Source organism: Schistocerca serialis, chromosome 2 (assembly GCF_023864345.2).
Source record: "Schistocerca serialis cubense isolate TAMUIC-IGC-003099 chromosome 2, iqSchSeri2.2, whole genome shotgun sequence".
NCBI classification, from domain to species: domain Eukaryota; kingdom Metazoa; phylum Arthropoda; class Insecta; order Orthoptera; family Acrididae; genus Schistocerca; species Schistocerca serialis.
In genome coordinates this window covers 395,292,583-395,364,671 of record NC_064639.1, presented here as the reverse complement: position 1 = coordinate 395,364,671, position 72,089 = coordinate 395,292,583, and positions in this window count along the sequence as shown.

The window sequence follows — 72,089 nt, the reverse complement described above, 5'->3', positions numbered from 1 at the left end:
AGTTCAACAATATTCTAATATTTCAAATATTTTATCCTATTACTTACGACTGATTATATTATTACCATTATTAGTATTATTAACCCGCGGCTCCACAAGGTGCACCAGTGATTGTTAACAAAAGTACGATTACATGAAGAATCAAGCGAAATTGGTGACTTGATTGAGGATTTCTTGGTAGGCCTCCCTAGAGCTGTTTTCGGCTCATGGAAGAGGTTCATCGAAATTTTGAGAAACCTGATTTCGTAGTCACATCAAGACAAACGCTAATCATTGCAAAATTTCGATAACCAGTATTAAAAATCTAATCTTTGTCCCCATAGATACTAGCAAGAGAAGCAATGGATTACATAGAGGCATAGAAGAGATTCTTCCTGCACTGACACGTGATGGGAACGGATTGGAAGCCTAACAAGTGGTACCGTACTACAAGTAGGTTAGACTGGGGCATGCCTAAGCAAGGGGCACGTTTACATGGAGAACCTTTCACGAGAACTATTTAAAACCGAGAATAGATAAATATATATGTTCCTTTAATAATTTTAATGCCTGGAGCTTATTAATGGAATTTCTTAACTATTACTTGGCGGCGGGGCACGTTTAAGCACTATTTGCAATGCCACCCTAAATGATACCCCAGTGATGGAAACCGACAGCGGGTGCAAACCCGATGTAAGTAAATGAAGGTTCAGGAGAAAGTAGGTTCAAAAATGGTTCAAATGGCTCTGAGCACTATGGGACTCAACTGCTGAGGTCATTAGTCCCCTAGAACTTAGAACTAGTTAAACCTAACTAACCTAAGGACATCACAAACATCCATGCCCGAGGCAGGATTCGAACCTGCGACCGTAGCGGCCACGCGGTTCCAGACTGCAGCGCCTTTAACCGCACGGCCACTTCGGCCGGCGGAGAAAATAGGTACAAATTGCTAAAAATGCAGAAAAAAAATAATTGTACGAGAGCTAGGACCGACAAGGGCAAGTCATTGCTAAAAGCGGGAAAAATTAAAAAAAAATGTTGGTAAGCGTACTTCTGCTGTCATCATTAGTGCTCTGCCCACAGGCAGGTTTGCACACAGTGTCTCTCCATCCTGTATTCTGCCATAATCTTTAGAGCTGGATAATTTCCGCTCCCCTTTATGTCGTCTATCATCTTATACCTCCTCCTTCCTCCAAATCTCGTCCCAAAAAGTAGTCCTTCCCAAGTGGTCCTCCAAAAGCGTCTCAACGAATTTCCCATCCATTTCTTCTTCCTTTCTCTTATAATCTGCAGAACAGGATGAAAACTGCCTTTGTATTTACTGCTAGAAACGATGGAACCAATCAAAACGAAAAGAATAATGGTTGCAATGTCCAAGGTGTAAAATGTGACCTCACTATGATTTTGCCTCAGGAGTCACTTGTCTTAAGTGTGCACAGATTGCTCCTTGGGCAGTGACGATGAATATGCTTTTAATTAAATTTCATACTCCTATGTTGCCCATACTCCACTAACAGGTTGATCTGTGTCCACAAATTTTGTTTATTGGTAATAAAGCTGTTGTGTTTTGCCATGTTAATTGCTATAAATAAGACTTTGGTTTTGTTTACAGCTAACAAAAGTTATTCTAAAATGTTTAGTAGTGTGTTTTGATTACTCAGTAATGTGTCCTATGATATGCGTAAACTTATCCCCATAATTGTGTAAACATGCCCCATAAGCATGCCCCCTACCCGAGGCGCGTGTTGGTTGCTACGTTTTATCCCCTATCCCGAACTCCACCAAATATTTTCTATGGGACTAGTTGAATTGCGACACAGTGTCAGAGCATTCATCACAGCAGGGTACCTACGAACTCGGCTGTTGTCATCTCGAATGACAGGAGCCCCAACTGGTATTCATTATGGGGATGTTGATGGAAGGGCAACACCTGACCACCGACAAGGTTGAAATAATCATTGTCTTTCATGGTCACCGTAATTTGAATGAATGTGGCCAAGGCATGGTACAGAGTACTTGAGTGCATATCTAAAACATCGCAATGCTGTGTTCCTTTCTGAATTCTTTTTTCATAAACTGCACATTCAATTAACATTTTACAAAAGTCATATAACCAGGATAAAGTTAAGTTATGATTCTTTTATTACTGTGGCGCAAACTGCAGTCCTGTTATTTTTGCTAATATATGAACACATTTTCTTTCATTGGTTTTACAAGTTACTCAAGGGAGCTAATTAACATGTGTACATACCTTTTTTCAAAACAGTATTCAATGAAACAAAATAAACAGCCGTTAACAGTAATTGTTGTTAAAATAGACGTAGAACAACATCTGCTCTGCGTCGAAGAGTTTCTCTTCCTAATACCTTTGGCAGACGTGATAGTAGCTAGTGCCCGATTTACGATAGACAACGGATGATGTCCAGCCGGTCGTGTTAGAAAAAAATGTCCTTATGAAAATAAAGGTATACGTATAAAAATTATGGTGCATTAAAACCACAACAGGTATCCACGATAGCTGCATTACAGAGCATTGACAGTGAACATGATAGCTGGTGTCAACGGTTTTACGACACTGCAGTAGAAGTAACTCCGTCCTGAATTGCATCTTATATACACTGCGAATTGAACGCCTCGTTGGGTCGTCGGTACACTTGACGTATCTTACATCATTTAAGAGAGGCAAAAGTCGAACGCTCCAGTCACCTACAGTACACTATGTCTCTTGTTTGAGCATGGGAGATTCCAAAGATAATAACTCTTTCTGGCATATTATCGCATCTACAAGTTCACCTACCTTGCTGCACTGATTCCATACAACAACCTGGCAGATGCATATCACTTTTAAAACGAGAGTTGCTTCACCGCTGGAGGATCACATGACCACCTGGTACCTGTTCAGCAAAGCCTACAGCGCTCCATAGCGACAGGTGTATTCTTATAAGGCGGAGAATGATGTTTTGTCCTGTCAACTTACGTGAAGAAGTCTATTTATATGTGACTGGATTCAAACAACCGGTGTAGGAACTCTCCACGATTCAGAGCCGCAAGCGCAAATCGAGAGAAAAGGAAGAGATACGAAGAGGTTTTCGAGGAAGCCTATTAGTCGGCCTATTAGTCCAGGATTAAAAACCACAGGCTGTAGTGGAACACAAGAATCGACCAGCCGTGGAGAGCTACACTGGCAAGGCAGAACATCAGAGACACGAATCAATAGCAACTTGGCCTTAGTAGAATGAACTTTCTCGTGACCAGAAGCACGTAGCAACCAAACATTGTAACGCGTTTATACAGGAATGATGAAAGTGGCAGCCTGAAGACAGTGCAGTCCACGAGATTGTAACGTCACACTTCACTAAATGGAGAACGCACAACTGACGAATCAATGAAATCCACACTCTGCGGCTGAAAGCGCCATAGGCTTTTGCATCCCGATTATCCGAGACGCTAGACTGCCGCCACACAAGTGCTGAGTCTCTAGTCGTCCTCTGGCCCCAGCGAGTTCACTGACCACCTGTCCCTGCCAATAATCTACAGCACTTAGGCCGCCTCTTGTTACAGAGAACTACCTGATTTCTGTACAACAACTACACACTAACGGAAAAAGGAATCATGACACCAAAAAGGAGTTCAAATGGTTCAAATGGCTCTAAGCACTATGGGACTTAACATCTGAGTTCACCGGTCCCCTAGACTTAGATCTACTTAAACCTAACTGACCTAAGGACAACACACACATCCATGCCCGAAGCAGGATTCGAACCTGCAACGGCAGCAACCGCGTGGTTCCGGACTGAAACGCCTAGAAACATTCGGTCACAGCGGCCGGCCAAGAAGGAGTAGTCCGACAAAAACGACAATTGGTAGGAATGTTTCTGCATTTGAAATACGATGTCTACTAAAATTTCACGCATCTAACGTAAGCTACACTATGACGATGTATGTCGGTTTACTTTAAATATACCCTCTAAAGGTCGTGAGCGTTAGTTACATTTGACATTGGACTTGGGAGCTGATGTTTATCAAGGATGCCTTTAAGGCGTCAGCGACGTAGTTACCAACTCTTCACTGAGTTTTAACTAGGGTGTGTAATAGGGTTACGGGAAGCTGGATGCTCCTTCTGTGACACTGCTGAAAGACGCAGCATGAGTACAGCCACCCTAAACGATAGCTGGCATTGGTGGTCACCAGAATGCAAGGTCGCAACAAGACCAGACTCCGGTCGGCCGTGTGGCACTACCGAGAGGGAAGACCATCGTATACGGCATATGGCTCTGTCTCATCTTAATGCATCTGCAACAGCAAATTGAGCGGCCGTGTCTCGGTTAGAAGAAGGTCAATTAAGCGCTTGCACCCAATCTGTCTGCTTGCTAGGCACACCGGACCTACTTCTAGAGCTGTTGTCATGAGTGCGATATCGCATGAGAACAGGAGCACTCAAACTAAATGCAAAACTGTATGTCGGGCGGGTGATTCCACCTGTTGTGCTGCCATTCATGAACAGCATTCCAGGGAGTTCCCTCCAAAAGGCTAACTCTTGCCCACATACCGCTATTGTAACCAAACATGCTCTACACAGAGTCGACAAGTGGCTTTGATGTGCTCGATCACCAGATCTGTCTCCAATCAAGCATCGAACAACAACTTCAGTGTCATCGACAAACAGCATTAACCGTCCCTGTACTGACCAACCAAGAGATGTGGAACTCCATCTCACAAACTGATATAGGCCACCTATAAAACACAATGCATCCACTTTTCCATGCTTGGATTCAACATTCTGGCAGTTATACCGGTTATTAATGCACCAGATTTTTACATTTGCAATGGCTAATCTGACGCTGACATTAACCTGTTGTCTTCAAATGACAATTTCTTAAATACACACATCAAAATAACTTTTACATCACCTCGGTTCTGGGAGTTCCGGAACCTGTAGAGAAAATTGGAATTGAGATCAACATAAGCATCATCTCCGCCCATTTTATTGCTCATGAAAACCATGCATTGCATGTTGTACCACCATACAGCGAGACCTTCAGAGGTGGTGGTCCAAATTGCTGTATACACTGGTATGTCCAATACCCAGTAGCACGTCCTCTTGCATTGATGCATGCCTGTATTCGTCGCGACATGCTGTCCACACGTTCACCAATGCGCTGTTGGTCTAGATTGTCTCACTCCTCAACGGTGATTCGGCATAGATCCTTCAGAGTGGTTGGTGTGTCACATCGTCCATAACAAGCCCTTTTCAATTTATCCATCCCAGGCATGTTCGATAGGATTCATGTCTGGAGAACCGGCTGGACACTCTGGTCGAGCGATGTCGTTAACCTGAAGGAAGTCATTCACAAGATGTGCGCGATAGGGAAGCGAATTGCCGCCCCTGAAGACGAATGCTTCGCCAATATCCTGCTGGAATGGTTGCACTATCGATCGGGGGATGGCATTCACGTATCGTACAGCTGTTTCAGCCGCTTCCATGGCCACCAGCGGCGTACGTCGGCCCCACATAATGCCACCCCAAAACAAAATGCCCACCTAGCTGATCTCACTGGACAGTGTGTCTAAGGCGTTCAGCCTGATTGGGTTGCCTCCATACACGTCTCGGACGATTGGCTGGTTGGAGGTATAGGCGACACTCTTCGGTGAAGAGAAAGTGATGCCAATCCTGAGCGGCCCATTCCGCATATTGTTGGGCCCACTTGCATCGCGCTGCATGGCGTCGTGGTTGCCAAGATGGACCTCGCAATGGACGTCAGAAATGAAGTTGCGCATCATGCAGCCTATTGCGCACAGTTTGAGTCGTAACACGACGTCCTGTGGCTGCACGAAAAGCATTATTCAACATGATGGCGTTGCTGTCAGGGTTCCTCCGAGTCATAATTCGTAGGTAGGGTTCGTCCACTGTAGTAGTAGCACTTGGGTGGTCTGAGCGTGGCATGTCATCGACAGTTGCTGTCTCTCTGTATCTCCTCAATGTCCGAACGACATCACTTTGATCCTCTCCGAGACGGCTGCACACTTCCCTTGTTGAGAGTCCTTCCTGGCACGAAGTGACAATGCGGACGCGATCGAATCGGTATTGACTGTCTAGGCATGGTTGAACTACAGCCAACACGAGCCGTGTACCTCCTTCCTGGTGGAATGACGGGTCCCCTCTGTCTAATTGGGGCTACTCATACACAGTTGTTTTCATCTTTAGGCGGGTTTGGTAACATCTCTGTACAGTCAAAGGGACTGTGTCTGTGATAAAATATCCACAGTCAACGTCTGTCTTCAGGAGTTCTGGGAACCGTGTTGATGCAAAACTTTTTCTGATGTGTGTATGTTACCTAGACAAATGTATTCCAGAAATTACATTACTCCGCATTAATTATTTTTTGGCACTGCGATGTTTTGTCCGTCAGGGTAGACTAGCGTGCACATCGTATAGACGGAATTAACTTTTGCTTGCTGTGTCAATGGCGAGTAACATAGGGCGGTGTAATTTAGAGTGCACTTGGAAAGACGTTCTTACGCTGTAGTACAGAAGGTAAAACAAAGAAATACGCAATTATACGAACACAAATGACACTTTTATTTAAAGACAATAATTACAGTGAAGTCATCGTGATTTACGACGGTCCCCTGGACGTTATAAATCGTGGGACATGGTTTTGAATAGGGTGTGTGATCATCACGGACGGCATTGCACGTTCTGCAACATGCCCCCATCATGCTCACAAAAGTGTTAAGGGGTTCTTGTGGTAGGGTGGTCCATTCCTCCACCAGAGCGAATATCAACTGCTGGACGCTAATTTGTGCGTATGGACGTGCCGCAGTATGTTCCCGAAAGCGGGATTTAAGTCGGAGGCACGGACAGGCCATTCCCTTCGCCGAATATCCTCCCTTACGAAAATCTCTTCTGCTTGCAGTATTCGATGTGGCCGCGCATTACCATCCGTAGAAATAAAGTCAATGGTCGAATGCTTCCTTGAAACGACCCACATGGGGGTCGAGCGCAGTTTCACAACAACGTTGATCGGTGAGTGCATTGTGTGTAAAGTTTTAGAAGTTAGTACCCCCCATGCAATGTTACGCCTGCAACGTCGTAACACCTGGATCACCAAAACGATCATGTTCGTCAATGCTGGACCTATCCTCGTAGGAAGAGAGGTGGGAACACGTAATGAACATTGTCGAACATGGGTAGCTTTGGAGGTTCGATAATGATGATGAGGTCCCATACTCCGAGGAGCGTAGAGGACGATGCGGGAGACCCGCACCGCCGTACCAGGCAAGGTCCTAGCGGAAGTTGTTTGCCATTGCCTTCCTCCGACCGTAATGGAGAGGAATGTTGATAATGAAGACGACACAACAAAACCCAGTCACCTCGAGGCAAGAAAAATCCCGGGCCCCGTCGCTGATCGAACGCGGGACCACGTGTGCGGGAGGCGAGAACGCTACCGCAAGACCATGAGCTGCTGACTTTCGAGGTTCAGATCGCAGTAAATAAAGCTACCTCAAAACATAGGCACAGTCTCCAATACTTGACTTATTATGTTAAACCTTTAACGTAGCATTATACCTGTTAATGAGCTGACTATGGCAGCTTTTTAAATTTTTTAATTTTTTCAATGATTGTATGAAATAGCGAAAATCAAATTTTTGTTGTCACAAAATAACGAAAGAAAGAATTTTTGCTCTTCATGTAGTAGAACTTCGGCATCAGGTATGAAGTTTTAATTTAGCACTTATTTACTGATGACTATCTTCGAACACATTTTGCAGACAGTATCCACATCTACCACTAAATGTACCGTCAGAGCTATATGTTTCTACGACATATAGTTCAGCAGATATGACGTCATAAATATTGATATGAGAGAAACAATGTTTTATACATGCATGTTCGATTCTTCAAAGAATCGTGACTGAGAGTTACCGGTCCATACAAAAGTTACTGTTCAAGAAGGGTTTGCTATAAAACCATAATACACTCCTGGAAATTGAAATAAGAACACCGTGAATTCATTGTCCCAGGAAGGGGAAACTTTATTGACACATTCCTGGGGTCAGATACATCACATGATCACACTGACAGAACCACAGGCACATAGACACAGGCAACAGAGCATGTACAATGTCGGCACTAGTACAGTGTATATCCACCTTTCGCAGCAATGCAGGCTGCTATTCTCCCATGGAGACGATCGTAGAGATGCTGGATGTAGTACTGTGGAATGGCTTGCCATGCCATTTCCACCTGGCGCCTCAGTTGGACCAGCGTTCGTGCTGGACGTGCAGACCGCGTGAGACGATGCTTCATCCAGTCCCAAACATGCTCAATGGGGGACAGATCCGGAGATCTTGCTGGCCAGGGTAGTTGACTTACACCTTCTAGAGCACGTTGGGTGGCACGGGATACATGCGGACGTGCATTGTCCTGTTGGAACAGCAAGTTCCCTTGCCGGTCTAGGAATGGTAGAACGATGGGTTCGATGACGGTTTGGATGTACCGTGCACTATTCAGTGTCCCCTCGACGATCACCAGTGGTGTACGGCCAGTGTAGGAGATCGCTCCCCACACCATGATGCCGGGTGTTGGCCCTGTGTGCCTCGGTCGTATGCAGTCCTGATTGTGGCGCTCACCTGCACGGCGCCAAACACGCATACGACCATCATTGGCACCAAGGCAGAAGCGACTCTCATCGCTGAAGACGACACGTCTCCATTCGTCCCTCCATTCACGCCTGTCGCGACACCACTGGAGGCGGGCTGCACGATGTTGGGGCGTGAGCGGAAGACGGCCTAACGGTGTGCGGGACCGTAGCCCAGCTTCATGGAGACGGTTGCGAATGGTCCTCGCCGATACCCCAGGAGCAACAGTGTCCCTAATTTGCTGGGAAGTGGCGGTGCGGTCCCCTACGGCACTGCGTAGGATCCTACGGTCTTGGCGTGCATCCGTGCGTCGCTGCGGTCCGGTCCCAGGTCGACGGGCACGTGCACCTTCCGCCGACCACTGGCGACAACATCAATGTACTGTGGAGACCTCACGCCCCACGTGTTGAGCAATTCGGCGGTACGTCCACCCGGCCTCCCGCATGCCCACTATACGCCCTCGCTCAAAGTCCGTCAACTGCACATACGGTTCACGTCCACGCTGTCGCGGCATGCTACCAGTGTTAAAGACTGCGATGGAGCTCCGTATGCCACGGCAAACTGGCTGACACTGACGGCGGCGGTGCACAAATGCTGCGCAGTTAGCGCCATTCGACGGCCAACACCGCGGTTCCTGGTGTGTCCGCTGTGCCGTGCGTGTGATCATTGCTTGTACAGCCCTCTCGCAGTGTCCGGAGCAAGTATGGTGGGTCTGACACACCGGTGTCAATGTGTTCTTTTTTCCATTTCCAGGAGTGTACATCGTTCAGTTCTATATGCCTTACTGAGTAATCATCATGGCAGTGAATACATTATAGTCGATTTGGTACATGAATGATATTCTTCAGGAAATGAATCCACTGCATTTGTCAGATCATTATTGTACCTTTATCAGCGATGTAATCGAATTGGACTGTCATTCCACTATGCTGTCTATCTGAAAATTTTGATAGTCCGTTACGTAGGAGTGTATGTTTCCATCAGCCCACGTGCTCTAATCCGACTCATAGGATGCTCTACATCAGATCCCAGTTTCTTGAACAAAGCACAATGAAATGGAAAGACGAAAGCTAAAATTGTCTTTAAAATTCTGAAATATTTCGCATGTAGAAAAAGGCATGCTTCGAATGTTTGTGATCTGTACCTGAATTATTGTAAGAAAGTTTCTATTGGTTCAAATGGCTCTTAGCACTATGGGACTTAACTTCCGAGGTCATCAGTCCCCTAGACCTTAGAACTACTTAAACATAACTTACCTAAGGACATTACACACATCCATGCCTGAGGCAGGATTCGAATCTGCGGCCGTAGCGGTCGCGCGGTTCCAGACTGAAGCGCCTAGAACCGCTCGGCCACTCCGGCTGGCAAAAGTTTCTATTCTTACTTGAATCAGTCCTCATATTCATTGCGGCATGTTCAAAATCTCTCTGATTGTCAGCCCTTTCCGATCATTATTCATATTCATTTGCTACAAAAATAGAAATAAATCCATCAAATTCGCTTGTACCCAAAGGAATCGTCACTACAGGAACTAAGTATTTTGCAGCATTACATTAATATGGAAGGAGTCGAGGTCAGACATATACTGAAAAACTTCTGGACTTCTGAGAATCCCTTATGGCGTAATGAGTAACTTTTCTTACAAGAGCTGAAAGAATCTCTGACATTTTTACGGTTTAACACTCCCAACAATCCAAATCGGAGGGTACAAAAACGAACCTTAGATTGCTTCTCAATGATATCTCTAGTAATTGCGACAGGCACTAACCTTTCTTGGGTTATTTTATTTTCTGCCGACCGTCGCAGCGTTTGCGGGTAACCTCAGCGGAACGCAACGATGTGTGACACAGTTAAGGAGGAAATACGACCGTGGGTAGAGAAGCGCTCACGGGGGCTGGCGCCTTTCCAGGGCCGGCGATTGATTCTCCAGACAGGGGCCAACTGTAGCGAGCTCCAGCTTCGGTCCTCACTTCCAGCTGTATCCATTAAACTCGGCTAAATTCGTCGTTTCTCTATCAGGTGAATAGAAAGTTAAGTCGTCGTCACAGTGTAACTGTAAGCATTTTGTTGTTGCATTCCGTTTTTCATTAAAGGTGGGCGTTACGAACTGTGACTGAGATGGTAGATTTCTCAAATCTGTTGATTTTGTGCGTAAAAACTCCAATGGACGTGGTATGATTAGTGCAAGTTTCTGTACAGGGTGAGTCACTAACTATTGCCACCCAGAATAACTCCGAAAGTATGATAGCAGCTGAAAAGTTTCTCGGACAAAGGTTGTATGGGACGAAGGGGGCTATAATATGACGTTGGTTTTTGGTTGCTAAGTGGGGTCGCGTCCGAGATATGAAAGTCAATTTTTTTTAAAAAATTGGATGCTTTAATTTGGTACTTATTTTCTGATAGCGGCTATCGAAACGAATCCAGTGATGTGTAACAGTAAGGTCTTAGAAGGCCAACGAAGGTCAAAAAGGTGGCATGAACGTCCATTTACAGAAGTGTCAGAAGTGATGATCATTGGTATCAATGTAGTGCGGCAATCTTCTTGTCATGGATTGAGTGGTATTCCTTATCACGTCGGCACTTATCGAAGCAAATGCTCTGACAATTCTCTTTCGTATATTGTGCAAATAGTAAATATTCGCCGAATTCCGTCTAACGTGCCATTGACATGTAAACACCATTCGACGGTTTCGCAATACAACACTAATAGGACCGCTAAGACTACTATCGTCGAATCAAGCGAACGTGAATGATGTTTTCCTTCGAAGAACAAGTCGATATGCTTCTCATTTATGGAGAATGCCAAAGAAATTCAGTTAAGAGCTAGAGACTTATACCCTGAAAGATATCCTCAACGTACTCACCAATACATGCCGTAAATTTAAACATGTATATGATACATTGACAGCAACTGGATCTTTAAGACATCAGAAACAAATTCGGAAAAAGAGAGTTACTAACTAGGAAAATGAATTTGGTAATCTTGCCCCTGTGATTCGAGAGCGTTGTGTTAGTTCCCATCAGATCGTAAGGGAATCTGGCATGAGCCAGAGTAGTGTTGTTCGTGTTGTGCATCGCCATAAATATCATCCTTACCAAATCAGTCTCCACCAAAAATTAACTGGTACGGATTGTATGCGTCGCATTGAAATCTGCTGATGGCTCAACATCAGATTCAGAGGGATGACACACTTATTAATTTGATTTTATTTACTGACGACGCTACATTCACGAATCATGGAAACGTTAATTTGCATAACACGAATTACTGGGCAACAGAAAATCCATGTTGGCTGCGGCCAGTTGCACACCAAAAACCATAGTCGGTGAATGTATGGTTTGAGATTCTGGAGGACTGAATTATAGATTCCTATTTCATCGAAGGAAATCTTAATGGTAGGAAGTACACCACATTCCTGCAAGAAACATTAGGTCTGTTACTAAAAGAAATACGTTTCGGAACAAGGAAGAGAATGTGGTATCAACACGATGGGTGTCCGGCACGTTTTTCGCTGATGGCTAGAAATGAGTCGCAGAGATAAGTCTCAAATCGTTGGATTGGAGGCGGAGGAGGTGTATTGTGGCCGGCTCGTTCGCCTGCCTTCATGCCTCTGGATGTTTTCTTGTGGTGATTCGTAAAAGACATTGTTTACAAAGACGTTCGAAGTACACCTGAAGAAATGCGAGAGAGAACTGTCAGAGCATATGCTTCGATAAGTGCCGATGTGATAAGGAGTACCACTCAATCCATGATAAGAAGATTTTAGCACTGCTACGATACCAATGGTCTTCACTTCCAATACCTTCTGTAAATGGACGTTCATGACACCTGTGTGACCTTCGTTGACCTTCAAAGAGCTTACTATTATATCATTAGATTCGTCTCGATAGCCGCTATCGGAAAATATGTACCAAATTATAGTATCCCATTAAAAAAAAGTTTTCCTTCATATCTCTGAAGCGACCCCACGTAGAAACAAAAAACCAACGTCCTATTATGGTCCCCGTTGTCTCATGCAACTTTTGTTCGACAAACTCTTCAGCTCCTATCACACTTTCGTAATTAATCTTGTTGGCAATAGTTAGTAACCATACTACTGGTCTCTAAAATTATAGCAGTAACAGGAAGGATACCATATAACGAAATTTTAGTTATTATGTGTAGGTACACATAATAGTAGGAAGAAAAGATGAATAAATTTGCAGGTGATAAGGGGAAAGCAAGATGTGAAATTAGTACTCAGAACTGCTTGCTCTGGAAGCGACATCGACCCTAACGGAGATGGGCATCACGTCGAACTGAGCTTGTACGACAACAAATAAGGCACCGTCGTTGGAGACTGCCGGTGCAGAATCACTCTGGAACTGTGGTAACATGAGGTACCCCGGGAACAGGCCGCTGCGCGTGCGCGAGACGCGGAGGGGTCGCCCTATGCGACGCGAAGAATTACGCTCCGCCGGCGGTTGAAACCAACAAATGCGATGAATCGCAAATTAAGATGTAACCGTTCGAAAACCAGAACGTTGTTGTTTTATATGTAATAGAATAGGATTCAGATTTGTGATGAGATCGGGCTTCACAGGTGTCAAATAATTGTGAAACATTATTGGTGCTGACCATTATCTGCTTACTTTTATGCTCAACGCATTGAGCATAAAAATAAACAGCTGATAGCCATCTACAATGAATTTTCACAAAATAGGATTCCACATCTTGCTTAAAGGAAGACCTTTACCTGTATTAATAATGTCACTAGGTAATCGTATTTCGATGAATTCCTTAAGCAGTAACGGAAAGCCTGTTGGATAATTTGCGTATCTTTAAAGGACGTTTATGCCCTTCATTGAGGCAATGTTCAGCGACGGCAGATTTTTCAGGTTGGAGAAAACGTTTGTGACGTTGATGTCCCATACACCGGTCATTAACAGTACGAACAGTCTGTCCAGCATAAGCCTTTCCGCAATGACAGGGAACTCTACATACTCCAAGCTTCTTCAAGGCCAAATCAACTTTAACAGATTCATGAAGCCCTCTATTTTTGGCCGAAGTCAAAAGAACACTTTTAATATCGTATGTTCTGAGAATTCTTCAAATTTTACCAGATATACTCCATGCAAACAATAAAAAAGCAACAGATTTAGAAGCGTTCATTGATGGGTCACATGGTGGTCCAAACTGGAAAGCACGAACAACTTGACGATCAGTAAATGTGTTTTGCCTGAGAACAACCCGAAAGTAATCCAGTTCCTGCGTCAAATTGTCAGAATCCGAACTATCATAAGCTCTCTTGCTTAAAACCAGCATGCGTTGATGTGGTGGGTGACAACTAGCGGCTAGGAGGTAGCTGTCTGTATGTGCGGGTTTATGATATAGACAGCGCCCCTAAGTCATATTATCTTTATCGTGTTCCAAAACAATCGAAAGATGTAATTTTCCATCTTTTTCAAGTTCCATAGAAAATTTACTGCGTGGATGAAGGCTATTTAAATCATCTAAATACCACTTAAGAGCTTCCGTTTCGCGTGGCCAGACGATAAAAATGTTATCCTCGTACCTGAAAAAACACGTTGCGTTAATACGTGACACAATTCGTTTTACACGTTGACAGTTGCATTCTGTGCCTCCTGGATATATTCAACTAGCTAATAATTTGACTGTTATTCAAATATAATTATTTTAACCGCTTTTTAGTTTGTGGTCCCAGTTGTTTAATGAGCTCTGGGAATATCGTATCAAGTCCGGCAGAAGTTCTCCCTTTAAGCGTATTTACAGCACTTTCAAGTCCTCTCTCTGTGAAAGGGTCAGTGAGAGTGGTATCTTTTTGGTTTAACCATTCAGTTTACTCATTTGTCGCCTTCCCTTATCTTTAAACTTAGCTGCCAGCGGAACGTTTTCCGCTCTTTCTTTTATATGGGGGACTGTATGCAATGGAGACATTTTAGTTTACTGATCGTAAAAGGGTCTACGGCTGCCAGTTTACACATGACTGACCATGTTTTCCAGGTACTATGTGTCAGTTCTACAGTTTCTGTTAGTTCTTCCCATTTTTCTCTGCGTTCTTTGTTAATCGAGAGTTGTGTTTTTTCTCCCATCTTATGTTCACCCATCTTACAGTATATCTTGTAGAGACCTTCTGTGGTGCTGTTCCAGCATGAAATATGTATCTATCGAGAAATTTTGCATTCCAGTGGATCAGGTCTAATTTTTTGCTGTGGTGGGCGATTCACCAGATGTGAGCATCGGCTTCTTTGGTATACCCACACCCGTTTGCTTTCCTGAAATTCCACTTTGCTTGCCGAATTAATGTTATTAGAGGCAGTTGTAATCCTGCATTAAATATTACTGGTCAATACTGCGGCTTTCGGGAGCTTGTGTACTGTAAAGGAGTTCCTGAATTTTTACGGAGCAGATATCTAGCTTTATTTTACTTTTACACCTTGCACATCGCATGGTTATCCATCCTTTAGCATCAAAAGCTCAGCAATGTTAGTTTAGTCAAATCCAGTTTGTTAGCATTTCACCGTTTACGACATTACTCTTCTATCGCCTGCCAGTATGATGACTACTGAAATCACCAAACCTTGGCCAGTATGATGACTACTGAAATCACCTAACCTTGGCGGCTTAGGATTGGCAGAGGCAGATTTGACCAACTGATATAGCGTCTGCCATGTAAGCAGGAGCCACCGAGGGCACAAAGGATAGTGCCACTGCAGGGACTATCTCGCGCACTCCTCCCGCGAGTCCCACATTCTCACCTTGTATGCCCACACACTACATTCGTAGTTTCATACCCCAACACAATCATTACTCGTGGAAGACATTCTTACCAAGTACCGTAAGAGTTCGGGGAATATGTGTGCATCTGCACAGAAGAAAAAGCTCATAGCCATTATTGCCAGACCTATATACTTATATGGATATGGTGTCCGTTCTTCAGGACACGTCCGAAAGAACAGACACTATATCCATATAAACAAATACTACACTCTCGTAGTCGGTGACGTAACTGACAAACGACAACTAGAAAAGTGACTGAGCTGGTAACTGAGCTGACTGCAACTGCGACTAACTCTGTCTGTGACTGGGTTCACTGTCTGTGACTGACTGGGCCGTCTGTTCCGCGGCGGCAGTCTAAATACTGGCAGTTGAGTGGGCATTGGCGGCCCATTGCTTGCGAGTCTGTCTTTGGCCTCTCTCCTGATAGACGCACTTGATTCACCGTCTGTTAACGATCTTCTCGCAGCCTCTTTGTGACCGGTGTGCTGGCGACAGCTGTTATGTGAGATAGCTCACAATTCCGTATTCCTTAGTTTTATAGGCGCATTATGGAGCTGTAGCCTTCAGGTCTTATACTAGCAACAATTCTACATACACGAATTTTTAATCTAACTTCAATTTCTTTGTTGATTTCTAAGTATGTTTGCTGCAGTGTTATATGTCCATATTGATACACATCGCTTATCTATTGAGCTGCTCCCACATTTCTCCAATTTAGCTTTCTATGTTTACCTGCTGAATGCGAACCTGAATCACGACATCTTTATAAATGTGGTGTCTGTTCTTTCGGAGATATCTAAAAGAATAGATCTCATTTTAGATCCTGCATGCACTGCAAATTAAGAAACAAATCAAATAACGACATTAGTTGCCAACTAGCATCGATTTCAAATAAATGGGATAGTAAATAATTTGAGAATATGGGTCTGAAGCAAAGTATAATCTGTATGTATTTGTGATGTACATTGTGTTCTGATGGTGTACTGATCAGCGCATTTGTCTAGTAAGCAGGAGCCTCGGGTTCGAATCCTGGTCCAGCAAAAATTTTCAGCTTGCCCCATTGATTTAAATCAATGCCCACTAGCAGCTCTTGTAGGTAATTTCTGGGGCGTCTTAGGAGCGGAGCTGTGTGGTTTCTGTTGCTGCTGCTGTAGGTTTCTACCACGATGGAAGCAATATCTAGCGCGGTCGCCATTTGTGTAGAATTTTAGCTGTTCAGCTTGCGCAGAAAGTTTACTGGGCTGTACCATCTGGCAGGTTATCTGCACTTCACACCAACTTTCATTCAAAGACAATAACTACATTGAAGTAACCACGACTTACGATGGTCCCCGGACATTACAAAAGGTGAGACATCATTCTTAATAGGGAGTGTGGTAACAACGAATGGAAATACGTGCTTTGCAACGCGCCGCCATGCTGGCCACACGATAGTAATAAATTCTTGTGGTTCGATGTCTCATTCATCAATAAGCAGGGCTGACAGTTGGTGGATGGTCGTTGGTGCTCATTGTAGTGTTACGAGAATGTGGGCCAGCTGTTCTCCCACCTAGGGCTCGTGCGGAGGAGGGCTGAACTTGCTTGCTTGGCTGGGTGCGAGTTGGCAGGACGGGGAAGCCCTGCAGCCGCTCCAGGCGAGCTGAGGCGCAGAGACAAGGAGAGAGCGTGGCTGGAAGTGGGTAAATCCTTGTTAGAGAAATGTTGACGCTAAGAGGACAAACAATGCTCCAAGAAACGGCAGAGTGTCAGAAAGCTCAAGGATGGCTTCCTACAGTTCTTCAATAATCTTAAATAATTGACAATCAAGTATTAAAGTAAATTTTAATCTATCAATGATCTCTGAAGAATGAGGCACATTCACTGACATAATAATATTTCAATATCCTTAAAATTACGTAAGTCTATGTTTCCCATGAATATATATCTTTACAAGGAATGTCTGAATTAACAGCTTTTAAATGCGTCATGCAGTTTCAGCATACGATATCTCAAATGACAGAATTGCACTGAAGCTGTTGTTAGCTGACATCACGTTTGTAAAAGAGTGCCAAAAGATGCTTCTGACAAGCAAGCGTAAATATTTATTTAACCAGTTTTTAACTACAACCTGTTGTCATTTATCATGAGCGCACTTGCACGAGAACAAAAGCTTATTTATTTAGGAACAAACCTATGTTTGTAGGTATTGTGCACTATCTGAGTGTGACTGAATATAAGGTTTCCTTACTCGTATTGTTCGTATTGTATGGAACTGGGGACCTAGAAACGACGAGAGGCTTGGTACCCACCATAGCCCTCAGTGGTTCACAAACCCCATCGCCGCCCCACACCAAACCCAGGGTTATTGTGCGGTTCGGCCCCTTGTGGACACCCCCAGCAACGTCTCACACCAGACGAGTGTAGCCCCCAAAGTGTGCGTGGTAGAGTATTTATGGTGTACGCGTACGTGGAGTAAGTGTTTGCGCAGCAATCGCCGACATAGTGTAACTGAGGCGAAATAAAGGGCATCAGCCCACATTCGCCGACGCAGATGGAAAACCGCCTTAAAAGCAATCCACAGGCTGGCCAGCACACCGGACCTCGACACTAATCCGCCGGGCGGATTCGTGCTGGGGATTGCCGCGCCTTCCCGCCCCGAAAGCAGCACGTTAGGCCCCACGGCTAACCGGGCGGTATATTGTAATATATTAGTTTAGTCTGTAAACTGGTCACGTTGAGTCAAACGATGTTTGCAGAACGTAAGAATGACGTTATTTTGTTGTGGACGCCCTTCATCCAAAGAAAAGCAGGCAATACCGGGACACTAAGGGCGTCAAGTGGCGACTAAGACTGTCCTAGTGAAGAGCTGAAGGGAGTGATTCTGGAATTCTACAAAAGTTCTGGAATGCGGCAGGTATGCCTGTGGTAATGAGTGGTACTCTGTCGTAGAGGTGTTTGATTCTGGAACGTAAACAGCTGCTACCATACTGCTTTAGGAATTTTATATTTCGAGCGGTCTTGAGGACTCCTACTTTTTCTGCTTGTGTTACCGAACTGAGGATGGGCAGAGTACGAGTTCCTATTCTTTCCATCGCGTATGATAATTTGTAACTCACCTTGCTCTACTCTGAACTGTTTTCAGCCGATGAATATTTCATAATTGGGGATTTTGCTGCTATTCTCACAACGCTCTCAACGTAACTTTACTGCATTTCATTAGGATACTTTCTGTCTGTATTTTAACTGGATACCATAGGACCTTTTCTCGTTTATTTGAATAAACATTATTTAACACAATTCTCTGTCATCTACATCAGGAACAGACACTAGAATACAGCCCTGTTATTGAATTATTCATTTAAATTTTTTTTTGTATATCGGTGTATTTTATTATCTCGCAATTTTATACAGTGCATATTCTGACTCCAGGATCACAGCTACAAGTTGTTATTTGCAATAAATTATCTGGGGGGAATGAAAGCAGACGTGCCTGGCTCGACCCTGTGACTACATTGAGGTTTACTTTTTGAACTGAGCCGCGCATAGCATAAGTACCTAAAGTACGGGAAGCCACATGTAAAGACGCAGCTGGTTCGCCCGTATAGGATGCTGTTTAGAACAACTCAGCAGCAGAAATCCGATAGGTACTGTCGCAGTATGGATGTGCAGTAATACGTCTCCCCATCGCATCCCAACGTGCTCCTGAGATTGAAGTCGGGTGAATAGGCAGGCCTGTCTATAGCTGAATATCTTTGAGAGTGGATACCTAGCTGAACGTCCAGGTCAGTTTGTAGCTCTCATGCATTCGATCTTCGTGGTTCGAACCTTTGTGATCACTATGGCGTGCCATTTTTCATTCTGTTCTTATGATGCAAGTTAACGGTTTGTTTTGAACATTTATTTAACGTCGACGATGTCCAATTTGTGCAGTGTAATACACTCATCCCATAGAACGTTGACTTCTACACCTCATGGACACTCATTTTCGGTCGTTGCCCTGATGTACTTAATGAGCCGTTAGAGGGTATTATTTTTCTTGTCGTAACTGGTAACACAATGCTTTCAAATGAGCCTTATTAAAGACTGAGCTTGCGAACTCGCACTCAAGGTGTTCCTTGTTAAATCGGGCATTACACGAAAACTTATACCACGGTATCGCTTTTCTTATAGAAAAGATGTTCACACCCGCCGACTGTAGGAGTCATCAACTTTGTTAGGTATTTGGGCAGGTTATAAGTAGGAGAACCAATTGTACTGACAATAGGTCTAATGGGAACATTATCCTCGTGGCTCTTCGGTAGTCCGTACAACCTGGGCTGTCTAGGACATCACATCAAAAACTCCCAGGTGTTAATTGAGAAAATCAAACAGATTAGAGTTGGTCCAAATGGCATTTTAGTCAGCCTGGGTGTGTTATCGCTATTCACAAAAGTTCCTGTGGAGCACACTTTGAAAATGCTAGCGGATCCTTTCCCTCCTGAAACTATAAAGTTGTTCCGGCACGTGATGACGAACACCTACTTCTTGTATGGTAACATTTTATGAAATGACGGACGGTATGGCGATGGGCTCTCCGTTGTCTCCATCCTTGAATAACTTTTTTATGGAGCATTTTGAGGAACGTGTATTAGCCGGCCGGAGTGGCCGAGCGGTTCTAGGCGCTATAGTCTGGAACCGCGCGACCGCTAGGGTCGCAGGTTCGAATCCTACCTTGGGCATGGATGTGTGTGATGTCCTTAGGTTAGTTAGGTTTAAGTAGCTCTACGTTATAGGGGACTGATGACCTCAGAAGTTAAGTCCGATAGCGCTTAGACCCATTTGAACCATTTTTTTTAAATTTTTTTGAAAGTGCATTAAATTCGGCTCCCCTCCATCCATCCTTATTTTATCGTTACGTTGACGATACATTTATGATCTGGCCACACGGTGCAGAAGCTCTCGAACAGTTCATGGAACACATGAACAGCATACATTCGAACATCCATTTCACTGTCGAAGGAAGGGGGACTGCCTTTCTTAGACGTTTTAGTACAACGACAGGCGGACGGGCGTCTTGGCCACTCTGTATACCGTAAGCCGACGCACACCGATTTATACCTGAATGCAAAGAGTTTCCATCATCCTGCTAAGAAGAGACCCGTTTTGAACACGTTGGTATATAGAGCAAAAACTTTTCCGACGAGGACCACTTAAGTTCCGAGATTAACCACCTGAAGTACGTGTTCCGAAAGAATGGCTATGGGGCACGCGATATAAAGGCAGCGTTCTCCACACAAAGGAAACATGAAAATGCTGCACACTCACAGGATGAAACACCGATTGCGGTTCTTCCTTTTTGTGGCGCGATTTCCAGCAAAACAGGAAGTCCTGCGTAGACGAGGTATAAGACCTGTTGTGTCTAGACAAGACAGCCTAGACACAATGAGAGGAAGCCGAAAGGTACGCGCTTAAAAAAATGGTTCAAATGGCTCTGAGCACTATGGGACTTAACAGCTGTGGTCATCAGTCCCCTAGAACTTAGAACTACTTAAACCTAACTAACCTAAGGACATCACACACATCCATGCCCGAGGCAGGATTCGAACCTGCGACCGTAGCAGTCGCGCGGTTCCGGACTGCGCGCCTAGAACCACGAGACCACCGCGGCCGGCTACGCGCTTTAACTCACGCAGGCTGGCGTGAGGTCTGCAACAGGATACGTAATGAATGCTATAAAGAAAAGTACGTAGCTTCTGGAATACTTAACTTTAATCCACAATTGTAGAACATCTCTCGTTACGGTACAGGCTTCATAATATTAATTATCAATTGAATACGGCGCCTTGCTGGGTTGTAGCAATTGACTTAGCTGAAGGCTATGCTAACTATCTTCTCGGCAAATGAGAGAGTCTTCGTCAGTGTAGCATCGCTAGCAAAGTCGGCTGCACAACTGGGCGAGTGCTAGTACGTCTCTCTAGACCTGTCGTGTGGTGGCGCTCGGTCTGCTATCACTGACAGTGACGATACGCGGGTCCGAGGTATACTAACGGACCGCGGCCGATTTAAAGGCTACCACCTAGCAAGTGTGGTGTCTGGCAGTGACACCACAAGACCGATTTTTCGTCCTCCTAAGAATATTAAGGAGATGATACGGCCTCTTAAGGACAATCTCGGCCTAAGGATCCCTGTAGTTCATAATATACCCTGTGAGTGTGAAGCAATTATATAGGTCAGACGATTCGTACCGTTTCCGACCGCTGTGCAGAACACCAACGCCATATTAAAAATAGAGAATTGGAGAAATCGGCAATTGCGGAGCATAGCCTCATGAACAAACATAAAATATTGTTCGATGAAACAAAAATTCTGTCCCATGCCTCCACGTACTGGGATTCTGTTATTAAGGAGGCTGACCCAAAAGAACTTTAACCGCGATAGCGGATACCATCTGAGCTGTGCATGGAAACGAGCACTTGATGCAGAGACGTTCCTTCCAAGGTTTACGTTCGAGCGGAATAGGTGGCGCCACCGGCGCTCACAATGGCACCGTCTGCAACAGCAGTAGGCCTACTTAATCGCCGACCAATCATAAGCCGACCAATCAGAAGCCTTCCACGGGCTATAAAAAAGGCTACCTCAGCAGCAGTGAAGACAGTCAGCTCCTGACGATGACGATGGAGGTAATCACCGAAAGCTCGAAAGTGCCGGGAAAAACTTCGTTTCCAGTGTGTAAGTCACAACAGACACACACACACACACACACACACACACACACACACACACACACACAATTAAGAAAAAGTAGGAAAAATAAATGAAGAAATTACAACAAGTTTTCGAGACAAGAAAATACATGTGGAAGAAGAAAATGGGAAACCAAATGAACATACTGAAAACAGCCATCATTCTAGCCGTGGAGGAAGTACTGTGGAAGGTTGAATGCAGAAGAACAGATGGATCGACGAGAAATGTCCACTGGTAATCCAAGAGAGAAGTGAAGCGATGCAAAGAATGCTGTACAGAAAAAAAAACCTTAACGGTGGACGAGTGTAGCGAGTAGTGGAAAAGAAAGACAAAGTTATGCAGGGTGAAGGAAAGGCAGAATGGAATGGGAACATAGAGTGGCTGGGCGAAATGAGTGACCATAATGAGATTAGAAAGTTCTACGAAAGATCTAGAAAACTGGAAAGAGGATTCGAGCCGAGGCCTGTCTTCTGTAATGATAAAGGTTGAAATCTAATAGGAAACAGAAGCAAAGCTTTGGGAAGACGGTAAGAGAAATTTACTGAGTTACTCTATGGAAAGTAGGAGGTAACACAGAGAATGTCTTGAACCAGAAAGGAATTTTGGTGTGGAACTTGAATTAGAATTAGAAGCAGAGGACCAGGAAGTCGAGCCACCACACTTAAGAGGGGGAATTGAAGAATACGATTAAAAACTTATAAAATAATAATAGAGCAGCAAAAAAGGACGGCATATAGAACGAAACGTTCAAATTTGGGGGAAAGAAGATGGAGACGACTGATAATAAATTAATAAAGGAAATACGGATAAATGAAGAAATTCCTACGAATTGAAGCGTGAGAATAGTCTGCCTACAACACATGCGACAAGACGCACTGCAGAAATTACCGCTGGATTACTCTCCTATATACAACGTATAAGTTGTTTAGTAAGATTTTAGCCTCTCGGCTAGAATGCCGATAAGCGGCTTCATCAGATCTACATTGACTTTTAACAATTATGCGACGGTGTGGGTAGGAATAAAATGCCGCAAAGTATGACGGACTTTAGAATCCAGTTAAAATTAGTCAGGATGGTGGAAATGACAATGAAAGCAACAGTTCGCGAGATTAGGACAAGAGTTGTCATGAGAGTTCGATATAGTGAGAGTGCTGTGGCAGGGAGATATAAATCTTGCGCAACTCTTTCACTTACAAGGGAACTGTAGAAAGTTCCCGCCACGATTTCTTTCGTATTGACAGAATGAGTAGAGCGCAACCCAGACTTGAATATAGGTAAAGAGGAACACGCACTCTCAATCGTTTTCGAGAAAATTGTCTTTCAAAATTTTTGGCGTGTTTATATACTTTTTATGGTCGTTAATATTCAGCCGAGATGGGCGAGCGCAAGGTTTCATAATCGTGAATCCTCTGGATCGAATCTCGCTGCCGCTACTTCCTTTTTTTATTCCCACGTAATTCTAACTACTGACTTATTTTTCATAATCCTTATTTTGAAAGAAAAGAAATCTCTTTTTGGTAAGGAGACTCGAAATAGAAAGACGATACACAAGATATTTCAATCATATCAGTACGGTTATTTTATTGATTTTGTCTACATTTGTGAAAAGTACAATGTAAAACCTACGGAGCACTGCGCGAATCAGGATCATACAGATCGTGGAAACATGGAAAACAATAACTACTGTGATATACAGCACATTAATGAACGCCTAATTTTTGCATGTGCATTGTTTTTCAGTGCGACTATTGCTGAACAAAACTGGTTTACATTCGTGAACGGTTCTCGCTCATCACACAGTTTCGTTGCGTACCATACATATCTGTTGTTGGAATTATGTGTGAATTAAAAATAAAAAAGGAAGCACCGACAGCGAGAGTCGAGTCAGAGACCTCGAACCTACGAAACTAAGCGCTTACTCGCTAGACAACTAGTGTTGATTAAAAACATACAAGCACATAAAAAATTTTCAAACTCGACTTTTTCAAAAACGGTTGAGTGTTGTATCCTCCCCTTATGTTGAAGTCGTAGTCATTGCGTCGTTTTTATTGTGTATGTAGTTGTGTTCTGTTCTGCACGTCAAGTGGCGTGCTCTAATTGTGTGTACGTGGGCAGCTCATTAAACTGTATGGGTTGTAGGCACATATAGATAAAGTTACACATCAAAAGACGCCACACAACTTATCACGGGCAAATTACAGTCTTTTTTATGGAAATATTACTTTAAGGTTTAATGTCCGCGATAGGAATTACGTAAAGAGCGGTGTGAAGTACGTACTAGCTCGTATGTTAACAAATGCTGCTTAAATATCGCGGCTGCGCGTAGTGAAATATTATTGTGTTGTATCACCGATCATTTCGGAGTAAGTTATGTCTGTGAATTTAAGTGAGACAAAGATTCTCATTATGCGGCAGCCACGAGACTTTAATGAAAACTGCCGTTAATCTTTGCAAATATATTAAAATAACACTGAAGTTAAATAATATAATTAAAATGCAAACTTTGTAAGTTATTTCAGCAGCTCTGTGCCGTTTAATATTGACTATATTCAAATAAAGTCTTGCGGCGGTGCAAATGGTCGATAACAATCAATCACAGCCTCGCGCGTTCTGATATTCTGAATAAATAAGTTATTAGTTTCCTAACATGTAGGGATGCTAAAAAAGATATACCAATAACAGTTTTATACCAATAAAGGTTAAACACTTAAATTCATCCAAAATGCAACGTAAGCACACATACAGTGTCCCTCACGTCTGTTCTCATCCAAGATCAGGACCAGAGAAGTAATTACGTAAGATCATTCGACTGTTACAAAGTTATTTATATTTTTAGCATAGAACGAAGAATAATATACATAATAAATCGATACTGTTATAAGAACAATTACGGTGAATGATAAATGTTATTGCAGTACATTTTGTGTACGTCTTTCAAGAATCATAAAAGTCTTAATTCATTCTACTGTTCGTAATTCCGTGTGAATAAATATTGTGCTTCCCACTAAACCGGTACATCGTATGCTAAACACCTTGTCAATGTGAGTAAAATCGGTGAGGGGGAGTTCGTACGGTTCTTTTGTTAGCACCAGCAGAGGTAAATCGCCCAAAAGGAGGGGGCGGGGGGGGGGGGGGGGAGACAGTATTTAACTATCAGCTACATGTGCTGATGATGAAGTAGCATTAATTGCAAGGAAAATCAAAACATTGAAGGATAGTTATGCTGCTTTCAAGAAGCAGTACGGAAGTTAGAACTGGTAGTGAACACAGCCTGAACACAGTATATGACGATTGGTAATGTTAAAGATGTCTAGGTTCGATAATAACAACAGTACAAAGGTTAGAGAAAGATCATCTAGGGTCGATAATGACAGCAACAGGAGATTTAGAAATGATCACAAATGGACACCGATGATATTATTCCTAGCAGGGTGTATTCACTTCCGGAAATGTTAGTAGAAATGCAAGACTATATCAAGACCTATAGAATGTATGGATTGGTATGCTGGTGATGACTATAGGCTGGTGATGACTACAAATAAAAAAGGCTGGGTGTTGAAACGGAAAAGTAAAGTTTTGAGAACCGTATTTGCGGCAATGAGGAAGGGAGAAAGCTGGAGAATACAGATGAACGCAGTACTTGAAATACTTTTCGGGCAGATGAATACTGTGGCGACAACCAATCAAGGAAGGATAAGATGTGCTGGTCTCATATAGACAAGGCAAGAGACTCGGACTGTTAAGAAACTGTTAACAGGAAAGGGTAAGGGGAGAAGGAGAAGAGGCAGACACAGAGAAAGGTGGCTTGAAGATATGGAAGAGGACGAGAAAGCAGTGAGAATCAGGAACTAGAAAAGGAAAGCAATGGACATAAACTAAATCAGGGAGTTACAAAGAAGGCCAAGGTATTAAGGACTGTAGAGCCAACCACTAGTGCACGAAGACATCTGAAATCACATCTTACGAATAACGATATTTAGACGATACGTTAGAAATTTTATCTCAAGACAGTTAGGATGAGTGTGATCATCCAGCATCGCCTCTGTAATAAATTACTTGACGTCAACAGCAAGCGCAGTCACCTGCACAACAGATTTAACTTCTCCAATCACTATGCTTCGGTCTCGTAAACTGACATACGGCCGGGAGAGCGGTGTGCTGACCACATGCCAGTCCACATCGGCATCCAGTTATAACATCCACGAGATATATATTTTTTATATTACGAGTGGAATATGAACGTGTGGATAATATTCATTCAATTATGTAATTATTACACTCAGTCGGTTGTGAGCTCTGCAACATCCATGTACTAATTTATATTTACGTGACAAACCCCATTTTTAGGGCTATATTTTAATTTTGACAAATGGATCTATGCAGACATTTGTAAAAACGGCGATGATACATCAGTCCATACTAATGTAAAATTGTAAGTACCAGTCGTCGTTCTCATATTTTTGTAATGCAAGAGCTCTCTAATTTGTGTTAAAATCTATTCTTGACTTAAGTTTCATACCTTTCTAATGTAAGCTATGATGTTCATTGTCCTTAGGCCACCTTCTGAAGAAGACAAATTTAAATTTGTTGAAACCTAGGTAAAGAATTCTTTATCCATTGCAACTGGTCGGCTGTTTGGCTGGCTCTGAGCACTATGGGACTCAACTGCTGAGGTCATTAGTCCCCTAGAACTTAGAACTAGTTAAACCGAACTAACCTAAGGACATCACAAACATCCATGCCCGAGGCAGGATTCGAACCTGCGACCGTAGCGGTCTTGCGGTTCCAGACTGCGGCGCCTTTAACCGCACGGCCACTTCGGCCGGCCGGTCGGCTGTTTATAATTTTATTACGTGGAACCGTTGCTGTTGTGCAGCTATGTTTAAAATAATGTAATTATTTCTTAAAAAGATGATAATTATGTAAAACAGAGACAATATTTGTCTCACATTCTTTGTTAATCTATGTGATTCTTTTCTTTTGTTTTGTACCCTTTTGTCGTCTTCTTCTGATGTACATCGCCGACGCAAGACGCGAATCAATTTGAGGTCTGTTAAATGAAAAACATTTAATGTAAGATTATTATTCCTTTCTGTTCATTTGCTGGTAAAAACCAATAGAGCCAACTGCGTTAAAGCTCCTTATGATTAATTATTGCAAATTCACTCCCTCTTTTAATTATAATGTTGTATTAATTGTTTTATCATAGCTGCGAGAAGCGCAGCCATTGTTAGTTGCAATTATATAGCAACTTCGTCTGTACTTCTAGTTGAAAATAGCATGAGTTTGTGTTAAAGTAATTTCCAAAACAATTTAATAATTTTTTTTATTGGTGGCATGAATTAAAATGATTAACTATTTATTGGGAAAAGGAAAATCTTAATTAAAAAAGAAATCCTCTATCTTCTGTTGCCGCCATCTTAACTTTTGTCACAGCGGCAAATTTAAATTACTTGAAACTGCAAACAATATTACGATGTGTAAGAAATAAATGTGCACCGGTGGTACTGAACTCTATTTATAAAAGAAAAAATTAATCGAATCGGACTGCATTTTCTAAGAACAGTGCTGATGGTATTTATTGTTGAACAAGATTTCATTGCTGATGTATGAGGGCAAAATTAAACTACGGACGAATCACGGAGAAAAATATTTTTTGGTAGCATACGTCAGTGTTGTGTGCGGGTGGTATTCTGTGGTTCCTTTTCATGATCAATTTGTTAAGAATAATTAAATCCATCGAAGACAAAAAAAATTATAAATGCTCTGATGTACGATCTGTAATTTTAGTGATATGAACACAGCTTACAGTCAACATTATTACAGTACGTCAGGTGGAATTCTTGTGCAATCGGAACAAAATAATTATCCGGGAGAAGCTGTAGTTTGAGTAATGCATTATACATGTGTATAATATTGTCAGTATCATTTACAAAATGAAATCAATGCAACTTCTAAAAAGAAAAAAAAAAAAAAAAAAAAAACAGAGTGAATTCCAACCGCAGAATACCATAGAGTATCGTATCATCCATATTCATTACACTTGTGGATGTTGATGATACAGAAAAACCGCCACACAGCGATACCTATTGGCTGAGGATGACACGGCAGCCAGTCGGTGCCGTTGGGCGTTCAAGGCCTGTTTGGGATGAGCTTAGTTAATAAGTATACTTCTGCCGACATTTCACATGACTACGCAACACAGTCGTAGGGAAATGGGTACAAATTTTTCGTACCACGCAAAGACGTGGTGCCGAGAGTGAAGTGTATCAGCCTACGTGTATGGGTAGCAAACGGTGGGCACACAAGAACATTGCGTCCGCGAGCTAGGAAGATGAGTGAGGCTTTTCGGAACTCCCTGCGGGAGGGTGAGAAGTAGGCTCAGCGACACATAGAGTGTCGTTGCAATGTATACTGCCTCGAAACAGTACAAATGAACAAGAAACATAATGGCCACAAGTGTTACAGGAGTGAACGTAACATGTTATCTCAGTCAAACATACAGAGGCAAAGGGAGGGAAGGAATTACATATTTCTGTTATTTGCGAGACGTAATAACGAAACCAGTAACACCATTGTCGACTTACGACGTAGTACAGATAGTTGCAAAAAAGCATGATGTTTGCAATATGGGTCTATACCAAACAATCAGAATAATGGCATGTGTGATGTTGCCCCTCTGATAGAACAGCTCATATTTTCTGAGATGAATATTTGTCTTTTTGTAAGCGCCACCAGCTGCTGGCGTAGAACCGAACGGTTTGATTGCAGATAATTTTCTGCTGAAAGAAACGACCTTCAGTCTTTCTTAAAAAATAAAATTGCTCCCAATAATTTGCGTGAAGGATAATCAGTATCACGGTATTGTAGCTTACGATGTGCTCTTAAGTTACGGTAAATATTATGCATCACGTATGGTGTTCCAAAACTTTATTTATAAATATGATCACTTACATTTCAGAAATGGGGATAGGCAGGAAAGTGCAGTTCGCACCATAATTTTCTCACACACATAAAGTTATTTATTTTTTCTTCTCAGCCGAGTTACTGACGAAAATGGGAACCCCGCAGCAGATGAAAAAGTCTGTGGAATGGTGGATGGAGATCAGATCTGACACCGAGATGCAGCGGAATTTCCGAACATTTTACTGAAGCACAGCACCACACGTCCTACCATCAGACAGTGCTACACGAGGCTCAAAGAATCCGCAGTGTCATGAAGAGGAGGAGTTCTAGGCGTCCGCCGACTTCTGATGCGACGTTCAATTTGTCCAACAGTCATTTATCCGCTCCCTAGCCAAATCAATCCGTCAAGTGTCTCAACACTTGCAACTACCACCAACCATGGTGTGCGGTGTGCTCCACAGGGGACTGAAGCTTCATGTCTCTACATGCGCTTCAACCAGGTGACAGCTGAAAGTGTAGAGTATTTTACTATTGGCAGTCTGAGTCGATGACCAAGGCATTCTGCAAAAGGCGATGTCCTCAGATGAAACTTTCTTTCACGTCTCCTAGAAGGTAAATCGTCTTAATTTGAGGATCTGGGGCTCTTAAGAACGGTCATTTTAGTATGAAAATTTGGTGCCACACTTCAAAAGTAAACAAGCTGTGCGATGCGATTCATGACTTTCTTTGCAGAGACATCAATAACTTCGGCTGTTTATCTGGGCAAGTTGGAACGGATTTCATTTCCACAGGGTGGTGAACTACAAATGGTTCAAATGGCTCTGAGCACTATGGGACTTAACTGCTGTGGTCATCAGTCCCCTAGAACTTAGAACTAGTTAAACCTAACTAACCTAAGGACACCACGCACATCCATGCCCGAAGCAGGATTCGAACCTGCGACCGTAGCGGTCGCGCGGTTCCAGACTGTAGCGCCGATGAACCACACTCTGACATTATTCCCCAGCAGGATGGTGCCCATCCTCACCGGACTCGATTAGGAAGGCTTTAAACGACACATTTACAAGACGCTGGATCGGCAGAAGAGGTCTCCAGACATAACCACATTACATTACCTTATTTAAGGCTCTGTGAAGGATGTTGTTGATGAGCCGTCGGTGCGGTGCTTGCAGGCAATACGTCCTCTATCACAGCAGCAACTGCACGCGTTAATGAGGAATCGAGTGCTGCAGATGGGGCACGCACTGAACTCTGCTAAAACGCTATTAAAATTTTAGGTGTTTGGGAACATTATGCAGCAAACCACACCTTTCTACGTATGCCCATTTCTGAACTATGCTGGATCGAAGTTGTAAAGATCAATTGGGAATACCCTGTATTTGAACTATAAGACTTTACTAAAAATTAGTTGTACGTAATGTAGGTCCGTTCGTTCACTCCTCTTTATGATATCGAACTAACAGTTCAGAGAAGATTCTGTACAAGACCTTAACATAACCTATGAATAGGTCTTAGCGTGTTCTTACATTTTATTTGGGACACTACGTGTCCATGTGTCTCTTACGTCTTTCCAGTATTATATTTGAAATGCCACTAAAAAAGTCACATGCGTGAGAAACAACCGGGGATTCTTCGGACCACGTCTCTAAGAGAATTTCCAATGAATATCGCATACCAACGCAAACAGTAACATGAACGCAGCACAAGTTAATATGTGATCTTAGTATAGTGCTGAAAAATTACACATCTACTTTTCCTCTTACACTAATGGGGCAAGAGAGTTTAAATGCACCATCCCCAACGTCAGCGTTTCTTTCCTCACTCTTCGTGGATAAAAATTTCATGTTTTTGAAAAAGCATTAATGTTTTTATTTTTGCCGGTTTACACTGTAAGAGTAAAATTTTTTTCCCGTATTTTCTCGGTAGCGAAAATATTCACTCGGACAGACCGTCATGTTTTCCAAGAATACAGTATATATGTTCGTCATATAAACAACTCGATGTACTGACATCTTAATCTAAATAACAAGGGGAAATTTTAACGACGACAGCTGCAAAAAATAAAGCTTCCGAGACATTGAGATTGTGTAGAAGAGAAGCAGAGAGGCTATATTGCAGGTCTGTAAAGTGAGGTAGAAAAAATGTTAAAAATATTAGTGTGTGTAATTTACGAAATGTCCCTCGTAGTAGCAATGTATTCGTCTTGTTTGTAGATGTTTTGTGAATTACATAACATTTTTCGTGATGTGTTCTACTCTTGAACACAACGTAAGCCGTCACGAATGCTTACAGTTAATTTTCTTACTTTAATGTAAAATCCTAATTTAGCTAAAAGCATATTTCGCACAAGACTGTTGATTAACCTGGAACATTTTTATATTTTACGGGAAATATCTGAGACACCAGATGATACAGTAGGTTTCTGAAATACGACGTAAGTACCAAACTTGAGTGTGTAAACCAGCACTAACTCTAGTAAACTACTCCTCCACCGCCTAAAACAATTCCTGAATGAAATGGGGCATCATTTACATATTCCTTAGTTCCGTACGACTGTTGCTGAATTAACTGGGGCACTACTAAACGGTTAAAAATTTCATTAAAACAAAAACTCTTACATAACTACCTTAATGAGGAACAGGTGTGTCTGAATTACGTTCAGCTTCATGAGGTCTTTGCTGAAAGCTGCCAATTTTGGAAGCTGGTATCGTTTATAGTTTTCAGTGGTTAGACGTCTTATAACCAAAACCAGAAATGAATTACGGCAATTTAAGTATAAAGGATTAAACACTTGACTGTTACTGTGTATTATAAAGTGTCCCACATTTTTTTTGTTAAGCGACATTTACTTTGGTGTTAATGTGTTAATCGTTGTCTCACAGACCAAGTTCACACTCGTAAGAGATGTTTCATTCATGAATGTCCGTCTTGATCACACATGTTACACAATTCACAGTGACCGGCTTCGGCTTACTACCAGCATCAGATCATAATAGTATTCTGATACAGATACCAAAGTCAAAAAACCTGTTTTCATAAGAACGTAAAAAACAATTGTCTTGGTATTTTGACTGTAAATGTCGTGTGAATAGCGCCTCCCGTCGGGTAGACCGTTCGCCGGGTGCAAGTCTTTCGATTTGATGCCACTTCGGCGACTTGCGCGTCGATGGGGATGAAATGATGATGATTAGAACAACACAACACCCAGTACATAAACGGAGAAAATTTCCGACCCAGCCGAGAATTGAACCCGGGCCCTTAGGATTGACATTCCGTCATGCGACAATTTTTTTTTAAATAAAAAAGGATGCGCTGTGCCTCAGACCTGAATGTTGCTCCTTTTTATCTTTTTTTTTCATTTTGTTCGATATTGTTCGTTGCGTGAGGTCTGGGCGGACGTCACATGACATCCTTTCAATTTTATCGTTGATTCCCTTACTCAGTTTCTTTATTACAGAGAGCTACCGGCTCTCTGGCTGAACACGCTGAGCTACAGTACCTGCCAGACTATTCAGCTGCGGGGAGGGGGGGGGGGCGGGGGGCGGTATTTTGACCTAGAGCAGAGTTGTATGTTTGAACTGTTGACCAATCGTAGACGACTTACTGTTTCATAGCGATTCTGGATTAATCTCATTTACCTCTACATAAATACTCCGCAAGCGACCCAAAGGTGCGTGGCGGAGTGTACCCCGCACCATTTGTAGTCATTTCCTTTCCTATTCCACTCGCAAATAGATCGAAAGAAAAATTACTATCTTTATGCTTCCGTACGAACACTGGTTTCTCTTACGTTACCTTTCTGGTCCATACGCGAGATGTATGCCGGCGGCAGTAGAATCGTTCTGCGGTCAGCTTGAAACGACGCTTCTGTAAATTTTCACAACTGTCTCCCGCGAAAAGAACGTCGCCTTCCCTCCAGATATTCCCATTTGAGTTCCCGAACCACCTCTTAAATATTTACGTGTTGTTACCTACCGGTGACAAATCTAACAGCCCGTCTGAATTGCTTCAATGTCATCCTTCAATCCGACACATTGCGGACCCCAAACACTCGAGCAGTGCACAAGAACACGTTGCACAGGCGGCCTCCTTTGCAGGTGAACATCACTTACCTAAAATTCTCCCAATAAACCGAAGTTGACCAATCTCCTTCCCTACCACGGTCCTCACATGACTGTTCCATTTCATATCGCTTGCAACGCTACTCCCAGATATTTAAACGACGTGACTGTGTCCTGCAGGACACAACTAATGCTGTACTCTAAGGATTTGTTTTTCCTACTCATTCACATTAAGTTACATTTACCTACATGTAGAGCAGGTTTCCATTCATCACATCAACTAGACATTTTCTCTAACTCATCTTGTATGCTTCTATAGTCACTCAACGTCCACACATTCGCGTACACCAGAGCACCAGAGCAAACAACGACAGACTCCTGCCCACCCTGTCCCCCAGACCACAAAATGACAGCAGTCCAACTACATTTCTCCGGGGTGCACCTATCGACGCCCTTGTCTCTGATGAACACTCACCGTTGTAGAAAACACACTGGTTTCTATTACTGAAGAAACCTTCGAGCGACTCACATATCTGGGAACCTATTCCATACGCGCGTACCTTCATTAACAGTCCACAGTGGGGTGCCGTGACAAATGCTTTTGGGGAATCTAGAAATGTGGAATTTACCGGTTGTCCTTGTAAGGCAGTCACATCATTTTGGTTTTTGTGTGTCATCGATGCGCAAGTCAGAGAGAGAGCAAGTTAAGTTTCAGTTAAACAATCTTTTGTCTTGTCGTGGCACAGTCTTTGCCTATGCCTAGTCTGATACATTCTTAGTTAAAGTCTGGTAGGTGATAGGCGTATTCCGTAGTGCTGCGTTGACTTGTGAGAGTATATGTTTGATGAAGAAAGATTGATTGTAAAGGAGAGCAAGGATGAATACGATGTATGTATTAAAAAGCGAAAAGGATATAAGTTTTGAATAATGTTATTATTTTTGAAGAGAAGAAGTTTAATCTAAGACTGCAGCACTGCGCAGGTAGTATGATTATTGTCAGCTAGTTAACTTGCTCAATGCTAAGAGAAAGACCACCCCACTTTCCTGAGTCATGCATTAACATATTAAGTGATTATTAAGCTGTTTGGTTTTTATGGAAATTCTCTGTTAACATTGTTCTCTTTTTAAGTCATTGTTCACTTTATTAAGCACAGTATTGCCCAGACCATTATTATGTGAGAAGACCACGCGAAGTTTTACCTTGTCTTCTTGAATACTAACTTCATTCTAAAATCTTTGTCTTGGAATATCATTTTACAGCACTAGTTATTCTCCCTACCCCATTGTTTCTAATTCGCATTATTACATGCAACAGTTTGAATATGTGTTTATAAACAGAAATTCAATTTAGCCACTGCCTGCTTGTTTGTGCTTTCAAAGTGCCAGCCACTGTGGCCGAGCGGTTCTAGGCGCCTCAGTCTAGAACTGCGCAACCGCTACGGTCGCAGGTTCGAATCCTGCCTTGGTCATGGATATGTGTGATGTCCTTAGGTTAGTTAGGTTTAAGTAGTTCTAGGTGCCTGATGACCTCAGATGTTAAGTCCCAAAGTGCTCAGAGCCATTTAAACCATTTGTGCCTTCAAGACATTTGCAACTGTGTTGTTAAGATGCGAGGTAAGTGGAAATTTTGATTAGGCTCAGATAATTGTTTTACTTCAGTTACGTATTTAGTGTAAATACAGGTTGCATTCTGTTCAAATTATGTTCTGTTTGGTCAGAGGATAGCACACGAGTTTCAGTTGTGTAACACTTTGTGGGGAAATAGTTTTGGTGATACATAGACTTTTATAGAGTAGAAAGTAAATTTTTGCTAAATTTCAGACAGAAATAAAGCAGTGGGGAGGTTACACCCTTCATCCATAGTTTTCAGCATGGGGGGGGGGGGGGGGAGAGGGGGGTGAGAAAAGGGCAAGTTGAGTTTCATACGAGTATTGGTCTCTAAAACCGTGCTGATTTGGCCCCGTACATCTAAAATATCCTCTTTATTGCTTGCTGTTCTGTCATTCCGGTAACAGAACCATACCCTCTATTGTGCAAGTCGCCTAACTCTTCGGTATATGTTTTAGAAATCGAAGTCTCTTCCTCTTGTGATCTCATCTTCACCTGATTCAACGTCTTTTTTGCTTCTAAGCGAGGGTCATCCGTTGCTCCACATTAATCCTCGTTCGAAGTAAGCACGGTACAGCCTTTGGTCTAAAGCATTCCTCAGCAATATGTTGTTCTATGTTTGGAACAGCGCCATATCACAGTCTCATCTGCTTTACGACGTACGAGTAACCATCATATTGATTTACCATGGCAGTTCCTTACCGAACGTATAAGCACACAGGGATACAAGGCGAACGAACTGAACACTCAGAAAATTAGACTCACACTGACAGTGACTAGCCAAGCGATCAGTCATTTGAGTGGACGAAGACCTCCCGAGTGCAGGTAAACCCGGACCGGTGAAATATATCACTTAATAGCTCGCGTGTGGTTGGCTACACTGCGATTGCGAGGTTGCAATAGCTGCCACCGCAAACGCCAGCAACTCCGAAGGACGTTTTGTAAATGTAAGCTACAATCAACGTTTATACGTACGTTTTTCTAACAATGCAGAGAACGACGACGGAGACTAAGCGTTTAATACTATATTAAACCGGGAAATAACAACACCTGAAGTTAATGACAATATCTATGAAAAGTCGTCCAAATTGTTACAGTAACAGCTGCACGTAAAATGTCGTATAATAATGCAAATCTAAGCATTCCAAATAACACGCTATCCGCACTCATAGAAAGAAATAACGCAAAACATACATCGCGTACACAATTGCTGAGAGAAAAAGAATTAATTCTGTATACATTTACACTCACCAATTTACGAAGTCAATGGCGCAATTCCATTCAGTTCTCCTTCACTGTCATCGGAATAGGCGCCAAAGCAGTTGTCTTCGTTATCATCATCATCATCATTAAGAGAAATCATTAACTGTGTTGTTTTCATTTATAATGCCATCTATAGTCTGTGCTTCTCTTATCAGTTTAGCAACATGATCTACTTTTTTCCTCCATGAAGTAGCGTCTACCGTAGCAAGACCTTCACGTAGAAGTCTTTCTATTTCTGTTATAGTTAAAGTCTTATTGTTACTTCTAACGTACGCCTTGACTTCACTCCAAACCAATTCAATTGGATTAAAATGACAGTGATAAGGCGGTAGCCTAATTATCAAGTGACCCTGTTCGCTTGCAATTTCATCTACAACGTCAGGCTTATTTTGTTTCACGAGTGAGTATAACAGCAGTTTTGTCATGCTCATGTCCGCAGCAATGTCTCTCGCCTGCAACCACTGCACCATAGTTTCTTTACGGTCACTAGTGGTGGGAGCTTTATCTAAAATCACAGAATGGTACGGTGCATTGTCCATCGCAAAAACTGTTGGAACACTAAACTGGAGCAACAAATTTTTAAACCACTGTAGAAACCGTGGGTGGTCCATATGCTCATGATAGTCACCGGTTTTTTTCCGATCGAAAAACTAGAAGTCCTTCAGACACAAAGCCGTTTGAAGATCCTGCATGTGTCACAATTAATCGTGATCCTCTTCCCGTTGGCTGATGACCGCTGTTATTCGGAGTATCATCTGTCCAGCATTTTTCAACAAATTCTCCAGCGTTGACCCAGATTTTGTTTAAACATATGACTCAGTGCATGTCCTTTCCTACAATTTTGTGTAAGAAAATGGTACGAGCTGCAACGACATGAGCTTTTTCTAGAAATAGTTTTCGTACATCTAACATTTTAAAACGGAAGCCCATACTTTTTAATATCGTCTTAAGTGACGTTTTCCCCCCTGAGATAAGTTCACTTTCTTTTAAAGAAATTAGCAACTTCGCTAATGTGGGGTATTCTTTCCTTTTATAGTATCCGTATATGTGCCGACGAATTGTATCGGATTGGAAAGAATCAATATCTGTAGTAGGACGAGGCTGCTTCTTTTCCTTGCCCGAAGTACTTAAAAACACACTGTTTCTTCCACAGGGGCTTTCTTCCACACTGTTTATTTCACTGTCTTGTACGTCTTGAAGTAGCACCCCTTTCCTTATAACTGTTCTTTCACTGAGTCCTAGAGTTTTCGTGGTACGCTCTAAGACTTTATCGGCAGGAATCGACGCATGCCCATTAACAGAGAGAAATTCTTTTTCTTGCTCGTACAACTCACGCGCCCTCCGTAGTAATTCCAAAGCCTGACTATTTAATGGCACTCCACGGCGCAATAGATTGTCGCTTGGTGAACGACATCGTTTTGGAGGCATTGTTTAACAAATAAAAACTGTAGTCGAGGCGGTAACACAACAGCCGACGTTCACGCACTAACGTACACTGTTTACACGGAAGCCGGCAACATGGTGCCGGAACCGGCTTTTGTTCGGTGCTGTTATTGGTTCAGTAGACACGGCGCCTCCCGTTCCTCACTTGTTTGTTGGTTATACTACTAACTCTACGGCGCTTGTGGAGTGACCTTGGAGTGACATGTTTCAGCGGCCCGAGTATAGGCATGCCGCACAGGGCTCGTTTCCGGTGGGTGACAACTCCCGGGGGCGCAGATAGGCTCTGCCATTGAGCAGGTAGTGTCCAGCAAAACTGGGTGCGAATTTCACAGATTTCTGGCCGGGTGCAATTTTTACTGGGTGCGATTTTCACATATCCGAGCCACAACTTGCATACGATTGCAGCCTGCACGCTCGATAGCGGCAGGCAAGGCAGTCACCACATCCCGGATGAGGCCCCCTGGCAGACAAAACGAGTGCACATTGGGTTTCTTTCCGTCTCTGACAGCTATCTTTCTAAGGAGCTCCGTTACGCGCGTGGCGGTGAAGCGCCCGCTAACTAGCAAACCTCTGGCCACGGGTGTCTGCACGGACCCGGCTAAAGAACGGCCACCTGCTCACCAAACGGCGAAAAGGCCAGACGGTCAGTCTCCACATTCGCGAATGAACGGGTGCAAAGGAACGGTTTACCAAGACGAACGAAAGGACCGAGGAACGAATTCCAAGGAACATTCGGTTCATAGTTCACTTCAGTCGCGGCGATCTACTTATAGTTCCCGGGAACGAGGAACGATCGGTTCATAGTTCGGTCGCGGCGGTCTACTACTAGTTCCCGCGAACGAGGAACGATCACTTCATAGTTCACTAGTTCCCCTCGGTCGCGGCGGTCACTTCGGCAGTTCTCGTTCCAGCCTCGATCGCGTGCTCGTCTCAATCTCGGTCTCCCTCGGCCGCACTCGTCGTTCTTCGCATGACCACCGGTCGCAGTTCCACTGCCGACTGCTCCTCGTTAGTTCAGCATCCAGTTGTTCGTTTCGTTCACTGCGCTCGCCTGTTTTACATGTATCCCAAATTGTTATTGCACTTGCTTCTGGCTATTCAGCGTCCACGACCGGTAATCAAAAAGTATTTTATAGTTACGTAAATTACATAAAAATTACGTTGTATGTATAGGTACGTCTTTTGAGGTAACAAAAGGCCATATCAGCTAACTTCATTATATCGATGAACAGCAGAAGACATACTTATAACAAGGCAAGTTTTTTTTTGTTACTCACATGTTTTTTGGTTTCATCGACTTGATTTAGCAGCTAACTTTCAATAATTTGCTTAATTTTTTAGTGTAAGAAAATTCATATAAAATGATTTTCGTGTATCTTTCATACACAAAACATTACATTTAGGAAGGCTCTAATTATTTTTAAGTTTGGTTGCTTCCAATTTGGATTACCCGCTAGTTTGGTTTCCTTGAAAAAAAAAAAGTGGGTTGTGGGTCATTTTGGCTCAGTAGGAAAAGCGGTGCCTCTCCATTTGAAAAGACATAGATTGCCATAAAATCGTATTTACTTATTATCTCAAAAACATTTGTTCAGAAGGAGCTTCATTACTGCGAACTTAATTATTATTATTATTGCTGCATTAACTTCAAGAATGCAACATAAAAACCTAATTTTTACTAAGCGTGTGACGTAAGTATGAGATAACCGCATTTTATTTTATGCTCCCATAAAGTCTCTACTTCGCCTACGAACTCAAAGACAACGTGAAGTGTATATAGGGTGCAAACTACAGTATCATTGTTTGCAACGTAGCATAGCTATGTAGTGGAAATCGAAACGAAGAATTTTATACGAGACACTTGTAGTCTATTAAGTTGGAAAACAGCCACCAACAGGTTTACAAGACTACATGACCTATAGCCCATGCGCGTCGCGTGAGATTTTCATGCTCTGTTCTCCAGCTCTCTACACATAGTCATCGATTGATTCGCAATTGTTGCTTGCATTAGCTTGTTATTTCTTCAGTGCCTAATTATTACATGTTTGTCTGTTTGTTGTATCTGCTCGTAACGGGCAACACATCGTTCGTAATTGGCGGGCAGTCTGTACTCGGGGCCGGTTTTCCGTGCGTCACCCTATATTATTTCCCTGCGATCAGCCACAGAAGGCTACAGTTGGCTAATCGAGACGTTCTGCATAATGACAGAAATTACTTCTAAAAGTGTGTAAGAATTCTGTAATGAATAAAAACCCTATACTCCCGGTGGGAGGCAAGTGCCCCCTCTTGGTGCCCTCCATCCTTCAGTCATCTACACTACAAGTTTTCAGTTTTTCATAAGAACCATATACCAAACACAAATGAACAGTGAACGAGTAAAAATGAATGGTTCCCAAAATAGAACGACCAGCAGTGAACTAGTTCCCCAGGATGAACGAGTTTGCCCATCTCTACTCCACATTTGTCCTCTGACTCGAGCGATACGAACGCGCCACCATCCCGTCACTCACTCCGCGAAACAAGCGACGACTGTGGTTTCGATGCGATGCGCCAGATTCTCCGCCGCCACTACACCCCGAGGCAGCAGCCCGAAAGCGGTTGTCAGTAGTCAAAAGTGCATCCGGCTGTCGCGAACTGCGACCAGCTCCTCCAGCGGCAGCACCCAGTATGCACACATCCTACCCATCCTTACGCGACTAACTGAAGAACTAAAAGAGCACACAGAAACTTAGATATGGAACTTGCTACCCTCCTTGACGTACCACCTAGGTAAGCAACTTGCTACCCTGTATGGGTCACCAACGGACGCTGTTGCCGTAATAGCCTTCGTAGCTGGCGGTTCAAGAGAGAAGGAAACTGCGCTACAGCCTGCCTGAATTTAGATTTATAACTGAAAACACGAGATTAAACCTCTTAGGAAAACACTCTCGAAATTTAAGAAATACGCTACTAGGGAAACACAAGAAACGCTAAGTACGTAACTTGCCGCTCTGGAGATGTGAACAGGCGGCACCTGGGGCCTGACTGAGTGGCTTACTAAACGAATGGTCGCTTGTCTTCAAAATGAAGAAAAGAGCAACAACTGCGTTTCAGCCAGTATAAATTTACACTTACAGTTACTAACGCGAGATTAAACCTCTTATATAGAAACACATGCATTAAATTTAGTGTAGATTCTTTATTTAACCTCATCACCACCTCTTACATCGGGCCAGGGTTTTATATATATTGTGTTTTTCTTACATCATAGTTACAAAAGACATAACAATAATTTTAGTACGCAAAATAATAATACAATAGCATTAATAGAACTTGAATGATCTGAATATATGAGGAGATAATTGGAATAAAGTGTACTGAATAAGAACTAACAAAATTAATACTGACAGTGTAGTAGTACTACTACCGCAGTTGCCGCTAACAATAATAATAATAATAATAATAGTGATACAAAATGTATTTATTAATGTTCAAAAGTAATATTTTCTGAAATAGCAAATTATGAGGATGAGAGATGTTGGTAAAGCATTGGGAAATGAGGAAGATCGGTTGGAAAAGATAGATATACTGCAGTCACGAGTGCTTACAGGTTATTACTGTCGCATCAATAGGAATGTCATTTACTGTAATTTGAGACTGGAAATGTTATTCAGTTTCCTGATATAATGAGGGAAGTCGTTGCAGAGTGAGGTTCCTGCTAGTGAAAAAAGACACCGACAAAGTGGCTGAGCGATGAAATGCGACGGAACGGATTTTGATCTGATCGCAACGAGTGTTTCCGCGGTGTTCTTCAGGCAAGAGCATAAAGGGCGAGGAGAATTATGAGAGACAGTGAAAGTTTATAGGACAGCAGGGGTACACTGTAAGGAAATCTTCTGGACGTAGGTAGTATAGATGTGAATGATCAAAGGATCGAGATTTTCAGGTGTATCGAACGCAGGCATTCGTCAGCGTTCCTAGAAGTTTCTTTCTCGGGTCAAAAGGACAGAGCTTTATATAGCTCAGTAGGGCTTAGGTGAGTACCAATGCCTTCTCTCATATTGTAGCTAAGTGTCCAGCTTCGTTAGCTTTTCATCTTTCATTACTCCTAGACTCTTTGCAAAGGGAAAGAAACTGATAACCGTCTTATTGAGGATTAAAAATGGTAGGGTCTCCCACTCTTTCGGGCTTATGATTAGAGTGACCAACCATGACTGCTTGCGTTTAGAATAGATTGAGACTTAAACCTATATTCCGTGCCCAGCTTTACAGTGCTCGCAGGTCAGTACGGAAATTCTCTATAGTTGTCTTCAAGTTTCTTGTTTCTCACTCAGACACAATTGCAGCTCAACATCATGCATGTGGTACATACAATAGGACGAAACTGATAGCAAATCATCGACATACAATGGAAAGACGCGTGATACTACATGTCTCCATTGCGACATTATGGTGCCGGATATGACACACTGCTGACTGCACTTGGAGAGAAATTTAGGCTGCCAAGTTTGGCAAGTAAAATGTCAATTTAGACAGTGTCAAAGACTTCGCTTAAGTCTATGAAGCATATGATAATCATCTTCTGGCAAGCTTCAAGTCGTCTGTTGCTTTTATTAAAGCAGATGTTGTGGTCTGATGTTTGCTGGAAGCTGAGTGGTATTCGTCAAGTTAGTTGTTTGCTGTTAAGTAGTTGATAAGCTGCTCGTCGACTGCAAGAAGAATGCTGTAAAGGTGCAAATACGTAAGAAGTAATGGTTTAATAACTGCCTGTATCCGGGCCTAAAGTGAAACACTTGTGGTTTGAGGAGTTTCTGAAGACTGTGTCATATTGACAATAGTGGGTCAGTACAATACTTCATCATTTCGACTATGATTCCTTCGTGTCCAGCACATAATGATCTGATATGCATGATGGATTTTTGACAGTATTTTCAGTAAACAGACAGAATTTGTCGATGCTATCGTCTCTAATCTCTATTGTGGTTAAACTGTGGTTGTACGTAATATGAAGTACTGGTTCAGATCTCGATTCGGACAATGAGATTAGCTGCAGCTTTTACTTTACCTATTTCCAGACCACGCACGTTTTGCGCAGGACATCTGGTCTGTGTCTGTGGTCGGTTAACGTATGGGTATGACTCACTTTAGCGTTTCTCGTATCTTGACTTACTCTATTCCGCTTCTGGCTGTGACCGATATGATTTTCAGGTGCGGGTCTTTGTTTAGTTTACGCCCTACGTGTAGTGTATCTGAGATTCATGTGTTGTTTTTGCTCAGCAGTTACTCAAGATTACATTTATTTCTCGCTTTTCCGGTATTTGAGGAATCATTTTTTTCTATTCTTTTTTCTTTTTAAGTCATCGGTCTTCTGACTGATTTGATGCAGCCCGCCTCGAATTATAGTCCTGTGCCAACCTCTTCATCTCAGCGTCGCACTTGGAACCTACGTCCGCAATTATTTGCAGGATCTATTCCAATCTCTGTCTTCCAATACAGTTCTTGCCCTATACGGCTGTCTCTAGTACGATCGAAGTCATTCCCATACCTTAACAGATGTCCTGTAATCCAGTCTCTTCTCCTTGTCAGTATTTTCCACACATTCCTCTCCTCTCCGGTTCTGCGCAGAACCTCCTCATTCCTTACTTTATCACTCCACCTAATTTTTAACATTGTCTGTAGTACCTCATTTCAAATAAATGTTTCGATTCTCTACTGTTTCGGGTTTTCAACAATCCATGTTTCACTACCATACGATACTGTGTTCAGACGTACATTCACACAAATTTTTTCCTGAAATTAACGCCTATGTTTGATACTAGCAAGTTTTTCTTGGGCAGGAATTCTCTCTATGCCATTGATAGTCTGCTTATTATGTCCTCGCTGCTCCGTCCACCAATGGTTATTTTGTTGCCTAGATAGCACAATTCCTTAATTCCTTTTACTTCTTGATAAAAAATTATGATTTTCAGTTCCTCGTTGTTCTCATTTCTGCTACATCTTATTACCTTCGTCTTTTTTCGATTTACTCTCCATCTATATTATTTGCCCATTAGACTGTTCATTCCATTCAGCAGATCATGTATTATTATTATTATTATGTGCGATTGGACCCATACGGATCACGCAAAGCTTTCCGATTCAATTTTTTAATTCTCCAAACTTCTCTCATTCATTCCCCATGAATTCTCTTTCTTTCCTCTGTTCATTTTGTCCCCTGTCTCTTGCAAACTTCATTCTCGGGTTGTACTTTCCAGCTATTGATTTTTTGCCTGTATACATTTCTGTTTATAACTTCTGAAGAATTTATTTGTGCATTTGCTAGATCTGTTTTGGTTTCTTGTATCCAGGGTATGGTTTTCAATTTTTCAATGTATATTAAAATTTTGTGGGAGAGTCTGGGTGTTGGGAGTCTGTGGATATGACCGTAAAATTTTAGTCTTCTTTTCCGGATGTCTGCGGCGAAGTTAGATAATTTTTCTGTAGTTTTCCGAGACTGTAACCTGTATCCATCTTCCGTTCTTTTTGGGCCAAGAATCTTTCTGATAATTTTGCGTTCCTCTTTCAGGATGTCTTCCAGGTCGCCTTTTCTATGGAGTGTGAGTGTTTCGCTGGCATATAGTGCTTCGGGCTTGATTGCTGTATTGTAGTGTCGTATTTTTGAGTGATTGGAGAGACACTTTTTATCGTAGATGTTGTGGGTTTTCCAGTATGCTCTTTTCAGTTTTTGCAGTCGAACTTTTTGTGCAGTTTTCTCTCCCCCTGTGGGTTCTAGGACCTCGCCTAAGTATTTAAAGAATGTAACTCTCTCAATTTGTCCATATTTTGTAGTCAGTTTTTGAGTTTCAAATTTTGAGCAGATGAATTTGGTTTTTTGGAAGGAAATTTGTAGCCCAACTTTTTCGGCGCACTCTTTGAGAATGTCTATCTGTTTAATTGCTGTGGTCTCGTTTTCTGCTAGAATGGCCACGTCATTTGCAAATGCCAAGCATGAAATTTTAATACCATCTTTAGATCTTCCTAGTTGTATAGGCTTCCAGTAATTTTGATTCTTCAGTTCTTTTTCCCATTCTCGGATGACTTTGTCTAAGACAAGGTTGAAGAGGAGTGGAGACAAGCCGTCACCTTGTCTGACGCCGGTTTTGATCAGGAAGGGCTCTGATATTTCACCCAGGAATTTTATCTTAGAAGTTGTGTTTGTGAGCGTTTCTTTGATAAGGTTTAGGGTTTTCGGATTGAGTCCTAGCTCCTCAAGGATAATAAAGAGAGATTGCCTATCGATTGAATCATAAGCCTTTGCGAAATCAACAAAGGAACAGATGATCGGACTGTTTCTGACTGCTTTGTATTTTAGTGTTGTCTTCAAATTGAAAATTTGTTCTGCACAGGATCGGTGAGGGCGAAAGCCAGCTTGGTATTCACCAATACTGTGTTCGAGTTGTTCTTGTGTTCGTTGAAGAAGACAAGCTGAGAGGATTTTATAAGTGACTTGGAGAAGGGAGATTCCTCGATAGTTGTTTATATCTGCCATGTCTCCCTTTTTATGCAGTGGATGAATTAGGGCGCATTTCCAATCTTCTGGTAGTTTTTCTGTCTGCCAAATGTCTGTGATGATTTGAGTGAGTTCTTTGAGTGAATTTGGTCCAAGATTTTTAAGTAGTTCTGCAGTGATATTATCTTCTCCGGATGCCTTGTTGTTTTTCAGTCTATGAATATGTCTTTGGATCTCCTCTAGTGTAGGTGGTGGGGATTCTGGATTTGTGTAGATAGCAGTTTCTTGAGGGAATCTTGAAGAAGGTTCAGGGCAATTGAGGAGTCCGGAAAAGTATCTTGCCAGCTCCTCACAATTTTCCCGATTTGTGAGCGCTAGTTTTCCATCTGGTTTTCTGAAACATATATTTCGTGAGCCGTATCCATTGATTCTCCCAGCAAAGGTCTTATAGAAGTCTCGTACATTATAGTTACGGAAATTTTCTTCAATAGACTCACACTGTTCCTTGAGGTACTTCCTCTTGACTTGTCTGATTGTTTTTGCCACTTGTCGTCTGGTGTTGTGAAAGTGACCTAGATTTTCTGGGGATTTTTTACTGTTATACTTCAGAAAGGCTTTCTTTCTTTCTTCCAGCGCTTTTTCACATCCAGAGTCCCACCAGGGGTGCTTTGAGTTCTTTTTCAATGGGATCAGTTCTTTTGCCTTCTTTGTAATTTTTGTTCGAAATTTTTCCCAAGAGTCAGCTGGTTCCTTTTCCCACTCCTCCTTCAGATTGGTTTCTTTGATTGTTCGTGTGTCAAATTTCATCACGTGTGTTTTCTTCGGATAGAATTTTTTTGGGGTGAATTTCACTTAAATGCGTGTTAAGTAGTGATCTGAGTCAATGTTCGCCCCTCTGCGGACTTGGACATCATGGATCTCTTTCTGTACGAAATAGGAGATGGCAATGTGGTCAATCTGATATTCGCCGATCTCTTGTATGGGGGACCTCCAGGCCTTTTGTTTTCTAGGTTTTTTTCTCAAAGATGTAGACATTATTTTTAGATTATTTTGTTGGCATAGTTCAATAAATCTCAGTCCGTTTCTGTTGGTGAATCTGTGTGCTGGATATTTTCCTACAGTTTTTTGGTGTTCTTTCTCTCTGCCAATTTGTGCATTGAAATCTCCCATTAAGATTTTGATATCATCCCGGGGAATTTTGGCCATGACATCTTCAAGTTTAGTCCAGAATTTTTCAGTTTGCAGTTGGCGTTTTTTGTTGTCTATGTTTGTGGGTGCATGAAGATTTATCAATGTGTATTTCTTGTTGGCACACTGGATACGCATGGTCATGAGGCGATTATTTATGGAAGAGACCTCTCTAATTGAGCCTAATATATTTCTGTGCACCGCAAATGCCATGCCCAGGAGTGGCGTACCATTGGCAATTCGTTTGTCAGTCTTGCTCTTGAAGATGCTATAGTTTCCATAGTCTATTGTATTTTCATCCGTGAATCTAGTTTCTTGTAATGCTAAGATCTTAATTTTTGTTGGTCTAGCTCTGTTACTAAGTTGTGTAGTTTTCCAGGTTGAATTAGGGTCTGAATGTTAAAGGTACCAATGTACATGGGAACCTTGGGACGAAGTTTGCTTGAGAACTCTGATCGTGATGGCCCGGGTTCCCCAGATTCCGAAAACCCAGTTGTCGTCTGTCAACGAGGGGATTGGTTACCACCTGGGGTAATTCTGTCATTACTCTCACGAATCATGATAGCTTGTAAGTTTTGGTCCAGTGTTTCCACTGGGTGTTTAGAACCAGGGATTGTCAGTTCCTGGAGATATAATAATGCCACACCTACTAGATGGGCAGACGCTGACCTCGCTGCCGCTCGACTCGAGTACAGACGCATTGAGGATTTGGAATGTGAGATTTTTTTTCAAGGTTTTCTCCTATAGATCCGCCGCGTTCTGCGTTAACAGGGTCACCTCGTGTAGGATGTGGCTCTTCACCACGCACGGACGGTCTTGGACGTAGCTTCCTCAGAGGCAAAGGTCTTGCATACCTCCTCAGCTCATCCCTGGGGTGGTGAGGACCAGTACTGAGTCAACCCCAAGCAAAGGTGCTACCTCTACCAACCACCTTGATCATGTAATAATTCTTCACTTACACTCAGGATACCGTAGATGCGTGGTGCCACATAGCTCCACAAATCGACCAACGAACTGTAGAATCGATGATACGCAGAATCGGTGATATATCGCGCTACAAAGTTGATCCAACAAGCTATTAAGCTGGTCGTCACAAGGTTTGGCTCGTCAGTGTATGTCCATGTTCTAGAATAACTATACACAGATAGAACTAATGGCAGCAAGAGCTGACTTATTATTAACTCCTGGAGCACAACCTTTCGAGTTCATTTGCATTCCTAACTGATTTTTTCCGTCGTTTGTCTTCCCCATTATCCATCCATCATTTGTCTGTTACATAGTGCAGCCCATATCTCGAAACTGCGCTGCTCAAAGTATTTAATCTTTCAGGAATGCATACCACTTCATCTCAGAGTAGCACAAATTGCAACTTATGTCCTCAAGTATTTTCTGGATTTATTCCAACCTCTGTCTACCTCTACAGTTTTTGCCCTCTACAGCTCCCTCTAGTACCATGGAAGTCATTCCCTGATGCCTTAAGAGAAATAACAGATGTCCTGTCATCCTGTTTCCTCTCCTCATTTCTTACCTCATTCCTCCCGGTCTACAGCGTCTCCCAGTGGCGTCGAGGGTCACCTTTGGGCTCAGCTCCTTCCGCGTATGTTCGTCTCCGTGACTGAATAATTAACTCTATTAGTATTAATGTTAACATTTAGGCGAACTGCAGAACTGGGGGCAAGTCCTGTAACCGTTGTGAAAACATATTTCGTGTTCCTCTAAAGAAAATTGTCAACGCCATCTTCGAAATCCAACCTTAAGTGCCATGTAAGTTCCGTGCTATACATATACCCTTATAAGTCTTTCGTCCAGGACGCCTTAAGGGTGAGGATGAAGTGGTGGCATCATAACAGTGAAAGGAATTTTGTGGCTGTATGGATCCAATTACTACGAAATCTGTATCTTTTTTGGAAGGAAAGTAACACATTTGAGTCCACTTCTTCCCGATTGTTACTGTCGCTAACCTCCAAAAGGATATGTTCTGACCGAAACATTATGCCTGACGTCATAAACCAATCCGTGGCAATATATAGATTATCCTTTTTCTTGTGTTATTAACTAAACTGTGGCTCATGAGGAGCTTCCCAGGAGAGGTCCGCATGTGTTCACCAGTTATCCGAGAATCACCTTAAGGAGCTGTGTAGGAAAAGCCCTATAGCAGATGGTCAACCGTCGCCTGGTTTGGATATTAGGGACCAGGCAGCACCTTAGTAGCTCTCAGTGGAGATGCAGGAGATGTTGGCCATCTGTCGACAACCTGAATCTACTAAGGTTTTCCTACGTAAAAATAATATCCAGGGGTAATTTTTGACGTTACTAAGGCGTACGAAACTACTTGGAGCGCAGAATTCTCAGTCAGCTACACCATTTCGTGGCCATCTCACCATCTTCATCCGCTCCTTCCTCCCAAGATGCCTTATGAGCTGAAGAGTCTGTGACGTGCTGTCAGATAGTTCTGTGCAGGAGAATGGCGTTTCCAAGGTCGTTGTTTTAAGCCATACCCATCAACAGTACCAGGTCCACAGTACGGGTTCCCGTTCTACGCTCCTTATTTGTGGACAATTTTGCGGTCTTCTGCTGAGCCTCCAACAACGCAACAGCGAGTCGTCAGCTGCAGCTTATGGTGCAGAGGTTGGAAGAGTGGGCTGCAACTACTGGTTTTACATTTTCAGCAGAGAAGTTTGTATGTGTTCATTTTAATCGTTCTCGTCGTCTTTTTAATTCCCTTGACTTTCATATGTGGGACTTAAAACTGTCGTGGTAGCCACATCTCAAGGACATGAAGGCAAGAGTCCCGGAGGCATATACTTAAGTGTCCTAGCCTCACTTCGTGTGGAGCGTTTGCTCCAGATTTATAAGGACTATGTGCAATGAGGCCGGACTAGGGTGCACAGAGTATGGGTCAACGAGGCCTGTTTACCGGAAGATAGTTGACGATGTACGCCATGTGGGCACCAGGCTGGCCACGGGTGCCTACAGGACCACTCCCGCACGCAGCTCTGTGCCGAGGCTGCTGAAACGCCACTTACGGTCCGGCGGCAACTTCTCATGGTGTGAGGCGTGCGTGTTCCTCGCCACTCCCCAGCATACCATACCGTTGCTATTCCGGCTATGGAACGCCTCTTTGCCAGTCGTCCACAGACAACGACGCCGTTAGAGATCCGCGCGAAGTGTTTTTCACAGTTCCTTGGTGTGCTGCGTATACAAACTCAAATCTGGGTTACTGCAGAGGCACAGAGTACTTCCAAATTTAGGGCATTGCAGGGCAGATTGCACTCCTGCTTCTATTTTTAATACTATATCGTCTGACATTTGAAATTAGCACTAAAATTATGCAGCTGTGTTCACGGATGGATCTAAACAGGAGGACTCCCTTTGTTGCTCTGTTGTTTTCCCGGATCGTGTCATGATTGGCTTGCCTCCAGATTTCATTATCCACGATCTTGAGGGCACTGGAGCAGATGTGATGCACCATGCCTTCCCAATTCCTCGTCTGCTCTGACTCACTGAGTGCCTGTCACTGTCTGCAACGCTTCTATCCAGCCGATAAAGCAGTCCAGGGTATACAGGACGCCCTTCTCCACTAACAAAGTTTGGGGACGGAGGCGTCTTTCTGCTGGGTGCCAAGGCACAGAGGTATTGCGGGGAACGAAAGCGTGGACGTAGCAGTCAAAGACGTGTGTCGTCCCCTCTGCATGCTGTCGTCTCGCTGTTAAGGTACGGAATCATGCGTCGATGGGAAGATAAGTGATTGGAAGTGACAGACAACAACGTCCGTCAAGTAAGGCGCACAAAGCGGCCGTAGCGTACTCCCTTCCAGTCACGCAGACGAGACGATGTTCTCCTAACCTGTCTTCGCTTTGGCCACATCCCTACGACGTATGGCTTCTTGCTCCGGCGAGAGAACCTTCCAGTACGTGGCGTTTTAGCATACAGATCACTGTGCGACACATTTTATCAGACTGTGTTTTACGTTCAGGCCAGCGAGCAGCGTTAGATTTTGCTCTATACTCGTATTTTAAGTAACGTACAAGCAGATGTGGTGAAAATTTTATTGTTTTGTGATTTTTCCACTTGTTTTCTAAAATTGTAGGGAGATATTCGTAATATGTTAATAAGTTGATTGGCTCCCATATTTTTTTTGTTTTTTGTAAGGTGTTAGCCAGTCGTATTTCCTTATGTCTTCCTTCTAGCTCCTCTGTTGTTTTGTTTCTGTTTAAATCCCAACTGTTGCACCTATCACGCTTTCTCCGTTGTCTTACGGCATACGAGATAGGTTGACTATGAATCAACGCGGGTGAGTTGGGAGTGAGTGAATGAGTGTCATTTTATAGGTTTCTTCCTTACTGTGTGTTATTTTATCCATATTCGTTCCTCTGCAATGCTCGTTGGTCCCTGTTCGACACTACATGATGTATGCCTGGTCTTGGTTCAGCTGCGGTCGTTCCTTCCTGTTTCCACAGTCACATCACCAGCAGTAGACCTGGGCGGCTGCAGAAGGGTTGAAAAGTCCCTGGTGGAGTCATTGGTCAGGTGACCTCCAATGGTGAACCTACATTCGAAGTCACTGAGCCAATCCAGTCTGGTGTCAGTGCTTCTTTACTGACAACACGGTACGCACCACCTGCTTTCACAGTGGAAGGTCCATCTCTCGTAACATGTGGTGGACAGTTTTGCAGTATATAGGCGTGTGCTTATAATTTTTAACAAATAGTGTATGTATTAGTAAAATACAAAGCGTTGATACCGCATACACAGATATTTTGATGAAGTAGATGTGCCGGCCGTTGTGACCGTACGGTTCTAGGCTCCTCAGTCTGGAACAGCGTGACCGCTACGGTCGCTGGTTCGAATCCTGCCTCGGGCATGGATGTGTGTGATGTCCTTAGGTTAGTTAGGTTTAAGTAGCCCTAAGTTCTAGAGGAATGATGACCACAGATGTTAAGTCCCATAGTGCTCAGAGCCATTTGAACCAATTTGAAATAGATGTCTTAGAATTTGGTTTATTAATTTTTTTTTGTATTTACTGATCAGTAACGTACGAACGAGTATGATACCTTCGTTTAAGTATGAATTAACTATTTTTTTCTGAGACTTCGCTCTGGAAGATTGTTGTTGTTGTGGTCTTCAGTCCAGAGACTGGTGTGATGCATCTCTCCATGCTACTCTATCCCGTGCAAGCTTCTTCATTTCCCAGTACCTACTGCAACCCACATCCTTCTAAATCTGCTTCGTGTATTCATCTCTTGGTCTCCCGCTACGATTTTTACCCTCCACGCTGCCCTCCAATACTAAATTGGTGATCCCTTGATGCCTCAGAACATGTCCAACCAACCGATCCCTTCTTCTAATCAAGTAGTGCCACAAACTCCTCTTCTCCCCAATTCTGTTCAACACCTCCTCATTAGCTATGTGATTGACTCATCTAATCTTCAGCATTCTTCTGTAGCACCACATATCGAAAGCTTCTATTCTCTTCTTGTCCAAACTATTTATCGTCCATTTTTCACTTCCATACATGGCTACACTCCATACAAATACTTTCAGAAACGACTTCCTGACACGTAAATCAATACTCGATGTTAACAAATTTTTTTTCTTCAGAAACGCTTTCCTTCCCATTGCCAGTCTACATTTTATATCCTCTCTACTTCGACCATCATCAGTTATTTTGCTCCCCAAATAGCAAAACTCCTATATTACTTTAAGTGTCTCATTTTCTAATCTAATCCCCTCAGCATCGCCAGACTTAATTCGACTACATTCCATTATCCTCATTTTGCTTTTGTTGATGTTCATCTTATATCCTCCTTTCAAGACACTGTCCATTCCGTTCAACTGCTCTTCCAAGTCCTTTGCTGTCTCTGACAGAATTACAATGTCATCGGCGAACCTCAAAGTTTTTATTTTTTCTTCTTGGATTTTAATACCTACTCCGAATTTATCTTTTGTTTTTTTTACTGCTTGCTCAATATACGGATTGAATAACATCGGGAGAAGCTAAAACCCTTTCTCGCTCCTTTCCCAACCACTGCTTCCCTTTCATGTTCCTCGACTCTTATAACTGCCATCTGGTTTCTGTACAAATTGTAAATAGCCTTTTGCTCCCTGTATTTTACCCCTGCCACCTTCAGAATTTGAAAGAGAGTATTCCAGTCAACATTGTCAAAAGCTTTCTCTAAGTCTACAAATGCTAGAAAGGTAGGGTTGCCTTTCCTTAATCTGTCTTCTAAGATAAGTCGTAGGGTCAGTATTGCCTCCCGTGTTCCAATATTTCTACTTTATCCTAACTGATCTTCCCCGAGGTCGGCTTCTACTAGTTTTTCCATTCGTCTGTAAGGAATTAGCGTTAGTATTTTGCAGCCGTGATTTATTAAAGTGATAGTTCTGTAATTTTCACATCTGCCACTGTCAACTCCTGCTTTCTTTGGGATTGGAATTGATATATTCTTCTTGAAGTCTGAGGGTATTTCGCCTGTCTCATACATCTTGCTCACCAGATGGTAGGGTTTTGTCAGGACTGGCTCTCCCAAGACGGTCAGTAGTTCTAATGGATTGTTGTCTACTCCCGAGACCTTGTTTCGACTTTGGTCTTTCAGTGCTCTGTCAAACTCTATACGCAGTATCATATCTCCCATTTCACCTTCACCTACATCTTCTTCCATTTCCATAATATTGTCCTCAGGTGGATCGCCCTTGTATAGACCCTCTATATACTCCTTCCACCTTTCTCCTTTCCCTTATTTGCTTAGAACTGGGTTTCCATGTGAGCTGTTGATGTTCACACAAGTGGTTCACTTTTCTCCAATGGTCTCTTTAATTTTCCTGTAGGCGGTATCTATCTTACCCCTAGTGAGATAAGCTTATACATCCTTACATTCGTCCTCTAGCCATCCCTGCTTAGCCATTTTGCACTTCCTATCGATCTCATTTTTGATCTTAAAGTATTAGGAGTTTGATATTAGACTGATCAGAAATGTTCTCCCGACGTTACCCCACTGTGTTATTTTGTTTAGATATATCTGGAACAGACCAGCAACTGATGTGCTTGATGAGTACAGTATCACGACGTATAGGGTAGATATGTCCCCCGCCTGCTTTGGTGTGTAACATGTGATGGAAAACGCAAGTCCCTGAACTGAACCTTGTGGCATTCCAGCCAGGGTGGTTACATCTTATTGCACTGTTTGCAGTTAGTGGCGAGAAACTGTCTCTCCCTTAGGAATCATTCTTAAAATGTTTTCTTGCTACGCAGAGAGGTCTTTCCGTAAGACTAGTTGTATAACTTTAACACAACGAAATTTGTATGTATTATGCCATGTCTCGAATGAATTCACACCGTGTTTCGAGTAGAATCTCTTCTGATAACATGAAAACACCGTTTCATTGTATCCGAGATATGATTTTACCCTCAGGCAATAAGGCAGACACTTACATAATTTCTACAATGTTATCTGCCATACATGGTAGTATCTACTCTTGGTCAAATATGTTGTGAAATCAAGGAGGTGGGTGATTAGCACCTTACCGCCTATACCTTACCGCCTACGACGATGATTTCTGCAGGTACACCATTATGATCAGCAGCTGTGAGTTCCTTGCAGGAATCGATGCCTGTCGGACTTCAGTTAACGTTGAAAGTAAACCAGCTTCACCCTACACCTCCAAGTTGGCCAGAGCATTAAATACATTCTCCGCTTCTCAGTCAGCGTTTGGTAATTTCCGAAAAGGCTTTCAAGAAGGTACTGGCATTGCCATTATCTATAATAAATTGATTTCCGTATTTAGGTCTACGGTGGCTTGCTCGATGAACGAGTGGTTCCTATACAGTTTCCCTTGAGTAGTCCTCCGTGGATTTAGGAGGGTGGTTTGAAAGTTCTATGTATGTTGAAAGTAAATGGTGAAAACTGCACGAAATGCAGCTCTTCACTGTCACTAATGTCGCTGGCATCCAAAGAACATGATGTAACTGTAATGGTAAGAAACTGGAAAGTAATAAGGTAATGTATAAATTTCACATCTAAAACAGTAGTTTTGTATCGTGTTTGCACGTGAGTGTTCATATATTATGATGAGTATCGTGTGGTGTTAGGCAGATGGAACAAACATAGGGTAAAGAAAATTAAAATTAATGCCCCCTACGTGAGCAACAAAATTCACTTTTGGAGATAGTGCATATTACAGTCTCTTTCAGTTGAAGAAGGAACGAATTATATGCTATCGGGAAGTCAACTGATAACCTACACAAAGAAAACGGAAGACATTTTTCTCTTAACGATTCTGTCTGAGCTTATTCTTTATGTCACTAGAGTTTCGAGTTCTGCCGGCAAATGAGGTGATTATACAGGAAGCTATTAGTTCGTTCTGACAGCGTCAGACTAAGAGCTCATTTATTCAATCGTTAAGGAAACTCGCCCGCTCCCATTTCCAACGCTCCATGTAAATGACGTAATACTTTAATCTCATTGTCTGGGGCTTGGAACTCGATGAAAGCTGTCGAAGTGTGTCACACGTTAATAATAGTTGCGTGTTATAATCATTTTCAGTGCATATCATCTGATTTCTTAGAAGTTATCTTCTGCGGCGCCACATCTACTTTTTCATACAACATCAGTATACGAGGTGCGGCTAGAAAAAAACCGGACTGATGCTGGAAAAAACATTTATTTACAATTATTTACAATTTCATGTTATCTCCTTCAATGTACTCTCCTCCTCGGTCTCTACACCGCTCCATACGAATTTTCCACTGTTCATAGCAATGCTGCAGATCGTTTTCGGTAAGTCCATACATTACTTCCCTCGCTTTTTCTTTTACTGCTTCAACAGTCTCAAATCCAGTTCCTTTCAAAGCTGAATTGACTTTAGGGGAAAAAACAGTCACAGGGGACCAAATCAGGTGAGTAGGGTGGATGATCTAAGATGGGAATGTTGTGTTTTGCCAAAAACGTCTTCACTGACAACGCACTGTGAGCTAGGGCATTGGCTTGGTGAAGGATCCATGACTTTTTTCTCCACAAATCGTTCCGTTTTCTCCGTACTCGCTCACGTAGCGTAGCCAGGACGCTAATGTAGTAATGCTGATTCACTGTTTGTCCCTCTGGTACCCAATCAATGTGCACAATCCCTTTGATGTCAAAAAAAAAAAAACAATCATCATTGCCTTGAATTTCGATTTTGACATTCGTGCTTTTTTTTTGTGTGGAGAACCAGGAGTTTTCCAATGCATCGATTTTGTAAGATGTTTTCCAGGATGTCAGAACAAATCATTCTTCGGCGTTCCTTCTGTTCAATTGTGAGACACTTTGGAACCATTTTTGAACACACTTTGTTCATATTGAAACTTTCATGAAGAATCTGCCTAACACTTTCCTTGTCAACTCCTGTTAACTCAGACACTGCTCTGATTGTTAAACGGCGATCTTGTCGAACAAGTTTACCGATTTTTTCAATGTTTGCATCAGTTTTTGCTGACAATGGTCTGCCAGTGCGAGTGTCATCACTGGTGTCTTCGCGGCCATCTTTAAATCGTTTAAACCACTCAAACACTTGTGTTCGCGGTAAACAATCATCGCCGTACACTTGTTGTAACATTACAAACGTTTCACTTGCAGATTTTCCTAGTTTGAAACAAAATTTGATGTTAACACGCTGTTCTTTCTGTACACTCAACATTTTCCGACGCACAGACAAAACGTCAACTACTTAAAACAGACGCCACGGGCAGACTGAGTGCAGGAGGCAGATGAAACTCGAGCAGTAGGCGGAGCGAGAGTCACGTGACAGGCCACGCGACTTTCAGCCTTATTGCATTCGTTTTATTGTTTCACCAGTACTAGTCCAGTTTTTTTCTAGCCACACCTCGTAAGTTGTACCTAGAACCTAGATGATGAATACTTTCGATCATTTCAGCTCGATCGTATCAGATTTCCTAAACAGAGGGAGAAAGGAGGGGGGGACGCCACAACGAATTTACTTCAGTGAAGTATTCAGATAACTTCCCGCAAGCTTGGAAATTGAGGGAGAGGAAATTGCTGTTACTTGCGTATCAACTGTCTAACAAAATTTCGTTGTTAATTGTTGTCTCTGATATTGACTTTACAGATATCAATCGTTGAATCACTTCACACTGCGGTAACTTCCAAAAACCTCAACGAGAATTGATCCTCTAAATTAATTTTTTCTTGATGAATTCAGAAGAAAATTCATTGTACTTTCCAAAATGTTCAGTCACTTTAAAATGCTTGAAGGATTAGTATATAGACTTTCGCATTTGGTAATGTATTTAATTAAACGTTTGTCATACGATAGCGTCGGTGTCAGTCGCACGAGGTCAAGAGATGAACTAAATCATCATTACATTTTCCATTAACAGCTGTGATTATTCGTTATTAGGTTTGTTAAGGACAATTAATTCTTTTTTATGCATATTAGATGACAACATTTATTTATGTATTTGGCCTCCGGTAGCGAAAGGACATTTAGCCATCTAAAAGTTGAAGAAGAGACAGGTAGTGCAAACAATAAATTTATAAGATAATAATGATACAACTATAACAACATTAACGATTAACATTGTTGTAGTGGCACAAATATTAATAGAAACACACGTATGCACTTAACAAAGATGTTAAACGTGCTTTGTATCAATTTTACGCAGCACCACGAGTTGAGAGACAGACGAAAAAATAGGAGCACTAGAAATACAACTCCTGAGAGCCTAAACTGAAACTACTGTACATGTTAAATATATGTTAACATGACAGATAGCATACTTCCGAGTGATGGGGTATTATTACAAAGATATCTTGGCAGCTAGCAAAAATCTGAAAACCTCTTTGGTATATGCAGCATGATTCAAAGAGAGAAGAAAGGTGACACTTGTAGGAAATTCTACTTTCAGACGAAGAAGTTTTCCGCAAAAACGATTGCCTGTGCTACTCCCGTTTTCCACTTGCAAAGAGAATGTAACTGCTGTCAGCTTCTGTAGTGTTATTACAGGGATAGACCGGCGTTGGAGTAATTCCAATGCTTCGGAAAGGGTTCCGTGGAAGAATGTATATCAGCTCTCTGGGTAAGTAAACATCGCAAAACCAAGGTCTACGTGGGGCAAGAGGAGGCAACACACGCCGACAGAATGTCCTTCTGTGCGACGGCCTTAACTCGGTGGTCAACAGCGAACATATTTCTGTCGTTGGCGGCAGCGTCGAAGATGCTGCCAATATCGTGTTAAGTCGCTCTTCCTCAACATAAAACAGAGAAAAAGAGAATCATTTAAGTACATAATTCAGACTTTATAATTACAAAAAAACGTTAACAACAACCTTAGTAAACATTCAACGTCATATTATATTGTAACTGGCAAACTTAACGGGAGGAGACATGTTGTATCTACCTTGATTTCTGGCCACAGTGCACTTCCTGTATGTTTATATATATAAAAAGTACAGATGTAGGTAATACATGGACGATTCAAAAGTCTTGTCCCATAGGACACAAATTAAAAAAAAAATGGTTCAAATGGCTCTGTGCACTATGGGACTTAACTTCTGAGGTCATCAGTCCCCTAGAACTTAGAACTACTTAAACCTAACCTAAGGACATCACACACATCCATGATCGAGCCAGGATTCGAACATGCGACCGTAGCGATCGCGCGGTTTCAGACTGTAGCGCCTAGAACCGCTCGGCCATTACGGCCGGCCATAGGACACATACGTTATGAATGGAGACAGCGAAAATTGCAACGAGAGTAGTCACCCATCGCCAACACACCGCCGAAATGATTAGTCGCCTGCAGTGCATAGCACCATACTGTCGGTTGTCTGTGAGGCAACTGATCAACAGGGTATTAAAGGGGCTCCACTTGCCACCGCTGTGTAGTGCAGTGTTGTTCTACAGTGTAGTGACTCGTACAGCAATGTACACACACTAGGAGATGGTGGAAGTGGTTCTCATTCATGCGATAGTCATATGTCGACGGGAAGAGCAGCAGGATACTACAGGCGAGGTCCAAACCAACATGGGGCCTAACCGCAGAATGACTGGGCGTTTAATGGAACACTTCAGATCCACAGTCAGACGTTCCTGACGACCACTCACAGCAAAGGAGATGAACTGTCAGCAGCTGTACTAGGTAATGCGATACTGACTCTACATTTTGTTTGTATGATTGAGGCATATCTGTAACATACCTTCGTCTCTTTGTATTTCCGTTATCTCCACTAATTAGGACTTTGTCCTGTGGGATAATACTGAGTCACCAGTGTAGACTTTGTCCTATGGGATACGGCTTTTGACCTGTATATATAAAACAAAGAAAAGGTCTCACCATGAAGGAATTATCCGAACGGCTCGGAAATCGACGGATGTTATGTACATGTGTACACAAATCAATTATTATTACGGTTTCAGAAACAATGGGAGATTTATTCATGAGAAACAGCAGCACAAAATGACCAAGTCAATAATATGTCGTTCCATCCCTGGCCCCTTCGCAATCATTGTTCGGCTTGTCACTGATTGAAAGAGTTGTAGCGTGTCCTCCTGAGGCATATATTGCCAAATTCCGTCCAATTGTCTAATTAGGTCGTCAAAACCCTGGGCTAGTAGAGGGTTCTGCCCATAATGCTCCAAACGTACTCAGCTGGCGAGAGATCCGGCGACCTTGCTAGCCAATGAGGGTTTTGGCGAGCATGAAGACAAACAGTAGAAACTCAGCATCTGCAGACCGGTATTATCTTAATGAAAATTAATGCCAGGATGACCTGACATGAAACTTAAGAAAATAGGTCGTGGAATATCATCGACATACAGCTGCGTTATAAAGGTCTGCGGATGACAACCAAATGGGTCCTGCTGTCAAAAGAAATGGCACCCCAAACCATCACATCTAGTTGTTGGACCGTTTGGCAGGCGACAAATTTGTATCTGTGCGTATCCACGTAAAGATGCACAAGACTGTTCACTTCAAAGATCGGAACAGAACAGGTCACTCACTGCAAGGAACTAGTTCTTATCATCGAATCACCACTCACCATTCACTTACAAAAATAAGTAAAAGGAAGACATTGTCTTTTTAATTCAGGTCACTAAACCTGTATTATTATTAATTTGGTCCTATTTTCAATGAACATATAAAGAGGAATAATTTTCTGTTATGACACTAGTAATTTTGAGGTACAAAAGTTTTAAATGTCACCTGCTGTAAAAACTATAAATATTACAACATGTCAAACAATTATATCAAGTGGAAAAATTTTAAAACTGAGGACTGATTCTTGCTATATTTTGATACTTTTATTGGACACAATACAGTGTAAGAATTATAACAAAATTGAAATGGAAATGTATCTCCAGCTGTCATTTGTAGTCAGTGTTACCGTATATGTTCCCAGAAAGGAAAAGTTAATCAGTATTGTCATTTTTAAATAAAATTTGACCCATTTTAGTCGATGTCGGTTTGTTTGTCTTCTCACTGCATATTTGTCCTGCTTTTGAAAGTATTCATTCACAGGACACTGATGTTGCTGTGATACATAATAATTTTACAAGCAATGGATACAGTATTGGCCACAGCAATTTTCTCTTTCCAACTAGTTTAAGAGATTGCTGTTTCGAGACAAATATCCCTCCGCTAAGTATTTGTCCAATTCGACATTTGTGGTACTTCCTGGGTCGTGACTTGGTTGAAGCTGACTAACAGTTTCATCGAACTCTTCGCAGACTGAACAAGTCACATGCGTTACGGTGGTAAATGTTTGAGAAATGAGCTGTGTTTTCCTCGTTGAGCAACCAACGCTTTGATTTCTGCATTAGCCTTCATTTAACAGTCCCCAAATGTTTTGTCGTCTAAAAATTCTTGCCTTTGAATCGAAGACCCAATAACGTTGGCCGACTAATCAATTCGTTGCTGGAGATAACCACCAACCGCTCTGATAACACTTTAATCAAATTATCAACCAATGACTCTATTTCTTGAGGAAATTCTTTATTTTTATTCTTTAAAGATTTTAGTTGCCGTTCATTAACCTTCGCAAGATTTTCATTACTGAATGCGGGACTATTTTCTCTGAGGACACCTCTTTGGTTACCTCATCGAAAATTTTCAAAATCTGTAAAGCCTGTTGCATTATCTCCCAGACTGTATCTTTTAAGTTTAAGGTCATCGATTTTCCACCTAAAACAGCCAGGTAAGAAAATGTGAGATCTTTATTTAAAGTAAATCTTTGCAACATTTTGTAATTAAAGTTCCATTTGGTTGGGACATCTTGTTTCAGTGTCAGTCGGTCTTTTTTTAAATTTTCTTGCTTTCAGCAAGTTTGCTCAAAGCAAAGCATTTCTCCTCAAAAATATAGCAACTCTTCTGAACTCACCAACGGTTTTCTGTATGGATCTCTGAACTGCATGTTGCACAGTGGGGTTTAGGGAGTGTGCCAAACATGCGATATGTGGAACCTTCAGAAGCATTCCAGTTAATTTCATATTTGGCGCATCGTCTGTATTTATGGAAGTGATTTAAAATCACTCTTCTCAGCTATAAAATGTCCAGTGAGAGCATAGAACGTAATGTTATTTACACTCGTCCACATATCAGACGTACGGCAGACTGTCTTTGCGGTGGCCAGATTATTTTTAATTTTATCAAATAACTCGTGATACAAACTGGGAATTATTAAGTTTGACAAAGTTTTTGGACATGGTAAATTATAATTCGGGCAAAGCATATAATACATTTATTTTTAAATTCTGTCTTCAACTGTAGAGGACGGATGGTATTCTCTGCAATCATTTTTACATCTAATGTCATACTTTTTTAACGTGCGTGGCGAATTTACTTATTGGTTGTTGTAAATGAAACCCAGTTGGGGGTGAGGGCACCACAAAAGAAAGTAAATCAGGACTTAGTCGAGTACCTAACGACACTGATGGGCTTGATTCAGCTTGAGACTAATTTTGCCTTTCTAAGAGGATACCTTCATCCGAGGTGACAGCAGACGTCAGTGGGGACTGTTTACGAGAAAACAATTCCTGGTGATCTCGATCGTCTTCCTGACCCACATCGTTCCGGAGGTACTGTAGAATGCTTCGATTTTAGATGCTCTTTAGGTTTAATAACGAGCCAGAAGCCATGGAAATTATCTGCTGACAGTAACGACATTTTCGTTTTTGTTTCATTTTGGTAAAATGGTACCCTACATTGCTGGTAATTGATCTAGGCGAAGGCAATGTGGTTGACATATTGTTGTGCAGCACTGAAAAATACGCCGGAGAAATTAAAATATTTACTGTTTACATAGACATTTTTAATTGTAAAATCCTTTGAGTGATAACAAATATATTTGCAGCACTTTCTATAATCAGACCTTATTAGATTAGGATGTAGGACATTATGATCTGCAAACATAAACCCAAAATCGTGAAGTTTGGATCATATGGGAAAAGGTCTGAAACAGTCATAGTGATAAAAAAACTCGCGAATACAAGTCCGACAGTACTCGAGGATTTCACTGATGAATGATAAAAATCTTGAATACTGTGATATCCGAATTTGAGTTACGAGAGATGGAAGGGAAATGGTGCGGATAAAGGCTGGAAAGAAGCAGTCCAAATGAACTGTAGGACTATGAACTTGCCTACTCATGCAATCTAATTTTGCCAGTGTGCTTGTATTGTTACTGTAGAAAGTATCTCGCCGTCACTTTCAACTCATTTCGATGAACTCCACCATATACTCCAAAACATCGACATCCATGTCTTTCTTCTAACGAACGTGGACACCTGCCTCAAGCCAAACATGCTCTCCAGTTCCGTAAATACAGACTCCACTGTCCTAAGACACTACACCACAGAAGTAGCAGATAAGGAGGTGGAGTAGATTTGACTTATTAGTGAATGTGCCGCTCACACGCAACAGTAATGAAGACAATCATGTCGAATATATGTTCGTAAATATCAAATCCCTTAATAAAATGTGCCTAACAGTCCTTCTCCACAGACCTCTGCAAGAAGGCAGGATAGCCTGTTTCAAAAGTAGCCTTTCGAAATTCGATTCGACTCAGGAGCATACAAAAAATGCTAGTAACACATACAAATTCTGCCCCTTCACTGTAAAGTTCAAGTGTGTAGTTTCTTCTTCAAATGTAGCAGTATTTCTGCTTGATCTAACCATAACGCAGCCTATAGTCAGACTCTCATACATACACTGACTCTCATATATACATTTGCCACGAAATCCACAATCAAAGAAATCCGTACCTGGAATATCGGCTCACAACATCATATTTATGACTTACTCTCTAAAATGTCGAAGGAATAAAATGTAACAGACATCATATAGAGACCTTAAGTTTATCAATGTACCTGAACTTGAAATGGAGGCACGAGAGATAATTCGGAAGGCGACATCCATTCCATTCCTGGACTTGAAAGACAGACTCTACGGATTTACTACCAAACTAATTCGATCACACAGTAAATATTATCCCCCCCCCCCTCCAAGATCCCCCAAAGATCCGCCATAGCCGGTCCCAAGCCCGGTTGAAAAAGGAGGAGGGGCAGGAGCAACACCTCATAAAAAGACCTTGGTTCACCTGGCCCGGGTGATAGTACCTCGTGAGGGCCCCTTGCCTGGGACACGGTGAAGACCTCAACGGCAGTGAAGGCGGAGATGAAGATCATCGGTACGGCAGAATTGGCGGAAGAGGCACCCTTGCTTTTTGTGATAATATAAAAGCTATCGTCCAAGGTTATTTGGACAAAGGGCACGACGGTTCCACAGGTTAGTGGCGGTAACTCTACAGCGTCTGTTCCACATGTTAGTGGTCGCTGATCTATAAAACTCAGAAGTGGAACTCTGAGCTTAACCAGACTGATATCTCAATTTCAGTCACAAACCCAGTCCAAATAAATCAACATGGATACAGCACCTTCAAAGACAAATTACCCCAGTGGGTCAAATCCCACGGTTGAAAAACCGCAAGTGGTCTATTCGGATTCTGGGGAGACCACAGAAGTGTGCATGGAGGTAAATCGGAGTACCTCAAAACCCCGTAATATCAAAATCAAACCAAAATCTAGAATTTGGCTAATGACATTTAATGTAAATTCTCTCTTAAAAATGGGAAAACTAAAAAACATCTTGGACAAATCCAGAGAACGTAAAATCAAAATTATTGCATTTCAGGAATCACGATATACAGATGAAAATCCTTTTGATTCGGAAGGATACGGGATATACAAAGGAAAACCTGGAAAACGAGCCATGGCAAATTGTCCACAATTTGGAACTGGATTTATAGTAGATACATCAATACTAGATTCAGTCGCAAGTTTCAAATCTTACTCGGGTCGGCTCTCCACGATGACAGTAAAATCAGCTAATAAGATATACACCCTAATCAACGGACATGCACCAACTAACATCACTAACAAAAACAAAATAGAAGAAATAGAAGAATTCTGGAACCAGTTAGATAATATTTTCCAAAAAATCCCAAATAACCATGTCAAAATCCTTATGGGCGATATCAATGCACAAATCGGTAAAGAAAAGAAATATCGATATTGGGTAGGTAAATGGTCAGGGCATACACAGACCAACCGGAATGGCATGCGACTCATTGAAATCTGCAAAAACCATGACCTACTTTTCAAATCAACATTTTTCAAGAAAAGAGCCTCGAAAACGAAAACTTGGATCTCACCTAATCCATTACTAGGTGAATATCAGTTGGATCATGTAATGATCTCCCGCGTAAATACAGTAGAAATCATGAAACTTAAAGTCCTTAATGGACTACACCTAGATTCCGACCATTACCCAATAAAATTCTCCATAAATGTCATTCCAGAAGAAAGAAAATTCACTAAGAAATCTCCACACCGTAAATATGATGTAGAAAAGATAAATGGCAATGAACAATTTACAAAAGAAACGCAAAATTTAAAACCACAAAATTGGCAACAACTGCAAGCAGGACTTTTAAATGCAGCTGAAACTGTAGCACCGCAAACAAGAACACGTAAACACCCATGGTGGACAGATGAGTGTGACCAACTGATAAATCTCAGATAACAGGCGTGGCAAAATTGGTTGTGCAACAAAAATCAAAAGACCCTGGAAGATCTCAAAGATACCAGAAAAACAGTCACAAAAGCAATACGAAAAGTCTGTAAACAACACGAAGACAAAAAATTGCAAGACATAGAAAATGATTTCAAGAAAAACAATTCCCGAAATTTCTACAGAGTATTCAAACAAAAATTAACAAAGTACTATCCTCCATCACTCCAGTTCAAAAATGACCATGGGAAAATTGCTCATACCAACACCGAAAACTGTGAAATTCTTGCAAAATACTTTTCTAAATTACTGAATTGTGAAAAGCCTGCAGAAAAATTTGAGTTCCATCGTACACAACGAAACCCAGACTCAAAGCCACCAAGTTTACAAGAGATTAAAGAGATAATTCAGTCACTGAAAAATAACAAAGCACCAGGAGAAGACCAAATCATCGCAGAATTATGGAAAAATGCAGGAGAAGATCTTATTGCAAAACTCAAAGAAATTATACATGAAACCTGGAAAACTGAAAAAATCCCCACAGATTGGAAGACTGCAATCATACATCCTCTGTACAAAAAAGGAAGTAAAACAGACCCCAACAACTATCGTGGAATCTCTTTGTTGTCAATAACATACAAAATTCTGTCTAAAGCCCTACTAAACCGCGCAGAACCTCAGCTGGATTCAAAACTAGGCGAATACCAATGTGGGTTCAGAAAAGGTCGATCTTGCGTAGAACAAATCCTTAACTTGAAAAACTCAATGAAATATTTACATAGCACTTCAAACAAAAGTTATGTCATCACGTTTGTCGACTTTAAAAAAGCATATGACAGTATAGATCGAGAATCCCTTTTTGAAGTATTAGCAGAATTTGGACTAGATCAAAAGACAACAAACATCATAAAAGAAACACTCACGGAGACCAAATCCAAAGTAAAATTTATGGGAGAATTGAGCACAGAATTTGAAATAGACACAGGAGTACGACAAGGGGATGTACTGTCCCCAGTGCTCTTCAATTGTGCTCTTGAAAAAGTTGTTAGAGAATGGAAAAAAGCAGGTGCACCAGCACACAGACTGGGACCAAGACATAAGGGCATAGAATTACACTGTTTAGCATTTGCTGATGACATGGCACTGATCGCACAAGACATTACCGATGCACAGAAACAGCTAGAATTATTACAAGAACAGGCAGCTAAAATAGGATTACAAATTTCATTTGAAAAAACAAAATTTATGACTGACGTCAAAGATGCACCTTCTGATCTCAAAATTGGTAATAGCTACATCTCTGGAGTAAAAGAATTTAAATATTTAGGTGAATGGATTGCAGAAAATTGTAATGAAAAGAAATCTGTCAGATCAAGTGTCCAGAAAATGGAGACGGCGTTTCAGTTAGCAAAAAACATTTACAACAAAAAGAGTCTCTCGTGGAACTGCAAAATACGACACTACACAACAGCAATTAGTCCCGAAGCTCTCTACGCATCTGAGACACTAAACCTTCAACACAGAACACTAAAACAGGAATTAGAAGTGAAAGAACGTAAGATAATGAGGAAAATCCTAGGACCAAGAACTAAATATGTAAAAATATCTCCAAAATAACAAACACAATGCGCATGAGAAGAATCCAATTCATGGGGCACTTAGAAAGAATGGACTCAAACAGGTTAACGCACAAAATCCATACATTTTTAAAGAACAAAACTACAAGACCGAACTGGTACAAACAGACGGAAAAAGACCTGAGAGAATTAGGGTCTCCAAATCTACATGATAGAAATGAAATCAGAAAAATCACAAACACACGGGGTTTTGAGGAAGAAGAAAGAAAAACTAACCGACATACATGGTCTACGCAACGAAAGCTAGCCCATTCGTTGTTTATGAAGGAATACTGGGCGAAAAGGAAGGCCAACAAATGTTGATTACGCGTGGTCCTAAGTGATCCATCCGCGAAGAAGAAGAAGAAGATCCCCCAAAGACCGGAAACTTGAAGGAAAAACTTGCACCTTGGCTAACGGAATACCTAAAACAGTTCATGAATCACGGAGACGCTGCACATCGGACTCACAAACGAACTCCTACCATTTAAAATAAAATTGATTGCAAGCAGAAAGGAAACAATCAATCTAAGACAAGGAGTAACTAAGGCATGCCAATACATTAATCTAAACCATAAAGACCAGACGCTCTATAGAAAAGCTTGTGTGTTCTAGAGAAGGATGGGCAAAGTCGAAACTGCACCTGCTCTCATAGCCCCAAGCAAGGAACTAAATCAGTACTTGGTTTTAGCGATAACCGACATCAAACCGTAAACAAAACATAGACTTACTGATTATTTCACGGAGGTAAATGACGGTCGCCGCAAAAAATTCTGTCTTGAGCTGATAATGCTGTAAAAAAATCCTTCAGATCAGCATTTACTATACAGGAAGGCGTCGCAGTCCAAAGAGCAAGCTCACTATTTATCCACTACTGCTCATAATAGATGCTGCTCCATGAACCTCGAAGCTCTTACCTGGTCAACACAGCCGACACACTCGTTCTCGGCAGAATACAAGCAATTGCTAAGAAGAGTGACTGTGTTCATTCGGGATGATAATTATTACCCAGTTGGCAGAATATATTTAGGGAGACCGAGCAAAATCAATCAAGATGGAGTAACACGGAAATGCCTAAAACATGCAGAGAGAAGAAGAGGATATCTTATATTAAAAATATTATGATTTTTTCATAACTGTGATTTTAATAAATTCTGTAATTACTTAAAAATTATGGTCTGATATAAGAGGGGTCCTGAAGCCAATTAAGCTGTTGAGATGTAACGAGTAAACAAAAAAATGAAACATAATGTACAGGTTGTTCCAGTATGGATGGTCAATATTCAGTGATATAACAGAAACGATCATTTGAAGCGAAAAGCTTCATGTGGACATATGCACTATTCTGAATGATTTCTGACATAGACCATATTTAATGTATATTGTTATTTTTTTATTGTTCAGTACATTGTCATTGTTTACAATGTACCGTAGTAGTGTAGATGAAGTCCCGACGAATAACATGACATAGGACACGTGGTCTATCAAGTCAGGAAACTACCTCAGACAGGCTTACAAAACATACTTACACATTAGCGCATGCTCGTCGCACAAGATTTTCATTATTCTTTCGTTCTCTTCATACAAATCATAAGTCCTAGACAAAAATGAATAGGACCTCTTTACAGAAAAATTTAATGTAGTTTAGTTTTGCATTGCAATAAGTTTTCACTAGGGGCAGTAAATTTCTAGTTATTCAAGGAAAACGTAAAAAATTAACTTTAAATATGTTCCGCCTGAGAAAACTTTTGGAATAGGTCACATGTCCATATATACACCGGTGTCAAAATTTAAGCAAAAACCCGCTGTTTCCCCGTCCTGTGACTATTTCACGATATTATCATACGAACTGTTAACAGATGTCAGTACAATAGTACTCTGCACGGAAGATGCCATTCCGGTCAGTAGACAACATCGCCAACTATGAAGTCAAGGCTTGTGTTTGCCGGGTGGTCCCATAAACGCAGTCGCTGTATACAATCGTAGACGGTGCAGAATGGCACAGAGAAGACGCCTACCAGACCCTCTGCAGTTGAGGGTCATAGGAAGCATGTAGGCAGGACAGTCGCAAACTGATGTGTCCCGATGGCTTAATGTGAATTGTTCTGTTGTTTCTCGGATGTTGCGACAATTTACAGAGACCGAATCTGTACCCAAAGAACAGGGCAGTGCTTAACACGTGTGACATCAGAAAGAGAGGACCATTATTGGCGTGTAAGGGCAAAACGGTAGCAACTTAGTATTGCACAGCAATTGGCATCTGACCTCATAGCACCCACTGGACGTGTTGTACCGAGACAAAAGCTGTACGGAAGGCATCAGCAGAGTGGCCTTTGCTGTTGTAGACCTGCTGTATGTGTACCTCTGACGCATCTTCAGAGAAGGGAACGTCTAGAGTGAAGTCGTCAACATGTCATCTGGACTATCGAACAGCAGGCAAATGTTCTTTTTACAGATAAGTCCTGATTTTGTCTGGAGAGTGATTCTTGACGGATTCGCATCTGGAGGGAATGTGGAACGATTTCGGGACCCAAACATAGTGAAAAGAGACCGATATCGAGGAGGATCCCTAATGTTGTAGACAGGGATTATGTTGACCACCTGAACAACTCTCTGTAGAATTTTACAGGTGAACTAGCGAGGTTTATTTACTGTCAGGTATATTGACGACATCATGAGATCTCATGTGCTGTTGTTGCGAGGTGCTGTGGACCCAGACTTTGTACTGAAGGACGATAGTGCTCGACCTCAGAGCACGGGTGGTTGACGTCTTCTTGGAAACAGAAGGTATTGCACGCATGGCTTGGCCTGTTCGCTCTCCCGTTTTCAGTCCCACACAGCATGTCTGTGATGCACTAGGGAGACAGGCTGCATCACGTCAGCATCCACCACCCACTCTCCAAGACTTGTGAGCAGCTCTGCAGGAAGAATGGGCGTTATTGCGTAAACATGAGGTTGATGACATTATTCGCAGTACGTTCCGTCGTTGTTAGGCCTATATTGCTGCCAGAAGTGGCCAGACCCAATACTGAGGATATAAACCACGTGTCGAAAAGTGTATGCAAACCCGATAAACTGGAAAAAAAACGAAAAACATTTTAATCTACAGTTATGCATGCTGCAGTTGCTTTCGTTTTGTATTCTTTTCATTATTTATAATTTACCATCACCTGTTTATAGTATTTTGTTGCAAAATAAACGCAATTTTTGCTTCAAATAATCGTTGCTGTCATATCCCTGAATATTGAATGTTCCTCCTGAGTCAGCCTGTATATATGAAAATAATTGTGTGTTATACACAGTGTTAGTTTTATAAAGATCTGGATTCTTATGGAGATTTTCTCAGTCAGGAAAGCTAGTTGCAAGCTGTATGACTGGGCCAAAAGTGCAGAGAACAGAGTGATGCCTCAAGATACCACCTGGCATGCTCCATGCAATCTCATTCATGAGAGTGGTGGGGAACAGTGAACTATCTTGCAATCCGATTTGTAAAAGTGGTGGGGAGTTAGTGAGTTACCTTGCAATCTGATACCTGAGAGCGGTGAAGAGCAGTGAGTTAGTGGGATGGCTCGTGGTCCGATCGGCGAGAGTCGTGGGTGCATTGAGCTTTTGGGAGGGGAGTGATATCTGGGTCACTTTGCAATATGCTCTGACCATGTGGTGGCTGAAGACCGCTGATTATGTGGTCGTTGACACCACTCTCTGTGATTGTGAGTGTGATTCTAAATCAAAGAAGTGATAGTTCACTCAAAAGAATGTAAAGAGTGTAAACCGGTTGCTAAAAGTGTTTCTTGCATTAATACACTTCTGAAGAGGCGCCGTCTTGTTTGATTTGGTAACTGCGCGGTCAGCGTGGTGGGTTGTGAAGTGACAGGATCTGGGTTCGATACTTGCCCAGGCTGAAGATATTTTTCTCCACTCGGTTACTGGGTGTTGCGTTGTGCTTACTTTCATATCGTCATAACTGGCATTACTAGTGAGATGGGTGAACAGGTTTGGCTCGACAGCTTACAAATTGACAAACAGGAGCTTTCTTCATTTTCTGTTGTTTTCTGGATGAGAAAGTCTTCACATATTAGTAAGGTATGCAAATCCACATGTTGCAAAAGGTCTATTAGAGATTTTTTGTAGCTTGGGAAACGTTTTCTCAAGGATTTTGCATGGGACGCCGTTGCAGCAGCCTCCCGCATAATTTTCGTTCCGCTCATTACAGCCACCAAACGCGCATTTTGAAATAAGATCTACCATCCATTTTTTCTGAATCACTCATCATCGACTCCTTAGAACGATGTTGCCCTTCGAATCAGTTCCGGAGTGGACTGCCCATCCCTAGTATCCAGACACGTGTTTGGCCTGGAATATCATTGACTGGAATAGACTTGTCTTCAGTGATGAGTCCTGCTTTGAATTGAGCCCCAAAGAGCAATGAAGACCTGACTGGACACGCTCCACTCGGCCTAATAAAAATAATCTAAATGTAAAAGTGAAAAATGCCTCAGTATAGCAGCAACTCCCAGGTTATCTATGTGTGATGGATGCTCAAATCAAACTCTTATTCTTATTACAGGCTGAATTAGAGGGAATCAGCAATCAGTTCCAATCTATTGCATTTAATCCACGCTATAGTTTACAAATAATCTGAAACTACATGCATCCTTATATTTCAACTTAACTGTTCCAAATGCAGGATACTTCCCCATTGCGTCCACATTTTTGTCTGTCGTCAGTTGTATTGTCTGCTCTCTGCCTTTTGTGAATATCGAGTATCCTGTCGAGTACGTAAGTTCGATATGATATTTTAATTTTACCTTTTCAGTTACTTGCATCTTTGGTGAGTGGAATTCCTTAGAGGGCAGATATTTATCTAACATTAATAGAGTGGGGGTCGAAGTTGTGGCTTACAGTTGGCGAGAGAGTCGTAGAGTACTGCAGCACAGGGCAGTATGAGTCTGTTTGCAGAAGTGACAAGTTTGAATGTGAAATAGAATCACGATGATTATTGCTATATGGATTGAATTTTGTAAATACATACTGTCTTTCTTGTGCTTTGTAATATCTCTGTATATTCGATGAATTATTCAGATACAATTCTACCCTTGAATGACGTTTACTAATTTTCTATATTCATACTCGCAGAATCCATGCGAAAAGTAGTCCATACAATAGCTATGCCATGAGCGCATAAGTATTCTATGTAGTACTCTCTCTGGTGGTTGTTAGAAAAAAAAGAGAGGGAGCTTCCGAGATTGTCTTGGTGCCGATTAGCCTGAGCTTGGTTTGGAAGAACCGTAATCTGATTATTGAGATTTATGACAGAAGATAACTGAGACGAAACTGAACGATTAAAAGGGAAATATATATGGATTGCTCCTTCAAATAAAAGGTGTGTATTGGAAATTTGAGAATTAATGATATTTATCGATATATTGCGTAGTTGTTAATCAGAAGGGAACTTTCGAAAGACTGGATACGAACCTGCATTTAATAATCCAAGAGCTCCATTACTTCTTCGGAAGGTTAAACTTCATCAAAGCCAAATATCCGCTTCATATGAGGTTTCCCGACTGATTATACAACGCTCCCAAAATTACGAGGCATTTTATTTGTACAGATTAGCAGACTGCCACAAAGCACGAGCCTGCAGAGAAGAAGAATCATCGCCTGATTTCATTCTAACAAGTAAAATTTCAGAGTCATTTTGAGTGACTGAGCTATGACTGTGTTTCCTATCATGAATGATTGATTGCTCGAACGAATTGAGAGCTACAAAATTACGTAGAAAAGATAGAAGGAGAAAAAAATACAGTGGCGCCAGTGTGACAGGACTCTCTTGGATTGTTATATAATATACGTATTTTTTGTTTCATGAAAACCAACGAGAACGAGAGGTAACTAATCTGAAGAGAGATTCGGTGCCCATAGTAAAAGATTGCTGAAACCAAGAAACGATTTCAACTATTGGACAACACCGAGACTACAGAACAAGGCCAGAGAAATCTAATTTTTTTATCCTGTAGTTAAAATAGTTTGAAATCAATTTAGAAAGTACTTTTTTCCAGATAGTAGTTAGATTGTAGAACTGTATATTGTGTGATTTTCGTATCTGGACATCGAACTTTATACCATCTGTGAAGTAATTTGAAAGTTAAGTGTGTCTACGACAGTAAATTTGAAACTGTATTTAGTGATTAGAACCTGATATTGACAGTTATTTAATGGTATTGACTAGAGCGGCATTTAAAATGTCACTGAATCAGCAACGAGAAGTGCAACAGCCTTCAGCTGTTTGCGCAGGAGCAGAGGCCACGGATAGCAATTCTGAGACTGTTGTGGCTAGCGGTAGCAATATAAATAATCCCGCTGGTTCAGAAAA